Source organism: Talpa europaea, assembly GCF_964194135.1.
Source record: "Talpa europaea genome assembly, chromosome: 6".
In the NCBI taxonomy this organism is placed as follows: Eukaryota; Metazoa; Chordata; class Mammalia; order Eulipotyphla; family Talpidae; genus Talpa; species Talpa europaea.
Window position 1 is genome coordinate 80,012,368 of NC_140072.1, and position 72,089 is coordinate 80,084,456.

Consider the following 72,089-nt stretch of genomic DNA (forward strand, 5'->3'; position numbering starts at 1 on the left):
CTATATACCAGAGAATGCTGAAATTATTTATACTAGCCAATTTTAAGTTTACTTACTCAGCTTTGCCATGGAAAACACAACAAAGACTCATGCCCTTGTTTTCCCCTTATTTCTTCTGCCTCCTGTCTGACTAGGACGCTTACCTGTGACTCTGAGAGGCACAGTGTACCTTCTCTTGGGAATTGTAACTCTCTACCATGGCAGTCACCTGGTCTATGGGCTCACCACACCTGAGCGGTAACAAAACCTACACTTGAAAACTGCTGTTAGAACAAGTCTAGGGATTATTTTCTTTGCAAGGTTACAATGCTAACAGTAAACAAATAGGAAAGTTCCTGTCTTAAACTGATCAGTTCCCCTGTACCTTCCAGTAATTCTGCATCCAGGGCAATGGAGAATAAATCTACCCATTATTTTCAAGCAACGAAGCATCAGATATTTGAATCAAGATACGGTTATCTTTCCTGAAATACATTTGTAAGCATCACACCAATGACTCTATTTTTTGTCTTCTTCCTATGATTAGCATTTCACAAAGTTATTTGGTTTTCAATAGCCCAGTGGATTGAATATCTTCTTCTAACATTCCCAGTGTTCTCAAGGAGTCGTGGATTAAGCAGACCAGCAGCAGCCTGGTAGCCTTTATTGGTTTATCAGTGTCCTTTTGAAAATGCAGTGTCTACTAGGATTGGTCACCCTGGGTCTGGAGATTGGTTTATATTGGTGGCTGGCATGTCACCAACTAAAACTTCTGAATTTTTTAATATAAATTGCTGTGAAATACTGTATCCTGTAATTAAGTTACTGAGTTGTGCTTCTATTGTAGCTTTTTAGATTCTTATATATGGATGTAACATTCACCATTCTTTGGTATATAAGACTTCCTCCAAAGTGTTTCTTTAATCTTTTTTAAATGATTTTTTAATTACCTAAACAATTTTATTGTAAAAAGCATCAGAAATAGAAGAGACTGTTCTCTGTAACCTTATTCTCCCCGGTGGCGCAGCGGTTGAGCGCTGGGTTGCGAAGCTGCCCGCAGCCTCTGCAGTGCCGGTTCGATCCCCGGCTGCTCCCTGGCCACCGGAGGAGGGTCCCACATGGCGCACAGACTTCTCCTGCCGCCCGCTGCTCCCCTCAGCAGTGTACTTCGGTCCTTCTGCCTGCTCTGCTCCTCACTCTGGCTCTGGTGAATTCTCTCGCCCTCCCGCGCTTCTGACTGTACCCAGTGCTTGCATAAATAAATAAATAAATCTTTAAAAAAAAAAAAATAGTGTGTATTACTTTAGACTTGTTCCTAAACATAAGGATTTGTTATTTAATGACTATTATACATACAAGTGTTTAGCAACTCGCTTTCTTCATGTAACAACGCATCTTGGATATTTTAGAGTTGTGCTTACAAGTGAATTAACAAAGTTCCTTGGGGGTACTGTATTTATGAAACACAACACAGAGGTGATTCAATACTTGAATGACTACATTGAGGTAATTCCTTTGTAACTACAGATTACCATTTCAGCCAATAATGGGACAATTTTTCTAAATTTCTGTATAGGTCTTGGATGGCATGTGATTCATTTACATTGCTAATCACATCTAACATTATTCTGATTATATCCACTATTAATTTCAATAATTTGGTCTCAATTATTATGCTTTTGTTAGTGATTTAGAAAAGTCAATATAATTTCATTTTATACCAGTCTTAATTTAAACTTTGTAATCCATATTGAAAACATATTCACATAATCTTAGTTGATGAGCCAAGGCAGTTTAAATTCTCTTTCTGGTTTAATATGTAAATTGGCCATCACTGAAAAATTAAGCTATGAGTGTACACTGTATATATACTGGACTAATAGTCTACTGGTTTCATTAAAGGCTTTATTTTCACATTTCTTTCAGTTCAATGTAATTTTTATTAAGAGTTAATTTTTTAGAACAGTTTATATTTACAGAAAGAGACAATAGTACAGTTCCCATATATCCATCTCCCAGTTTCTTCTGTATTAGCATCTTATATTAATATGGTACAATTATTACAGTTAATAAATATTGATACTATTAACTAAAGTCTATAGTTTCTCCATATTTCCTTAGTTTTTACCTGATGTCTGTTTTCTTTTCCAGGATCCTATTCACGATCCACATTACATTTAATTGTCATATCCCCTTAGACTGACCTTTCTTGTTTGATGACCTTGACAGTTCAGAGGAATAATACTGTAATTTGTCTGATGTTTTCTTAAGATTAGACTAAGGTTATGAGGTTTGGGGAAGAACAGTTCAAAGTAATTTTCCCAAAAGGAATTAGATACATATTAAAAACACAACTAGATCTTACCAAACTAATGCCATGGACACAAGACAATTAGTAATGTCCTTATTCTGGATGAACAGATAAAAGAATGAGAAAAGGATGATTTAAAAACAAAAATTGGCCTTAAAAAAAAACCTAAGAGGTAGATAACATTATAAAGATAGTAAATAACAGTCATTCTAATTCAACCTTCCCAATTAAGCAGGTTCTTAAAAAAATTTATATTATGCATACAAGAGCTAGGGTGTAGGCCAAAGGTGCAGAGTTGGCAGGGGGTGGGTTACAGGGGATGAGAGGATTCACCAGAGACAAAGTGGGGAGCAGAACAGGCAGATATACTAAAATACACTGCTGAAGGGAGCAGTGGGTGAGACAGAAGAGGTCTACTGCGCCATGTGGGTTAGCCCCCTGGCCAGGGATCGAACTCGTGCTGCAGTGGCTGGCAACAGCGTAATAGTGCTGAGACCTAACTCCTTGCACCACAAGGGAGGTACCCTCAATTAAGCAGGTTCTTATGAATTAAAATTGTAGACATAAAGTTAGGCAAAAAAACTCACTCATTTGTTTTCAAAGCATACCATCATGTTTCATCTACCGAAAAAACAAGTTGCGCAGGATTTTCCTAACTATGGGTCAAAAATAGCCTGTCTTAAAGCCTCGGAGAATTTATAGAAGACAATCACAATTCTCTCCTGAGTTGTGGTTATCAAACTTTAGAGTGTATCAAAATCACCTGAAGGGCTTGTTCAGATAGATTTTTGGACAACGTCCCCAGCAGTTTCTGATTCATTCACTGAGTGGGGGATCCAGTCTGAGAAGGTCCATATCTGACAAGTTCCCAGGTGATGCTGAGGTTGCTGGTCTGATTACCACACTATGAAAACCACTGTTTTAGAGTCAAGAAGGAATCTATGTTTACTAAGTGCTTGTGAGAGTAAGTTGTTTTATATATTAACTACCTTGTTTAGCTATAGAATCTTGGCAAGCAAGTATGATTCTCCCCTTTTCTTTTTTTTAAAGATTTATTTATGCACACAAGAACTGGGGTACAGGCCAGAGATGGGGGGGGTGTGAGGATTCACCAGAGACAGACCAGGGAACAGAACAGACTGACTGAAACACACCGCTGAGGGGAGCAGCAGGCGAGCCAGGAGAGGTCTGCCGCACCATGTAGGCAGCTCCCCAGCCAGGGATCGAACTCCTGCGGATAGCCTCATAGGTTGCATCTTAACCCCTTGCACCACCAGGGAGGCCCTCCCCTTTTCTTTTAAATGGGCAATAACATGGGTTCAGAGAGACTTAGGAGATATGGGATTAGGTGGAAAAACTACAATTCACATCACCTTCAATTCTAACACCTATTTTAAAAAAATGTAACATAATGCTTCTTGTTGTTAAAGAAGTGAAACTGGTATGCTAATTTGAAAAGGGGTATCATACCACAATGTGTACAGTGATTATTTCAGGATAATAGGTTGTTAACTAAAGGACAGAGAATCTCACTGAAAACTAGGCAAAGGCTCTAGGTCATGGAGAAGATTCAATTATCTCTGAACTTCTAAAATATTAAGGGTAAAGTGAATTTACTATGTAATTAACAAAACAAAGAACATGTGCTTAATATAGTGTTGAATATGCCTTAATTACTATTATTTATTATTCCTTACAGAAAAACACAAATTTAAATAAAAATTCTTAAAGGAATAATCTCATTTACATTTACTATAAAACATTATACTTTTTAACTGCCAGTGTACGCTACATAACTAATCAACCATTACTTACTCAAGTTTTGAAGTAATACAGCATGATGGTCTTCAACAAAATGGTCTGACAATTTCTAAAACATGTATCTCCTTTCATAAAGCAAATCAAAAACAATGACATATAAATGAAATAAGCCATGTAGATTTTAAGTGGTACATTCACAGTAAATTAGTCACCAAAAAAGAAGTTTCCAATAATATAACTCTGTCACTTTGTTATACTAGATAAGAAGACACTGAGACACAAAATTATTTGGATTGCAGATTAAAAGTTAATGAGGTCTAAACTTCAGAATAGCCCATTCAACTCTGCATCTCTATCAAAACAAGTTTTTTATATAAGAAAGACTCTTTTAAATATCTTTATACAAATTTCCACTTAATACTGCTAATCAAACCTATAGTTATATTTATTTATAAGACTTAAATAAGACTTAAATAAACTGCCCAAAATGCTGATTTCATATCACAAAACATCAGTATTTTAAATCACACTTCTGGGTAGTATACTGAATACACTGGTTCCTTAAACATTAACAAGCATATTTTTAAGAATATATTTCCATCGATAGGTCAGGTAAAGCTTTATTAAATGGTAAACACTTTTAACAGTGCAGAAATACAAGTTTCAAAAAAAATACATTCAGAAGATCTGCTGTTCAAATAATATTTTTTCAAAACCAGGTGGAGGAGTATGATAAAATTCACTGAACTGGCAATCCAAAATTGCACTGTCATCAACTGGGGAAAGAAACAGAAAGAAAGCAAATCAGGAGCAAATACCTTAATGTGAATGAATACATACTTATAAAATAAACTATTTCCATTAATATCATAATATCAATAGGTAAGAAGAATAAATGTCAAGTCTACAAAACATAATCTTAGTGAGTAAAAACAGTCACAAAAATAAACAAAATCTGTCAAATACTGAAAGGAGCTAGATCAAAAAATTATTAATAATTATTTTTAGATGGTATGGCTATGGGTAATTTAAATTTTCCTCTCATTTGCTCCCCTGTATTGTTTCAATTTTATATAATTAGGATGTATTACTTTGTAAAAAAAACATTTTACTTTGAAAAAAATTAGATTATCTTCCAAAGTTTCAAAAATAATCAAGTCCCATACAACTAGCCTTCCCTAGTGGTAACATACTACATAATTATGGGACCATATAAAAGTCAGAAAAGTGACATTGACACAATAGTATAAACTGCAAACCTTATTCAACTTCCACAGGTTTTTAGCAGCATTTATCCATGAGAAATGAACACATATTCATGCAAAGACTTGTACATGAATGTTCATAGTAGCTTTATTTGTAATGGCCTAAAAATGGAAACAGTCTAAATATCCATTAACAAGTACAGGGGAAAAACAAACTGATATATTTACACAATGGCCTATATTACTTTGCAATAAAAATTAATTATTGATAAATGCTACCACATGGATGAATCATAAAATAATTGTTAAATGACTAGAAACCAGACCAAAAAAGGGCACAAATCTGAAGATATATAATATTGTAAAAATGCAAAACAATCTACACTGATAACAAGCAGATTAGTGGTTGTCTGACTGAGGCTGAAGTGGAAAGAGGGTGCAGTGTGAGCAGAAGGATTACAAAGGAGCAGGAGAAAACTTTTAGGTGTGATGAATATGTTCATTATCTTGACTGTGGTAATGACAAGAATTTATAGTATTTGATAAACTGCAAATATGTTTAATGTACAATACTAAATATTTTCTATTCCATAACAAATGCAGTGAAAAGTCAAGTACTGGGTTTGAAATTCATGAAGTCACAAAGTGATTTTAACAAAGATGGCTTCAGTGAAGTGGGGGTAAGGGCAGTCAGATTAAGTTACGGAACAAATGAATGATACAAAAAAGACAGTGGTGTAGGCTATTCTGTAAAAAAAAAAAGTCATATTGATAAGGGTAATAAACACAGATCTAGTAAGGAGTACAAGTTTAAGGGAGAGTTTTTTGGGATGACAATGACTCAGAATTTTATAAGCATTAAAGAGAGGTTGTGACAAGATATATAAATAAAATAACTCACAAAGTGAAGTCCTGGAGCTGGGGGGCAGGGGGGCGGTGAATTCTAGACTACAGACTGTTACCACTCACTGCCTATGAGACTGGATGGAAAGGCAGCAAGACTGGAATTGGTCAGAAAAGTTTAAGAAGGGCAAGGGAAGGAAGCTGGAGTTCACTGTTGATAACCTGTTTCTTTATAACGTAGAAGGTAGGATAAATAGAGAGGTCGAGAAGCCCAATGAAAATTTGAAATGTTAAGAGATGTAAAAGATTACCAAAAACAAAAAACAAAAAACCCAAAACCTGAGAGCTTAGAGTATGCTGGAAGTCACAGCTTTGTAATGACATGTTTCTTTAGTGTCATACATTTTTTTCTCTTCATAGGTTGAGTCTAAGTCAGAAAAAGTGAATGAGATTGATCTATGACTAGGAATGAAATGGAGAGTAAGGGAAACAAAAGTTACTGGGAATAAGTCTCATTTTTATCTTTGATAGTATCAGGGTATTAACATACTTGTTTTAATGAGACTGATTTGTAAATTTATGAGACATACTTTACTATTTGTAATTATAACTTTACAACACTAAAAATAATACTAACTCAAATAATTTAGAGTAACTTCATTTGCGATACTTTTTTGAATAACTCATTCTACTGATATTATTTTATTTCTCATGCTAAACTATTTCAAATATTAAGATACATTTCTGTCTAGTTAATTAAAGAATGCTTTCAGGCTTACCCAATATGGCAAGAACACAAACCTAAATTAAGTTTGAGCATACACTAATATGTGCAAATGACTGAAAAGTAATTTTTAGGATGAATGAAAACCTTAACTAAAAAGTAAAGTACAGACTTTGGTTTTTATTATACCATCATATTAATGCACATATTTACCAAATACCTGTATTTGTTATTGTATACTTTTCTGACACCCCAAATAACCACTAATACTGCTACTTTTCCAGCAAATTAGTACAAAAAAGCTAAAAATTCATTATTATGGTTAAAATCTAAGGACTTACATAATTAAGAATTAGAAGTCTGCTAAAACATTTAGCTCTGCTAAAACAATAGGCAGAGAAATCATAACTGCTGATTTAAAGTTAATAACAATGTTTATGAATAAAGTAATATAATATATGGCATTTCTTTACGATTACATTTCTTGGTCACCTAATTCTCCCTGATGACTAACAGAAAGAACACTGTAAATTCAGTAAAGTTTTTTGACAAAAAATGAAATTTTTTCTGACAAAAAAGGAAATTTTTTCAGTAAAAAATTTTTGACAAAAAAGGAAATAAGGTCATTTCATATTTAAGCATAACCATTGCATTTAGCATGCTTTTTAAAATATGGGGAATAAAACCTTCCTTAGTCCTGCAAAATCTTATTGAGTATATTACAACTTGTTCAGTCTTTTGAAAGACAGTTATAAAGTTAATAAAAATGCCAAGAAAAAGTGAACATATCTAATAATATTTAAAAATACTTCAGCTTACCATAAACAACCGGATACACTGTACCTCGTATACCTGATGCTGGACAATGCATGTTTTTTCCATTCAAATACACATTTAATTCTACATGGTCATATGTAATACCCTAGAAAGAAAATATTGAAAAGGGTAAAAATGTAAATGTTACATAAAAACATGAACAGTCAGAGAGCACTGAAAGCATGAAAGCATGAAAACACAAAAAACTAACCAAAAGATCATGATAGCTTTCAGTAAGGGTTTTCAATTTTGTAGAGTTCTATTTGAATTGCGCTAAAAGAAATTCGTGGCAATTGCACAGGGGGAAAAGTCAGACAAAATCCCAAGAGTCCACAACAGAGGTAAAACAAATGACAATAGTTAAATCCTAATATAATATTCCTAATCTGGATCTCATATTTTGAAAATTAAGATGATATAACTACTGTATACTGTGAATAGAGAAACTTTTAAATTCAAACAGAAAATACTGTTCTCTATAAAAGTTGATGTTGAGGGGGAAAACAATGAGGTTTTTTAAGATGTGAAGTAGAGTCCACATATAACTTATTTCCAAAAAAGAAAATACACATTTCTTTATCTCTTTATTTTGGTTTTAAATATGTCCAGTGTATTACCAAGGTAAAGTTTATGTTTACAACAGAATATAACAGGCAATTAATATCAAGTTGAAAAACAGAAAACAGGGCCTCCCCGGTGGCGCAGCGGTTGAGCGCTGGGTTGCGAAGCAGCCCGCAGCCCCTGCAGCGCTGGGTGGATCCCCGGCTGCTCCCCGGCCACAGGAGGAGGGTCCCACAAGGTGCGCAGACCTCTCCTGCCGCCCGCTGCGCCCCTCAGCAGTGTACTTCGGTCCTTCTGCCTGCTCTGCTCCCCGCTCTGGCTCTGGTGAATTCTCTCACCCTCCCTCGCTTCTGACTGTACCCAGTGCTTGTATACATAAATAAATAAATCTTTAAAAAAGAAAAAGGAAAACAGAAAACAACAGCTTAAAAGATGTTTTTAAAAGACAATGGGAGGGCCTCCGGGGTGGCACAGCGGTTGAGCGCTGGGTTGCCCGCAGCCTCTACAGCGCAGGTTTGATCCCTGGCTGCTCCCCAGCCACAGGAGGAGGGTCCCACATGGCAGCAGACCTCTCCTGCTGCCCGCTGCTCCCCTCAGCAGTGTACTCCAGTCCTTCTGCCTGCTCTGCTCCCCGCTCTGGCTCTGGTGAATTCTCTCACCCTCCCGCGCTTCTGACTGTACCCAGTGCTTGTATACATAAATAAATAAATCTTAAAAAAAAAAGACAATGGAAAAAATGCATTACTTTGTACGTTATTAATGGTACAAAAATCACATTAATAAGTTACTCTTATTAAAATGCTAGAAAACATGACAGTTTTTGTTATGTATCAACAACTATCTTAGACATTTCATATTAACTCACTTAATCCTCAAAACAAGATAGGTATTATTATCATCCCCATTTTACAGATGAGGAGGTAGTTAAAGCATAAGAGATTAAGTAATTTACCAAAGGATGCACAATTAAGTGGCAGAACTGAGATTTAAATGCATGCAATATGGTTTCAAAATGCTCTTAACTGCCAGGCCATATTACTTCTCTTAAAATTTATAAAATAGTTACTACCTTATGACAAAAAGAGAGAACAGTGGAGATCTTTCAACGGAGAAATCATCACAGATCAGGAAGTAACAACTACAAAGATTTTTGACTATGGATAAATTATATTAACCTAAAACATTTTTGGAGGTTGAAATTGATGTTCTAGATAATCTAGTTTTAACTTCTCCACTTTCCAGTTAAGAAAACAAAGGCTCAAAATAAATCTGTGTTAATTGCTTCAAAGATTCCCCTCAAATCTTAGCAAAGCCAGAATTAGATGAAACAATGATTTATTAATACCTAAGGAATGCTGAGAAAGATAAAGAGGTGATTTTTATTTTCCTTTCAGTTCATGTATCCTGCAGTTAGAGTAGGCTGCAATTCAGGCACCCTTCACCACCTGTTGGCAGCACACTCGATTGCAAGTATGTTTTAAACCCAAGCTCCAGCATAGCAGTAAAATCCCACCAGCAAAGAAAGTGAGCAAAGTTGTGAGAACCAACACCCTATCAGCAAGAGTTTAGTTCAAGTGTCTTGTAACAATTTTTTCTTTAAAAAAGTTTTTTTCCCCATCAAAGTTTTAATTTTCCATTTGTGTACACAAATACACAAGTTTGGGGATACAACGTCACACCTCAACATGCACGCACGCTTCCCTTGTCTTCCACCAAAACTCCTGTGCCCATACCCTATCACCTTACTCCCTTTATAGGCCCTCCTCTCCACCTCCCTGCTAGTAGCCACCATAGTTTTCAGAAACTGTTGTTTTTGTCTGTTTGTTTTCTTTAGTTATTTATATTCCCGAATGAGAAAAATCAGCCAGAAATTGCCTTTTACTTTCTGACTTATTTCACTTAGTATAATCACCTCAAGGTCCATCCATATTTTTTCAAAAGTCACTTTTTTTAACAGCTGAGTAGTATTCCACTGGGTATATATGTACATCACAACTTCCCTGACCAGTGTTTTGTTGATGGGCATTAAGGTGGACAATCTTTCCTTTCATATGATCTAGCAACTAGATTTGATTCTGCCATAATGGTAACAAAAATTCTAAGTGTTTTATTCATTTATCAATAATTGTTTGAAGGTTTAGTGAACAGATTCTGAAATAAAACAGTCTGTATTATAATCCTGGGATTACCCTGTACAAGAAGTTACTTTCTCCTAATCTGTAATATGGTGATAATATCACCACCTGTTTCATAGAGTCACTAAGAGGGTTAAACAAGTTAGTCCCTACCAGGCACTTTAACCAGTACATGGTCCATAGTGTTTGCTGCTGCTATTGGTAGTGTTATTACTATTATATTGAATGTTTACAATCTATAAAAGTAAACGGAAAATACAATTTCAGAATCCAATTTATACTTCTCAAATTATACGTAAAAGGAAAAACTAAGCATAACCTGTTTCACGTATACCTTCCTAACACTACAGTAGGTCCTACTGATACTGTATCATTATTATATGAATACAACGGTTGGCTGGATGTTTAAAGCTTATTTTTCTTGATTTCTCCTCAGGAATCGTATAGGGTTGAATTCTACACATGAGACTATTTTACCTCTTATAATTCATTCTACTTTTCCTAAGCTGCTTTGAGCAATTTGGTAAAATCTGTTTTCATGTGTTTCAACTAGGAAGATACTTATGGCTATGTAACTCTCTTGATTCTAAATATATTCATGTAAGTCCTCCTTTTATCAGAATGGTGATAAAAACTCAAAGTCTAATTCAATAATGCTGGCAGACTAAAAATGACATTCTTAAATCTGTCACTTTGTGATATTAGTCATTTCAATGAATGAATTAGGAAGGCAAGAATAACACATAGCAGAAGTTCAGTATACTAACAATGAAAGACACTTGTTACTGAGCATTCTTTCTTATGTTTGAATTTTATCTGCTAGTTCACACTAGGTAGACAGCATCAACTTAATTTCAAGATTCTTTTTCAAGAAATGACAAATCAATTAAGTGTGTTCTATATCATGGACATCTGGCAAAGAGCTGCAAATATAGAACCAACTATTCAGAACAAAGATCAAGGAAAAGTAGATTTTAAAAATGGCTTACAAATTTTGTTCTTTTGTGACTGCCTTTTTTTAGTCAATTTTGGGGGGAAATCACTTTAAACAATTTATCTATTAAAAAAATAACTGGTGTGGGCCTCCCCGGTGGTGCAGCGGTTGAGTGCTGGGCTGCGAAGCTGCCTGCAGCCTCTGCAGTGCCGGTTCGATCCCCGGCCTATGGCAAGGGTCCCACATGGCGCGACAGACTTCTCCTGCCGTGCCCACTGCTCCCCTCAGCAGTGTATTTCAGTCAGTCTGCCTGTTCTGTTTCCTACTCTGGCTCTGGTGAATTCTCTCACCCTCCCGTGCTTCTGACTGTACCCAGTGCTTGTATAAATAAATAAATATTAAAAAAAAAACAAAACTGGTATTCAAATTTTTTAAATTGTGGAAAAGAGAAAGATCATATACTAATTAAAACCTTAATTTCCACATCTTTCTTCATTCTCTCCAAAATATTGTACCTTTCTTTACTTCAGCCAGTATTTACCTTGTTTGTGTTACCTTATTATTAGAAATTCTCTTTCATTATTTAGATTCCTTTCAACTTGTACTAGAGCCAGGAAGCCATGGTTCTGTTTATAAGGGCAACTTTGCTAAAGGAATCTGTTCTCAGTCAATAGCTAATAGACTGAACTCAGTATATAAAGTTCCTGAATAGCACTGTGAGAGGAAGTACCTAGAAAGAACAGAAAGGGATCTTTGAATTACATTTTCAGGAGGGCTGCTTTGATAAAGACTTGAATATATCTAGTTGAAAATAAAAATAGAAGTCTTAATAATATGTAACTCTATTCCCTGTTTTCCAAAAAATCTTTTCTACATCAAACTTAAGATTAAGTTGAATGAAGAACAACATTCCTGGTAAGATGCTAAAATTCTTTAACAGAAGTTCATAACAAATTAATAAATATAAAAAATTTTCTCTAGAAGATCTCCAGTTGTAAAAGTAACCAATATTTTCTAACATAAGGATCAGTCACCTTTTAAAATTATGAGTCAAGATTTCTCTGAAGCGTGAAAAGTAAGACATGTTAATCAACTACCAATCTTAATTCTTCTGAATGGAATTAAGAGGTCACACTTATTTCTTGGTCAGCAGCAGCTCTATAAAGGAAAAGGCAGTGGGGCCTCCCCATGGGTTAAAATCTCAGCGCTATCAAGCTATCACCAGCCACTGCAGCTCAAATTCCACCCCTAGCCAGGGAGATAACCCACAAGGCGCAGCAGACCTTTCCTGCCTCGCTTGCTGCTCCCCTCAGCAGTGTATTTCAGTAGATCTGCCTGTTCTATTCCCCATTCTGTCTCTGGTTGAGTATTCTCCCCCTCTACACCTCTGGTTATACACCAGTTCTTGGGGGCTTCCCTGGTGGCGCAGTGGTTGAACACCGTGCTGTGAAGCTGTCCGCAGCCTCTGCAGCTCGGGTTCAATTCCCAGCAGGCCAGGGAGAAACTCGTGCAGTGTGGCAGACCTCTCCTGCCTCACCCACTGCTGCTTCCCTCAGCAGTGTCTTCAGTCTGTCTGCCTGGTCTGCTCCCTGCTCTGTCTCTGGTGAACTCTCTCACCCTCCCGTGCCTCTGACTGTATCCCAGTTCTTGTATAAATAAATAAATCTTAAAAAAAAAAAAAGTAAATAAATAAGTCGTGGGCCTCCCTGGTGGTGCAAGGGGTTAAACACAGCATTATGAAGCTATCCGCAGCCTCTGAAGCATGAGTTCGATCCCCGGCCAGCCAGGGAGCTACCCACATGGCGTAGCAGATCACTCCTGTCGCACCTGCTGCTCCCCTCAGCAGTGTATTTCAGTAGATCTGCCTGTTCTGTTCCCCAGTGTCTCTGGTGAATCCTCTCACTACAACCCCCTCCCCTCCCCCAAACACACACACACCCCCCTCTGGCCTGTACTCCAGTTCGTTCATGTATAAATAAGTAAATCTTTAAAATAAATAAATAAATGAATAAGTCTTAAAAAAAATAAAGGAAAAGGCAGTTAGGTAAGGCAGCAATATACACACCAAGTGCTGTCTTCGGAAAATATTTGTACCACCTCATTAGATTCAATCCCAGTGCTCTGGAGTTCAAACCACCAACTCCCAGTAAAATCCTATATACTAAAAGTAGTTTAATTTTAGTAACTTACAGTGGAAAACAACTGCACTAGGAAACTTACCACCACATCTCCCTCCTGTGGAAGGCTATTTGCTGGCAGTCTGTTTTTCTCCTCGTTGTTGTGGTACAGGGCTCCATCATTTCTCATCACAAGACTGTGCACATCTCGGCCAAGAGGAATCTGATTCAAGTTAACTTTCTGAGTTGCAACACCAATACCCCAGATTCCTAAAAATACAGTATTTTAAATGCCCTTAAAATTTGTAGAATATAAATGAGTTATTTTAAAAGACTATAAATTGTTTTTGAAAGTAGCATTTTATCACTATTTTTTGCTAATCTTAAAAAACAATCTTCTTTTAAAAATAGTTTACAAACTATACTATGATCTCTGTGGATATAGTACAGCCTAAGAGATAAGAGAGTAGACCCTAGGTTTAAATCTTGATTTAGCTATGTTACCTTGGGCGAGTTACTTAACCTCTCTCTGTTTCTTCTCTTTTGAACTATGGAATTGAATAGTACTCACCTCACAAGGTTATTAAAAGATACAGTAAGATAATCCAAGTAAAGCACTTAGAACAGTACAATTTTTTTTTAAAAAGATTTATTTATTTATTTGTTTGTTTGTTTATACAAGCACTGGGCACAGTCAGAAGCGAGGGAGGGTGAGAGAATTCACCAGAGCCAGAGCGGGGAGCAGAGCAGGCAGAAGGACCCAAGTACACTACTGAGGGGAGCAGCGGGCAGCAGGAGAGGTCTGCGCGCCATGTGGGACCCTCCTCCAGTGGCTGGGGAGCAGCCGGGGATCGAACCGGCGCTGAAGAGGCTGGGGGCAGCTTCACAACACAGCGCTCAACCGCTGTGCCACCAGGGAGGCCCCTACAATTTTTTTTTAAATGAGTAAAGCGCAGTATTAAACGTAAACATTTACAAAAGTAAAAGTGCTAGGTATCATCATCATCATCATTAGTCCCTAAAAAACATTTTTGAGAGTTACACATTAAATTTAAATAGCCTGGAGTTCTACCTCAAGTACTACCTTTGAGAAATGGGAAATTACTGTCTTTAGTTTTTGCACTTATAATGTGACAAATAATGTATGTCTTCATCAATATAATGGAGAGGAGAAAATTAATAATATAATGTGTAGTCATCTTCTTATCCTATACTTTTAAGTCAGTAAATCTAAAATCTTTTAGTCTAAACTGACTTTTAGAGCAAGCAGCTCTCCTTTTAACCATCTAAACAGAATACTTAGTGCTCTGATTTTGTCTTAAACTGTTTCCTTCTCAGTTATAATAAAAAGTTAGGAGAAATTTTATATATGGAAGGTTTGAAGACATTGTTGTCAATCAACTAATTTTTCTGGATTGGGTGAGATTATCAAATAATTACATGTCTGGGTTTCACTATCTTGGCCTCTGAAACAATATGACTATACTTTATCCTCTAAAGTGGACATTTTTTGCAGACTATTTTTATTTATTTTAAACATTTTTATTTTCTTTCACTGTTGTGTATTTTTGTACAATATCTGATTTCTCTCCTCAAGTATAGTCCCCCTAAATCTCCCACCACAGTGATAATTTAAATGAAAACATTTATAAAGTGCTTAGATAACTTCATGGCAGAACAATATATGGATCAAGAAATTTACAGTACAGGGCAAACCACAAGGTTTAGTTTCCTAATCAAACCCAAATCTGTGTCCAAAAATTGGGGCCACAAAAAAAAAAACGAAGCTAAGAAATTCAAGAGATAAAGTTCAATCACAGTATTGTTCCCCAATTTTTCAAATATTAACCTATTTAGGTTATGCTGGGATTTTGTTTCTTATGCTCCTCATTTGAAAGTCTTTTATTAAATTCTCTCTCTCTCTCTTTCTCTCCTCCTTTTTGTAATAAAGTGGGATATTTTAAGAGTGACAGAAGGTGATAATACTAATTTCATGGGACAATTGAGACAGGGTTAAAGAGTTCCTTACTCCTAGAGAACTGTGCATGCTTTGATACACTTTGGCACAACTGCCTCAAGCTTTTAGTGAGGAATCAATACTACAAACTCCAACCATGCATTTATTCTAGGGACATCATTAAGGATATATTCCTTTACAGAAAATCCACACAGAAATTTATATGGGATTTAAGGCTGAGGAAAATATGTGCTTCACTTAAGTTATACTTGAGAAGATTACAGTAACCTGAGACACTCTACAGCCAGTGAGCTAACTTAAAAAAGAATGGAATGGGGGATAGATCCTTATTTCCTCATAAACTTAAGAAAATAAGTATCTAAAACTAATTTGGAAACAAGTCCCAGAGTGGTTTTATTTCAAGCTAGTTGAATGAGAGTAGAATATATTTACTCACTCCTGTTTTCTTATTTTGTATCTATTTTACTAATGTAGTATTTTTTTTTGTTTTAATAGAGGCATGTTTTATTTATTTATTTGTTTGTTTGTTTGTTTTGTTTATACATGCACTGGGTACAGTCAGAAGCGCGGGAGGGTGAGAGAATTCACCAGAGCCAGAGCCGGGAGTAGAGCAGGCAGAAGGACCGAAGTACACTGCTGAGGGGAGCAGCAGGCGGCAGGAGAGGTCTGCGCGCCATGTGGGACCCTCCTCCGGTGGCAGGGGAGCAGCCGGGGATCGATCCGGCGTCGTAGAGGCCGCAGGCAGCTTCGCAACCCAGCGCTCAACCGCTGCACCACCGGGGAGGCCCTATTTTACTAGTGTAGTATTACATTATAAATTTTCCTTACAATGAAGCTAAAAAAAGCTATTTCCCCAAATAGAATATGGCCAGTCAACTAATTATTTACTGTAATATTCAGAAATGCTGTACAATTCTAGAAACTCCATAATTTTTTTAAAGATTTATTTATTTATGCATACAAGAACTGGGGTACAGGCCAGAGGTGTGGGGGAGTGAGCGGATTCACCAGAGACAGGGTGGGGAACAGAACAGGCAGATTGACTGAAATACACTGCTGAGGGGAGCAGCAGGTGAGTCAGGAGATGTCTGCTGCACCATATAGGTAGCTCCCTGGTCAGGGACTGAACTGCTCCAGTGGCTGCAAATAGCTTCATAGTTTGCGTCTTAACCCCCTGAGCCGCCAGGGAGGACCTCCATAAATGTTTTTAAAGAGAAGTATTCTAAATTTTCTGACTGCTTCAGAAGACACTGAATCGGGGCATCCTCATGAGTTAAAACTCAGAATCATAAAATCATAAGGTTAATTTTGTCCCAAGATAAAATACCAAAAGTCTAGACTTTATATGATTGACTAAATGAAATGGCGCATTTAGTACCCATTAATAATTATATTAATAATAATGCTAGTGCCTTACATACGTTATGCCATATGTTCTTTCTTTAAAACAACTTGCGTACATATATACCTCATGTGAAGGAGAAAGGATAGCTCCTGAAACTCTGCTTTATAGATGAGAAAACAACTTAACTATATTAACTAATTTAACCAGGCTCAAACAAGAGGGTAGGAGAAATAAGGAGAAGTAGGTTAAGTCAGAGTTTGGTACTTTTCTCTACCTGCATTAATCTTTTTCATATATTGAAAATTATTCTTAATTTTAGAATTAGAACTTTTGATAGCAAAGTACCATTATACTAACCTGTAGATTGGATTTTGAATTCAAAGTAGCTTTTGTTTTGATGTAAAGGTGCACTCGCTAAACAACCTCCTGTTCCACATATTCTTCTTCCATTTTTCACAATGACAACATCAGTACCTAAACACAAAATGCAGACACTATTATAAAAAGATTTTTGTTTTCTTTCCAAAAATCAAGGTGAATTTCTGCTCCACTTTTAACTTTTAGTTCACAAAAAAATAGGGCTGCTATATATTCTTTGAAATACAGAACATTTATACTAAATATTAATTCATAGCTAGAAATCTTATTTAATTTAGTAGTTTCAAGTATACCATAATAACTCTAAATTATACTAAATATTCAAACACTTTTAAGGTAGAAATACTACTTTAATATCTAGCCAATAAATCAATTTGATGATTTCATAAATCTCTTAAATAAAAGACACTAAAAGTTTGGCAAATTGGTACAATTTTCAATTTAATCCAAATAATTAAGACAATCTATTAAAAACTGGTTTAATATTAGCATAACAGTCCATGACATATCTCTCAGAAACATCTTTGAGGACTCATCCCCAGAAGCAAAGAAAATCAAGAAAAAGATAAACAGCTGGGACTATATCAAACTAAAAAGCTTCTGTACAGCAAAAGAGACAGTAACCAAAACAAAGAGAAACCAAACAGATTGGGAAAATATATTTGCATCCATATAAATATTAAAGGACTGATATCAAGGATTTACAAAGTGCTTACACAACAACAAAAACAAAGCAAATAACCCAGTCAAAAACTGGGCAGAAAAGCTAAAAAGACACTTCTCCAAAGAGGAAATGCAAATGGCCAACAGGCATATGAAAAAATATTCAAATCACTTATACTCAGGGAAATGCTAATGGAAACCACAATAAGATAGTACCTCACACCAGTGAGAATGGCACATATTAAAAAAATTGGCAACAACAAATGCTGGTGAGGATATGGAAAAACAGAACCTTCTTACACTGCTGGTAGGACCCTCAAATTTGTGGAGGAGGGCCTCCCAGGTGGCGCAGCGGTTGAGCGCTGGGTTGCAAAGCTGCCCGCGGCCTCTGCGGCGCCGGTTCGATCCCTGGCTGCTCCCCGGCCACCGGAGGAGGGTCCCACATGGCACGCAGACCTCTCCTGCCGCCCGCTGCGCCCCTCAGCAGTGTACTTCGGTCCTTCTGCCTGCTCTACTCCCGACTCTGGCTCGGTGAATTCTCTCACCCTCCCGCGCTTCTGAGTGTTCCCAGTGCTTGTATGTATGTATGTATGTATGTATGTATAAATAAATAAATAGATAGATAAATCTTTAAAAAAACAGAAACAACCAAAAACTGGTTTAAGAGATACAAAGTACTATGTTACTAAACTAGTTAAGTAAGATCTGAGAGAATATGGAATATGGAAAGGAACATATTATCTATCTTTTTTTTTTTAAAGATATTTATTTATTTATTTATTTATTTATTTATACAAGCACTGGGTACAGTCAGAGGTGCGGGAGGGTGAGAGAATGAGCCAGAGCCAGAGCCAGAACAGAGAGCAGAGCAGGCAGACCAATGAAGTACACTGCTAAGGGGAGCAGCGGGCGGCAGGAGAGGTCTGCGCGCCATGTGGGACCCTCGCCGGCAGCCAGGGATCGAACTGGTGCTACAGAGGCTGCGGGCAGCTTCACAACCCAATGCTCAACCACTGTGCCACCGGGGAGGCCACATATTATCTATCTTCTTGAAGTAAATGCTTTATTTCTTGACAGAAAAATACTAATCTTAGGGTCTTTAAAGCTGTTTATAAGATAGCTACTGTCAATCACATTGCAAATATGTAAACAAGTTTTCAACATCATTAAGTGTACTTTATATTCATGGAAAACCTGAGCTCACATAACATCTGATAGCTAAAAGTGAGAAAAACTCTGTCTCCTGATAATGTGGTTCCAAATAAAAGTCTTTCCCAAATCTCAGTTTAGGAAAGCATGTGTATATGAGGCCATGAAGAGACTTAACATAATTCTTATATGAAAAAAAAAAATTCCCATAATATTGAGGCATGTGACCCTCTCCTACCTCCACCCCAAGATCTGTGACAAGTATTACTGTAACAGGGTGGTCCCCAGGAAAGGGGGAGGTTCCAGGTTTCCTGCCCCACCCAAGGGAGGGTGGAGCTGAGCAGGAAAAGAAGAAGCTGCAGAGGATTTTGAGGAAGGAAGCAGGATGGAGCCAGAAGGAGACCTGGAGGAGAAGCATGGAGCCTAGAGACATGTGAAGAAACTGCGCTTGTCTTTTGGTCATGGACTGGGTGACACAGATGTGGGTGAGACCCGTGGGGAGGTGACAATGGCAGCTTTTACTTGATGTTGATTTTGCTCTTTTCCTTCCAGACTTGTCTGGTTGTTTCTGACCCTTTTCTGTGGGTCCCCACTGGAAGATGCTTTAGACTTGTGGCAGGCTTTGGGGCCTTGCTCTGGGCCAATCCCATTTGGATGGAGTTTTACCCACAAGGGGACGGGTAACTTTGGGTGCTTGATTTAGAAACTAGATTCTTTGCCTTTCCTGTATTGTTTCCTAGTTGTATTAAAGTTGCTTCCCATTAAAGTCTCATATGTTTTATGTTAATGTGGTGGATGGCAGAACCCTATGTAGAATAGGCAGGTTTGCGGGGTTTGGGCTGCCCCTCTCCCTGCCCTATAACATTACTACTTCCCTGGTAATAAGTGTGTAAGTCAAGATCTGACTATTGGAATTATATGATGCTTCTCTAGAGCAAGGTAAATAAAGCCAGAGCATAGTAACAGCAGGTGTTAACAGGGAGGCAGTTTTTTTAAATTAACTTACTAAAGAATTTATAATTAAACAAAATTTTTAGGGACAAATACGTAAGAGAATTGCAAACATTCAGATGCTAAGACAATCCTAAACTGATGGATTTTAGAGATACTCTTAAATAAGGTAAAAGTAAGGTCATATAAACTGATTACTAAAAATACATTAGCATCCATTTTTTTGTTCTAATCACAAATGCTGAACCCCCAATTCCTGGAAAGTATCTTTATAAATAATTTATATCTGATGACCCCATATATTCCCAGCAGGCTGGAGTTCATCCAGGGCCCAGCAACTCCTTGAGACCATGGAATACTTGACATCTAGCAGCTACTCAACCAATAACTGACAAAGGAATGAATGAAAGTACTCTGCTGATTCACTCTGTAGTGGAGATGTCTTGTATTTCCCAACAGACTACTATTGCATTAGAACAGTCCCAAGGAAGCTGACCCAATCTCTGGCTGCAGGGCTATAGCTCTCACCTAGGTTAAGTCAGTGTGTTCCACATTTCCTGGCCACTGTGATTGAATGAAAAATGCTTATTAGACCTACATCACTATGATCAGACAGTACTGGGGCTTTTTGCACATACAGATGAAACACTAATTTTTTTTTCCATAGAAGAACTGGGGTGAAGGCCAGAGGTTGGGGTGGTATGAGAGGATTCACCAGAGACAGAGTGGGGAGCAGAACAGGCAGATCTACTGAAATATGCTGCTGAGGGGAGCAGCAGGCTAGACAGGAGAGGTCTGTTGCGCCATGTGGGTTAGCTCCCTGGCCAGGGATCGAATTGAGGCCATAGTAGTGATAGTGCTGAAAACTCATTCTTCATGGTACTGAATGAAGAAGCCTGCAACCCAGGGAGCTGCTGCAAGTTATCATCAAAGTTAGCCTTCAGGAATGAGCAGCAGAAGGCAACCAAAATAGAGAAAAGCAGCCCAGTTCTTTCAACATAAAGCAGAAACGCAAGAAACTCATGGCCTCCAGATGAAGCAAACTACAAAGGTGTACAATTTAAAATAAGAACCACCTAGTTACCCTTAAAGCTAGGAACATGTTCCTTTGAGAAACACAAGGATATTATCAATAGGACTCCGAGAAAAGAATGTAATTGGAGCATATTACCCATATAAAAATGAGACAATATAAAAACTGTTTGAACTCATTCTTTAAAAGTAGTCTTTGTGTATGACTGTTCTATAAACAAGTTATTATGGTTACAGAGTAGAATATGAACTGCAACTGTAACTATATATTGCCAAGCTGACAGAAGCTGAAGATGCAACTAAGGAGTGGTGAGAAGGTATGAGAAAGGTTGGGTGTAAAAAACTGATGAAACAAACAGGAGAGGATTAAAAAGTTAGACGTTGGAGGAATTAAAAAAAGTCATAACTATTAAATATTGGGAAGAGGGGAAAAAATCCCTCTTGGCAGCATGAGGTGTTTCCTGAAGCCACTGCTGCCTTTGAATTTTTTTTCCAGTTACACATACCAATTAATTTTATTTGTTTAAACACTTCTGAATTGTAGGTTTTACTACTTGTAACTGAAAGTATTCTAAGTGAAACACATTTCAAAGAATGAAGCAAATAAACGGTACTTCTATTAACAAGTTTCTCTAACATTACCTCAGCTACCATCCTAAGGTGCTACCACCATACCACGCTAAGTTAATGCAAGTATCAGAAGACCCTCAATGCAATATAGTCTACTCTTGGTTCTACCCACAAAAGCATTCCGAGCATGGTATTATTCTCTTACTTCAATATTATTTCCAATCTCCAAGGCCTCTGCTAGGTACTCTTGAGATGTTATATGTAGAAAGATGTATACACTCAGAAAATATTCTGGAGTGCTTGTGAATCATTAAGGAATTATTTTAAGATTATGCTATTTCTCTTCCTTAAGTACAAAGATATCCTATATTAGGTCCATGTGATATACACTGTTTTATTGATCATTAGCACTGTGTAGAAAGTTAATTTTAATACAGCCAGAACATATACAAACATTAGATAAAAAATATGCTTTAAGAAACATTAGACATTTCTAAATGGGGGGCATCCCTTCAAAGGAGCTATCCTATACGACACTAATCACTAAGTAAATTCACAATCAATGCAGAAAATATGGTAAAATTGAAGATATTTACAAAAACTATGCCACAAAAAAATCCCAAAAGAAGAATTCCAAAATAGTTTTAGGTAATGCAGTGACAACCTTAAATGAGACAATATTTTTTGAATATAAGCTATAGACTATTTTCTTTTAAAAAAAAAACAAATACATTCTTTAGGTTATCTAAGATAAAACCTTTCACATATCCAAATAAATGCATAGTTGCTCAGTGTGCTTCTAATGTTTTCCATTTAAAATTAATTTATGCTTTAAATGTACTCCTAACTCATCAAGCCTTTCCTCTCTTTCATATTGTTCAATCTCTAAGATCAGGTTTCTTTTGTGATTAAAAGAATTTGAATTTGCTTGGAAAACAAACTGAGAAAAAAATTTCACTGCATGTGCATGACATTACTCTATTGAAAGCTGTTGGGCAGCTTTGGAAAAAGAACCTAGTGGAATGAGTACGACCAATACAAGTGACTAAGTCCTCATGGAGACGAGACCAGAGAAAAGGAATATGCTAAAAAGCAGAGTGCAGTACTTCAGGAATTTGGCAATGGAGTCAAAAAAGCTAAAACAGATTACAAGCTTCAGGGACTGTGTATAGTTTTCCATTACTGTGTCCCCAGCACCTATAACAATGCCCACCACCAATTATCAGGTGACAATGAATAAATGAAGGAGAAATACTTCCTCAGGGAAATTACAGGAATTGAACATCCAAGGTCTACAAACGATGGATAGGAAATAATTGAAAAATTTACACATACATATACTTATATACTAAGATTCTGGGTTATACTTGGGTGATCTAAGAATTAAGAGTAAATACCCATGTACAATAGTGCTGTATTACCGATCACATTCATGGTTTAGCACATGCCATAGCAATCTAGAAATATAATGGGCAAATTGTTTCTGGAGTTATGAAAGAATCTGGGCAGGAGAGGGTTTTGTTGTCAGTAGTCATAATTGCCTTTGTTATTTGAAAGTACGGTATGAAAGCAATTGAAAGCAACTACAAAGAATAATTTAAGTGAAAAAATTATAGCGGGAAAATTTTTCCTGGAACCAAGCATGGTTAAAGTTTAAGGAGAGAAATAACAAGGTGGTGAAAGAGGGAAGAATGTCAGGTGAGAAGTTACAACCCCATTTGAAATTCTAAGTAAAGCGTATAGATGCAAAAGAGCAAAGTGCTGTTTTATTTTATAGTAGCCTGACCTGTTGGGAAAGAGGCCAGTCAGATGAAATTACAGCACCTCAAACAGTGACTCAGGCGGAGTCCAGCAAAGGGAGGTTTTAGTTGAAATGGCATGTTCGGACCTGAGGTGAGACTTCAGGCTTTAGCAATCTGCCTTGTTCTGACTTTCGGAGGTGAGAGGAAAACTACCTCCAATAAAACAGGTTTCATGCTATAAACGACGCGGCTAAAGAAAACACTGTCAGAGCAGAGGAACGAACGAATATCGGACTTAAAGCTTTGAAAGCAAGTGCAGGCTGGGAGCGGCGCGGCAGCCGGGCCCTGCAGGCGGAGCCCCAGAGCAGCGCCCGCTCCCGCGCCGGGGAGCCGAGCCCCGGGAGGCGGCAACTGGGAGGAGGGTCCAGCGGCGCAGCGTAGGGCCCCACGCCCCCGTCGGGAGCACGCAGGGCCGCGCAGCTCTGAACACAGAACCGGGCCCGGGAGCAGCCGGCCGGCGTCGGGAAGAGACCCGCGAGACCGAACAGGGTCGGGGCCTGCGGCGCAGGCCGGAGCCGGGCGCGGAGCCGGCGGGGCAGCGCCGCGCGCGGGCGGCCCGACCCCCGCCACTCCCGACCCTCCGCGCCCGCCCGACCCCTGGCGGGCCGTTGGGTCCGGGCGAGGGAGGGCCTTACCCATGTGCTGCGTGTCCAGCTGCACGGCCGGCATCTCCTTCAGAGGGATGTGGCCGGTCCCGCCATCTCTGCAGCACCGCAGGCAGCAGAACACCGAGGCGGCCATCACTCAGGGACCACCAACTCCGCCGCCACCTCCCTAGACCGCAGCGACAACGCCCCCCACTCCTCCGCCCGCCTCCCGCCCCCGCCCGAGGGCTGGCGGTGTCTGTGGAGCGCGACGCCGGCACAGCGACGCGGCCGGCCGGGCGGGCGCAGCGCAGGCTGAGGGCGTATCTGGCGTAGGCCGAAGGCGCGGACGCTCGGCGGGGAGGGGCGGTGCCGGGGAGGGGGGCGGAGCCGGCGGGCGGGGCGGGAAAGGGGGCGTGGCGGGCGGGAGCGGCGGCTTGCGCCTGCGCACTGGGTCAAGTTGCCTAGGGCGGCTTGTCGTTTGCTTCGCGGTGTTGAGCCTTGCGGGAAGCTGTCTAGGCCTTCGGCACGTTCCGGAATCCTCGGATGCTTTTTCCCCCCTCCTTCTTTTAACGGCCATCCTCATCGTCCACGGGATGAACTGATAAGAAAATCTGGCCAGGGGAGTGAGAGCTGATAAGACATGCCCTGAAATTTTCACCCTGAGTCCAGTACTGCTGGAACTTTGTCTCCATGGCGAACCTCGGTCTCTCTAATAATGGCTGGTTTAAGAAGAATTACTTAAAATCGTAAATAGGGGCACGGGCTCCAGAAGTTATGCCTGTGGTGATTGCACCAGGGGTGCACACCCTGGGAGCTACAGCATTTTAGGTGCAGAGGTACACATTCTGGGGCCCTTGGTGCCGCGCTGTCACAGACAAGCAGGATGCCACCCCTGGACAGGACTTCTGGGGCTGGACGGGAGTGTGGTTCCTGACCCGTGTCTTCTCGTTCACGGCCCTAGACTAAGGGTTCCCGGGATTGTGACGGGAACCTTAAAGACGGCGGGATGGCTTCCACCCTGGAGCGGAACCCTGGGTTCATATGCCTGTTCCCTGTAGGAGACCCCCCCACCCATGCTGTCGCCTGTCATCTCCTTGCATACGTCTGTTCCTGGTTGAATTTATGTCTTCAGATACCTCTTCCCGTCTGAAGATGGGTTGGAGCTGTTAGGGGGAAAAGGATGTCCTAAAGCAAATTCCATACAGGCTTTGTGGACTCCACCCCCACCCCAGGCCAAAGCCAAAGACACTGGGAACTCCAAATCCCATCACCACCAAAGGGAAGGTGGCTGGGACCTGAGGGTGGGGTTAAGTAGCCAAGTGAGTATAAAGACAGACACGTGGGCTTTGGGGGGACCCCCATTTTGGCTCTCCACCAGCTAGCAGCGTCCGGCCAGCTCTGAGAGTGACTTTGGGTTTCCAGGTTGGTGGATTGGGTAGGACGCATTAAAGACTTTATTTTCCTATTTTCTCCCTGAGTTGTACATTTTCCTTATTTCCTTTTCCCTTGTAAATAAACCTTTTATTAACCTTTTGTGTGTGCCTGTAGTGGAGTATTAATAAGTCCCTTTTAAGCGCGCGGGTGAGGACCCACAGCCAGGAACCCGTTCAATATCGGGGCTGTCCTATAACAGAGCGACCTCTAGAATGCATTGACTCTAAGCTCTGTTTTCAAATAAGTTTCCATCGTGAATGCTTCTCCAGTTGGGTATGAACTATCCAGTTAATATGTAATGGGTTCCCATGCATAACTTTTTTTAAAAAGATTTTATTTATTTATGAATACAAGAGCTCGGGTGTAGGCCAAAGGTACAGGAAGGTGAGAGGATTCCCAGAGACTGAGTTGGGGGCAGAGCAGGCATACTGACTGAAATACACTGCTGAGGAAAGCAGGGGGCAAAACAGGAGAGGTCTGCTGTGTGATGTGGGTTATCTCCCTGGCTGGGGAGCCAACTCATGATGCGGTGGCTGCCCATAGCTTCATACTGCTGAGACTTAACCTCTTGAGCCACGGGAGCTCCCCATACATAATTTATTAACGACCTGAATACAAATGCCCTTTATGGGGTATTTTTCTCCATAGAAATGAGATTTTTGGGGGGTCGTGAGTGTCTTTGCTGTCTATATAAATTGTGTTTTTATTATAATACTTAGGAAACCCCCAAATTTTGTATTTTAAGATTCAGTTACCATAGAATTAATAACCAAAGTAATTATGAAACTTAGGGTAGGACCCCCCCCCCAACACCATCACCACCCCTCTATATAATACTTTCTTGGTAATCGTTTTACACAAGACATTTAAATTTACTGAAAACCTCGATCATTATTCTGAGAATTTAGTTGCAGGCTTTTTCCACTGGGAGGGAGAAGAGTTGAGTAGAATGTTGGAGAGAAAAAAATTTCTGCCTGTCAGTGAGGTAGGCACTGTTTCACATATTTATCTAATTGAATGCCCGAAAAGTTTCAGGGTGGATATTATCCCCATTTGATAAATGAAGTAATAGGTTTAGGGAGATGAAATAACTTGTGTAGCCTCAGATGACTAGAAAATAAACAAGGTAGGATTCAAAGCCCATCTGTATAACTCTTGGAAACCTTGCATTTGTTAAATCAGACCACACTGCCTCTCAAATTCTGAAGACCAAAGTCTTATTTTTTATTTTTTTTGTGGGACCCTCGCCGGCGGCGGGGGAATGAACTGGCGCTGCAGAGGCTGCAGACAGCATCGCAGCCCAGCGCTCAAACTGCGCCACCAGGGGAGGCGCAAGACCTAAGTCTTATAATTAATGAAACACTCTTCTTAAATGGGCTCTCGGTTCAAAATGCAGATTTACACTTCATTATTTTATGTCTCATTTCATTTTTAATGAAGAAGCATGCTATTAGATGTTGCCTTGCGGTGCTGCAACCTGGGGATTAGCAAATAACTCAAAGTCCAAGTAGTGAGAGAGAGAGGCCTAGGAGGGCTACATTTCTGAAGATACAGTGCCAGTTTCCAGGCCAGTCTCACATTTATTTAGTATCAGATTCAAGGAAGGTGGGCAAGTCTGTGGAGGAATTGTAACGGTGGTCCCCAGGAAAGGGGGAGGTTCCCTGCCCCACCCAAGGGAGGGTGGAGCTAAGCAGGAGGAGGAGAAGCTGCAGAAGAGACTAAGGAAGGAAGCAGGATGGAGCCAGGAGACCTGGAGGAGGCCCGTGGAGCCTAGAGACATGTGAAGAAACTGTGCTTGTCTTTTGGTCGTGGACTGGGTAACACAGATGTGGGTGAGACCCATGGGGAGGTGACCATGGCAGCTTTTATTTTGATGTTGATTTTGCTCTTTTCCTTCTGGCCTTGTCTGGTAGTTTCTGACCCTTTTCTGTGGGTCCCCACTGGAAGATGCTTTAGACTTGTGGCAGGCTTTGGGGCCTTGCTCTGGGCCAATCCCATATGGATGGACTTTTACCCACGAGGGGACGGGTAACTCTGGGTGCTTCATTTAAAAACTAGACTCTGACTTACCTGTATTGTTTCCTAGTTTCATTAAAGTTCCTTCCCATTAAAGTCTCATGTTTTGTGTTGATGCGGCGGATGGCAGAACCCATTTAGAATAGGCAGGTTTGCGGGGTTTGGGTTGCCCCTCTCCCTGTTCTATAACAGAATGTGTGGAGGAATGTACTTGGTGGGGATGTGGATTGGGGATGTGTAATAGTCTGGCACAAATTGGGGGAGTGTGATTAGGGGCTGTTGCTTGGGGACTCCATTGTTGCTGCTCATCAAAACATCCTATCTCTAGTCCTTGTTTAGACTTAACTTCCTGTCTAGCTGGTTATGCTAATCTGGCCATAATGTCTGCCTGCTGTTTTCAGCAGATATCCTCACACCAAGACTTTTGTCCTGATGAGAGCCTCCCTGCCTGACTCTACAATTAGCTTAACCAGCAGCAACTTTGGGTGCCATGCAGAATCTGAAGAACAAGGGTGGGGGGCTGGGGGATCCACAATTAGATGTCTGTGAATTGGCACACAATGAAAATGTGACTAACTTGAATGTTCTAAATGCTTATTATATATTTGATACATGTATTACTTTTAATGATTTTCTGAACAAACATTTTACCTTATAACAACTACTTCTATTCTTTAATACATGAGTTATGTCAGTTTATTGCCGATTTGGAGACATGCAAAAATAAAGAATCGCTGGAATCTTTGCTTCTCCCTGCCCTGTAACATTTGCTGGCTAGAAAAGTAATTTGTTGGGGCACTGCCCGGTGTACTTTGACCCCATTTTAGCAACTCAAGTTTGCTCAGCACTAGGAAGCAAGCAAAACCGGTTAGTTCATGAAATGGACTTCCTTGTCTTGGCAGATGAATGCCATCCTTGAGTTCCAGGCCTTACTATTTCTTTCTTGGGGGATCCATTACCCTTTCACTACTGTTCTCAAAGGAATTATCTTTTCTTTAAAAAAGATGTTTGACAGTTTTCACAGCTATCACTAAATAACAATCACAAATAAAGCCTATAGAAGATTTCCCAGTAGTTAGAAGGTTATTTATCTAAGAAGCAATAACAGAGAATTGTTATAGGGCAACCCCGATATAAAACGGGTTGCCTGGCTGTGGGGCCTCACCCGCGCGCTTAAAAGGGACTTACCACTTGAAAAAGAAGTCTGTCTGCTTCAGGAACTCCAGAACTGATAGGTCAGTAAAGCAAAGCATGTGTTTTCCAACTGAGTTTAACTTCATGCTCAAGATTTTCTTTAATGGTGTTTGCCAGCTAAATGTATCCTGGTTTTTTTGTTTTTTTTTTTTTTTTAAGATTTATTTATTTATTTATTTATTTTTATTTATTTATTTATTTATTTATACATACATACATACATACAAACAAGCACTGGGTACAGTCAGAAGCGCGGGAGGGTGAGAGAATTCACCAGAGCCAGAGCGGGGAGCAGAGCAGGCAGAAGGACCAAAGTACACTGCTGAGGGGAGCAGTGGGCGGCAGGAGAGGTCTGCGCACCATGTGGGACCCTCACCCGGCCGGGGATCGAACTGGCGCTGCAGAGGCTGCGGGCAGCCTCGCAGCCCAGCACTCAACCGCTGCGCCACCGGGGAGGCCCTAAATGTATCCTGTTAATGAACTTTACTCTGTGTACTAGGTCATCCAAAATAATTTCTTTCTTAAAAGCTTACTAGTTATCGGGGCAATTTTTTTTTTCCCTTGGAGCAATCCAAACCACATTTGTGATCTTTTCAAAGTCAGAAACATTACCAAAAGCCTCACATTTTTAAAAACAGAAGATGTTTCTGGGCTTTTCTCTATTCGTTATTATAGTTTTTAGTTAAGAGTAACTAATATTTATGTAGTGCTTACTATTTATTGTAAAGCACTGTTCTAAGTGCCTTTTATAAACGAATTCAATCCTTGTAACAACCCCATGGGAGATGACACTATCTTCCAATTTATGTTGAGGAAACTGAAACAAAGAAAAGAGAGATACCTAGTCATGCAGTCAATAGGGGTGAAGCTGCCTTCAAAGCCAGGCAGTCTAACTTTAGAGTCTGTGTTCTTTTTTTTTATAGAAAGATTTACTTGTTTTTATACAAGAGTTGGGGTGCAGGAGGGTGAGAGGATTCACCAGAGACAGAGCGGGGGGCAGAACAGGCAGACTGACTTAAGTACACTGCTGAGGGTGTTATAGGGCAGACCGATATAAAATAAAACGGTTGCCTGGCTGTAAGTCCTCACCGGCGCACTTAAAAGGGACTTATTAATACTCCACTACAGGCACACACAAAAGGTTAATAAAAGGTTTATTTACAAGGGTAAAGGAAATAAGGAAATGTACAACTCAGGGAGAAAATAGGGAAATAAAATCTTTAATGCATCCTACCCGATCGGACGACCTGGAAACACAAAGTCACTCTCAGAGCTGGCCGGATGCTGCTAGCTGGTGGAGAGCCAAAATGGGGGACCCCTCCAAAGCCCACGTGTCTGCCTTATATCAACCTGGCTGCTTAACCCCACCCTCAGGTCCCAGCCACCTTCCCTTTGGTGGTGATGGGATTTGGAGTTCCCAGTGGCTTTGGCTTTGGCCTAGGGTGGGGGTGGAGTCCACAAAGCCTGTATGGAATTAGCTTTAGGACATCCTTTTCCCCCTAACAAGGAGAACAGGGAGCGCAACAGGAGAGGTCTGCTGTGCCATGTGGAAATGTCCCTGGCCGGCCAGGAATCGAACCCGCGATTCAGAGGCTGGAGACAGCTTCACAGCTCTGCACTCAACCCGCTGCACCACCGGGGAGGCCCTAGAGTCTGTGTTCTTAACCACCTATGAAAACTGCCTCTTTTGGGTGTTTTTTTCCCTGGTGCATGAAAATTTATTACACACAACTGTTTTTTTACTTCCCTTTGTAGAAAGCCAAAAGAAAGACATTGGCTACTTTGACAATCTTAGAGTAGTCTTCAGGTATGTCATCCACAATGTGTGACCAGAACTTCATTATTTTCTATAATAAGATGTAAGCAACCATCATTGAGTACAAAGGCTGTGGATTTGGGGTTGTTTTTGTTGTCTTTTTTTGCCATTCCCCATTATCTGGACCCAGACACACTTTCTAATGGCAACATTTGGCAGTTTGACTTCAACTTCTCCTCTTCCCAGCACAATTCCCTTTGTATGGGAAGCATCTTCAAAAGGGTTGACCTTCAGGACTGTGCCCAAATGGACTCTCTGTACTGTTTATCATGCCACTTGTGATTTCATCAGTGGCACAGAGCTTCCCGGCAATAAGCAGACTGTAACACTTGCCTGTCTTGTCTGCACAACAGACCTGAGCCAAGAGTCCTTATGGTGCTACATTGTAGAATAAATTTCTGTTCTTTATTTCCTTCTCTCCCCTCATCTCAGAAGTGGACATTTAAATTTACCCAGCATTAACTTCACTGATGAAATCTGGATTTGGGCCTCCCTGGTGGCCTAGCCGTTAAGTCTCAGCACTATCACTGTGACAGCCTACCCAGTAGCCTGAGTTCAATCCCCAACCAGGGAGCTAACCCACATATGGCACAGCAGACCTCTCCTGTGTGGCCTGATGCTCCCCTTAGCAGTATATTTCAGTAGATCCACCTGTTTTGCTGCCCACTCTGTCTCTGGTGTATCTTCTCACCCCTCCCCCACCTCTGGCTGACACCCCAGTACCTCCATGCAAAAATAAAAATAAATACATCTTAAAAAAAATCTGGATTTGCTGAATTATAAAGTATATTACCTTTTACTTAGTAGTGTATTACCACACTATTTATTGGATACACAACATTCCATATATTATATGAATGTATGTTTATTTATTTAAAATTCTAACGGTGGACATCTAGAATGTACCCATTTTTTCACTGTTGTGAGAACTACTAAGATGAACACCCTTATAGATCTCCATTTATATGACTTTATTCATGATCATTTTAAAATAAATTCCTTAAAGTGTAATTCTAGGGCAAAAGATTTCAGAATTTTGGAATTCTAAGATTTTTAAAATCAATGTGTACTCCAGAAAGATTATTCCAACTTATATTTTCTCACATTCTTGATATCCAACAGACAACTCTTTTTGCCCCCACTCATTCATTTCCCATTCACTTTTTAAATTTCCCCAACATTTTATTTTGAAAATTTTCAAACCTACAGAAAAAGATAAAAGAATGGTACAATGAATACCTGTATGCTCTTCACCTCAATTTATCTTTGTAACATCCTGGATGTTTTTGCTCTCTTTTTGCAAATATCTATGTGTATATACTTTTCCTAATGCCTTCACCAATGTGTGCGGGCGGGGGGCGGGGGGTCAGATAGTAATAAAATGAAAGCTAAAGCTCTAAATAGTCAAGTTGCCACACTGGAAGTCAAAATAATATTGGGATACTTGAATTAATACTCAAGAATACTGAAGAATTAAAGTGACCCAAGAAGATATTTGCACATACCCATGGTGTAAAAAATACCTGTACATCATCTCTTGTAAGCATGTAAAGTTTCTGACTAAGTTTGAGATTTCATTTCATTTCAACTAACATTTGTTGAGTGCCTTCCATGTGCTAAACATCATGGGGCGAGTTAAGAAAGTTATCAGGGAAGATATGTATGTAATCAATTAACTATTATTATGGGGACCATATTTCCCAGTTTTATCTAAGACATCTCTTCTAGTTAGTGCCTTCTTTCACTTTTAAAACTGTTCAGATTTGGGAGTCTCCCTGGTGGTGCAAGGGGTTAAGTTGCAGCTATGAAGCTATCAGCAGCAACTGCAGCATGAATTCAATCCCTGGCCAGGAAGCTAACCTATATGGTGCAGCAGACCTCTCCTGTCTCACATGGTACTCCCATCAGCAGTGTATTTCAATCAGCCTGTTCTGTTCCCCACTTAGTTTCTGGTGAATCATCTCACTCCCTGCACCTCTGGTCTGTACCCCTGCTATTGTTATGCATAAATAAATAAATCTTTAAAAAATTTCAGATCCATTTAAAATGATCATGCCAATTTTCATATTTTGCTTTCAAAATATGCACAATTACTTATAGTATTTCTAATTATAAAGTCAGATGAAAAGGGATTCAGTGCAGTAGCACTGTTACTAAAAAAACAATACAAGCAACTGAAAACAGAGGAGATCATAGAATCACATTAATAAACTGAAGGCCAATATTAAAAATTTAGTTGAGATAATTAAGCAAGGATTTTATTGAATTTCATTAACAAGTGTGTTTTCAAAATATCTCAACACTGCCACCACATATATGTGTTTTCTTTGGAAGAAAAATTCGGCAGTTTCTTATAAGCAATATCAGCAGCAAGCACACTCCTACGTACTTATCTAAGGAAAATGAAAACTCAAGTATATTGCCCCCAAATAAGCCATCAAGGTATGAATGAATTAAACTGTGGTAGTCCATACAATGGATTACTATTAAGCAAAAACATGGAACAAATTATTGATTCATGTAACAACTTAGGATCTAAAGTGCATTTGCTAAGAAGATTATTATTGGGGCTGGGATGGTATGTGAAGATTTATTATTCTCTCTACTTTTATGTATTATTGAAATTTCCATAACAACATTTTTAAAAGGTGTTTTACTATAGTATTTTTTTTAAAGAAGATTTTTTTTAAGATTTATTTTTTTATTTGTACAAGCACTGGGTACAGTCAGAGGTGCGGGAGGGTGAGAGAATTCACCAGAGCCAGAGCAGGGAGCAGAGCAGGCAGAGGGACAGAGGCACACTGCTGAGGGGAGCAGCGGGCGGCAGGAGAGGTCTGCGCGCCATGTGGGACCCTCCTCCAGTGGCCGGGGAGCGGCTGGGGAGCAGCCGGGGATCGACCCGGCACTGCAGAGGCTGCGGGCAGCTTCACAACCCAGCGCTCAACCGCTGCGCCACCGGGGAGGCCCTTTTACTATAGTATTTTAATGACATCATAATGTCCAAGTATTACATATAAAATTCCATATTCTGATGTTTGAAGCTGCGTCCAAAATGTTATACAGCAAACTACTAGTTAAGTGAAGATCAATCTGGTAAGGTAAGTCATTTTATTATCTTAAGATACATAATAAAAACATTTCAAAAGGTTTTCAACACACAATTTTGAGTAGGAAAAGACTCACTGGTTTACTGGTGTTAAGAATTCAATTTGCCAGAGTGCTAGAAATAGTGTAGAAACAACTCAGTACAGTCTAGTGCCCAGCAGTAAGACTCAGGTTGTCTGACACCTAGGACAGGGGTCTGGGAAATGAGTGAGCATTTTTCCTTCTGTGTATTTGTCAATGAGGGGTATGTGAAAGAAGAAAGAAGTTTGCTACAAGATGTATGTTGTATTTGTCTTTGCTTTAATTTGGACAGTCTGAAGTTTGGGAATGGTAAGTAATCAACCATTCTCACAGATCTCATTACTTGAAATCATTTCTGAAATGATGCACATAGTTTCATTTACTCCCAATATAGGACCACTCCCAATATAGGAAGTTTTCCCAGCTATTTTAAGCTGTAAGCGGACCGCACTGAAGTTCCAGCGAGGTTATAATCTTTCCCTCGCTAAAAAAGAAACCCCACTATTAAAAAATTACAAGACATTCCTAAGGGTGATATAACAGGTTTAGGACTCAGGAATTTACCCTGAAGACTTTACACTTCACTGTATTTAAAGTTCACTTAGGAAATCGCTGCTGTATATTTAGCTATAATGATATACATGCTGAATTATTTAGGGTTATGTACTACTGTCTATAACACATCAAATATCTAAGATGAGTTAATTAAATAAAGAATAGACTTGTGACAGAGTGTATATAGTAAAATGTTAGAGGTAGAGTTCAGGTGGTAAGTATACAGTGTTGCCTATAAAATTCTTTCAACTTTTTTGTGTTTATAAACTTCCATAATAAAATGTTGGCAAAAACATCTTAAAATGTAATGCCACCCTAGATCAGCGGGAAATGCAAACGAGAATACCTCTATGACTGGACAATGTTCTGATTACCAGTGCTATAGCCTTTTACAGTTAATCTACTTCTTGAATGCTGATCTTTTGGGTGTTCTGTTGCTTAATCCTTCTATTTTGACTTTCTGGTTTACCTATTTATTCAAATACTTACTTCTCCTACTATGAACCAGGGCCTGTGGAGGTGTTGGGATAGTTTTGTCACTTTTGTTCCCACAGTGCTTTGATCCAAGGCTCATTCTCAGTAACCAGGACCTCTCTTTCATCCTTACTTCTATCAGGAATGCTGGTTACTACAATACATCTTTGGCTGAGGCCATGACTGACAAGATCATTTTATCCATTGAATACTATAGGATCTATGCCAAAAGTCTAGGAGCTTTTGAGGGTCTATGGAAAATGTCTTATATTTGAAGAAAAGGAATTCCACTCTGAGGTATCTGCCCCCAAATTTCCAATTTATAAAAAAGAAACTGAAAAATCCTATACAATCTCTAGGCTGGAAACACTGAACCCATACTCCACTTGAATCTCCCTTTTCACAGATCATAAATTCCGTAGGATTGCCATCATTTCTGGTCCTGGTGGCAAATCTAACCTTCATGTAGATACTGTAGAGAAGTAAGGTACTCCGTCAGATGGATGCTTGGCTTACATAACCTAATGCCATTATGACTTCATTCTTCAACTCTCTTGAGCTGATTCCTTGTTCACCAGGCAACCTTCTGAATCCTGTGGAGGTGGCAGTTGAGAATTCAGAATTTTAGTATTTCTGATTCTTGTGAAAGTGTTTTTTCAGGAAATCGAGTGAAATAGCTGATGATTAAGAGTTGCTACATTAGCATGCCTAAAGTTCAGGGGGAAAAACACTAATCATGCCATCATTATTGTCTGCATCATCTTCGTCATTGTCGTCATCATCATCATCATCATCATCATCATCATCATTGTTTGGTCCCTTGTGATTATAAATTTCTCAATGTAAATTAATTTGGTAACATAGTGACTAAAAAAGGGGGTTAAGGGATATTCTGGCCCATCTTTCCATCCATTGCCTTGATTTTGAACTGTTTTAGTTGATCCAGGCCTCACTAAGCCTTGTTTTATCCTTTTCTCAACTTTCAGGTTCTGTCCCACAACTGCTGTCCCATTGACTTTCTCTTGCCCTCTGACCTCATGCGATGCCCATCTAATCAACTGAAACCTTGACTTCTATTTCTTCACTTCTAGTTGTATTGTTTCAGAGTCTCATGGATAAGACCCTGGCAATCCAGGGCCACAGTGATGCCCGTGTGGCTTGTGCTCACTGCATACCTGCAGCTGGGATCTCAACAGCTTTTTGCACATAAAATACCATGATTATAAAGATTTCCACTTACTACATACTAACAGATAAATATATTGATTTTAAGTATTTTATTTTAACCAGAGCAAACAACAGAATAATACCTTATAAACCCATATTTAATGGAAAGAGTATATTAGGGAATATTTTATTTTTATTGGTTGGTAATTATGCTGGATGGTTCAGAAAATTACTAAAACATTCTTCATTTTATTATTCCCCTAGGAAATCCTTCTCTACTTTAAACAAAGCACATTGTATCTGTTGAGTGCACTTGGTAACTCTAACCTATTATACAAATACAGACTTATGTGGTTTGATTGTTTCAACTATAGGAGATTAGTTGCCTAGAAATAATAGTTTGTACCCCTTTGTATCCCCAGACCTTGACTTCTATTTCTTCACTTCTAGTTGTGTTGTTTCAGGTCTCCTGGATAAGACCCAGACAATCCAGGGCCACAATGATGCCCATGTGGCTTGTGCTCACTGCACACCTACAGCTGGGATCTAGACGGCTTTTTTGCATCCCTTTCTTTTGAGAACTGAAAGGAGTTTCATGGCAGCTTTAAATGACTGGAGAGTCTTTAAAAGAATTATGTTGAGATGACTGAACCGTCTTATGTCAAGTTTTCACATCACCATTTTCCTGACAGGGACTCCCCAGAGCTCATTGCTTTTTTCTCCTATTACTGTTCGGAAAAGCTATAGGTTTAAAAAAAATGTGAGTCTTCCCTGGTGGCACAGGGGTTAAAGTCTTAGAGCTATCAAGCTATCATCAGCCACTGCAGCCTGAGTTTGATACCCAGCCAGGGAACTAACCCACATGGCGCAACAGGCCTCTTCTGGGTCTCCTGATGCTCCCCTCAGCAGTGTATTTCAGTACATCTGCTTGTTCTGCCCGCCCCCTGGCCTTCTCTGGTGAATCCTCTGAACACCCACACCTCTGACCTGAACCCCATTTCTTGTAGGCATAAATAAATCTTTTTAAAAAATTTAAAAATGTGTATGTGTAACCTGTAATGGAAAGAAGCATGGGGGTGAGGCTAGAGGGGTGGGGCTGGGGGTAAAGGAATTCACCAGAGACAGTGTGAAGAACAGAAAAGGCAGATTTATTGAAATACCCAAATAAGAGATGCAGGGGGCGATTCAGGAGAGGTCTGCATATGAAGGAAGATTTGAGGCTCTCTTTTATACTCTGTTTTTGCGGGCTTTCTGACTTGGGGTGCCAGTTTGCACCTGTTATCTGGTGGGATATCTGGTCTTGGGAACTGGCCTTTGGCACAGAAAAGTGTCCTGACCTCTGTTTCTGCATTTCTGGAACTGGGCTGGTTGTTCTGGTCATGGTGGTCAGTCTTATTGTTAGGGGGAAATGATGTCCTGATGGGGTTGCTCTACAACATTATGGCCTCTTGTCCCTAAGTCCACCTAATTACTTTATCTACCCTTGCCTCCCAAACATGCCTGCTGGGCTTAGTTTTTAATCTTATTAAAGGTACCACACATAACCTATTTCAGTAACCAAGAGTTTTGGTATTTAATATTCAAATATTTTAATCTAACTTAATGAGTTCTGTAATTGGTACACATTCTACATGAACACATGTATACAACTTAATAGAATACAGTTGAACACTATTCAGGACCTCTGATATCAAAGGGACAGAGAAATCTTAAATTTCTTTTTTTAAGATTTATTTATTTATGCATACAAGAGCTGGGGTATAGGCCAGAGGTACGGGGGTGGGGTGAGAGTATTCCCCAGAGACAAAGTGGGGAGCAGAACAGACAGATCTACTGAAATACATTGCTGAGGAGAGCAGTGGGTGAGACAGGAGAGGTCTGCTGCACCATGTAGTTTAGCTCCCTGGCCAGGGATCGAACTTGAGCTACAATGGCTGCTGATAGCTTCATAGTACTGAGACTTAATCCCTTGCACCACCAGGGAAGCTGAGAAATCTTAAATTTCTTGTGGAACACAGTAGAGTTTAAGCCAATTAATAAATAACACAAAGATAAGGTATGGGAGATACAAAGAAGACTGCACTTGTCCTGGCCTTTCTGGGATCTAACAGATATTCTGGTTAAAAGCCAAACTGATAATTATAATTCATAAAGAATCATTATATAAAGGATTATTAATAGAACAATACATTAGAACCTTTTATAATTTTATGAAGGTTATGTTCACTCATAGATATTATTACATAAATAGTATTTATTATTATTATATAATAGTCATAGTTAATATACTACATATTAACCATTCTTTAGGATTAAGTATTTTTTAAAGATTTATTTATTTATTTAAGCTGGGGTACAGGCCAGAGATGCGGGGGGTGAGAGGATTCACCAGAGACAGAGTGGGGAACAGAACAGGCAGATCAATGGAAGTACAGTGCTGGGGGGAGCAGCAGGCGAGTCAGGAGAGGTCTGCTGTGCCATGTGGGTTGCTCCTTGGCTGGCCGGGGATCGAACTTGTGCTGCAGAGGCTCTGGATTGCTTCATAGTGCAGTGCTTAACCCCTTGCACCTCCCCAGGGAGGCCCAGAATTGAGTATTTTTTAAAGCTATAATAATGAAATACTGTCTAAATCTCTCAGCAAGATGTGTGAAATTCTAACATACCTGTGCAAATGCAACATATTTTATCATCAGTCACAGATGTTAATCTACTCCTCTCATCTCTCCATCCTCATTGTCCTTCACATCTACTACCTACAGGGAATTAAAACCAATAAGAGAAGTATTGATATAACATAACCTGGTGAACAATCTGGTTAGCATTTACTAGAACGTAACATTTTATTTTCCTCATTAGAATGACATTTGTACATTTGTTTTACACACTTTCACTCAATTTACTTCAAAAGGTTTAAAGTGCTTTGCTCAAAATTACAACACGTACATTCTTAACATTTCAGTTATGTACAAAAGTACAGATTTTGGGGGGCCTCCCTGGTGGCGCAAGGGGTTAAGACACAACCTATGAAGCTATATGCAGACACTGCATCATGAGCTCAATCCCCAGCCAGGGAGCAACCCACATGGCTTGGCAGACTTCTCCTGACTAGCCCTCTGCTTCCCTCAGCAGTGTATTTCAGTCAACCTGCCTGTTCTGCTCCCCACTCTGTCTCTGGGGAATACTCTCATTTCCACCCCCCCCACATACACACCTCTGGCCTGTACCCCAGTTCTTGCATGCATAAATAAATAAATCTTTTTATTTTTTTTATTTTTAATTTTTTTTTAAAGATTTATTTTTATTTATTTATGCAAGCACTGGGTACAGTCAGAAGCGCGGGAGGGTGAGAGAATTCACCAGAGCCAGAGCGGGGAGCAGAGCAGGCAGAAGGACCGAAGCACACTGCTGAGGGGAGCAGCGGGTGGCAGGAGAGGTCTGCGCGCCATGCGGGACCCTCCTCTGGTGGCCGGGGAGCAGCCGGGGATCGAACCGGCGCCGCGGAGGCCTCAGGCAGCTTCGCAACCCAGCGCTCAACCGCTGCGCCACCAGGGAGGCCCAAATCTTTTTATTAATATATAGATTTGCTTTTTCCTCCCAACTAAATGCAATAGGGAGATAGTGTTCTTTGTTTTCTTTGTTGTTTAGCAATAAGTCTTGTATTTGCTTTAGAATTAGGTGAAAATTTTCAGGGGCATGATATCTAAGAGTTTTCTGCTAAGTCATGGCTGAAAACTTTTAATTAAAACTGCAAACATTGGGACTGGCCTTGGGCAGGTCAGAACATGGTGGCTTGTCCTAAGTGCTCACAGGCCTCTCCTGCACCTCTCCCCCTTCTCTTAGTGGGAATGTGGTGGTGGGATGGGGTGGGGGCAGGCTGTAACTTTTCACCTTATGTACTACTGTATTGCCTTCATTCTTCACATATTTACCTTTTTTTTGTGAGTGAAAACATTTAAGTTTTTACTCTTTTCCACTTACTTTTTTCAAAGACATGCATTTCTTACCGCCTTCCCATTGTATTTAATTGCAAAAAAAACCAAAATCTATATTTTTATGCATACCTGAAATGTTAAAACTGTATCTGTTGTAGGCATATGAAAAAATGTTCAACATCACTTGTAATCAGGGAAATGCAAATCAAAACTACCATGAGATACCATCTTATACCAGTGAGAATGGCACATATTAAAAAAACTAGCAACAGGGCCTCCCTGGTGGCGCAGTGGTTGAGCGCTGGGTTGCAAAGCTGCCCGCGGCCTCTGCAGCGCCAGTTCGATCCCCGGCTGCTCCCCAGCCACTGGAGGAGGGTCCCACATGGCGCGCAGACCTCTCCTGCCGCCCGCTGCTCCCCTCAGCAGTGTACTCCGGTCCTTCTGCCTGCTCTGCTCCCCGCTCTGGCTCTGGTGAATTCTCTCACTCTCCCGCGCTTCTGACTGTACCCAGTGCTTGTATAAATCAATCAATCAATCTTGTATAAATAAATAAATCTTTAAAAAAAAAAAAACTAACAACAACAAATGTTGGCGAGGGTATGGAGAAAAAGGAACTCTCCTGCACTGTTGGTGGGAATGCAAACTGGTCCAACCACTGTGGAGAGCTGTGTGGAGATTTCTGGACCTACTAAACATAGAGCTTCCATATGATCCAGCAATTCCACTCCTAGGTATTTACCCAAAGGACACAGAAACATCAATTCCAAAGAGCACCTGCACCCTTATGTTTATAGCAGCACTGTTTACAATAGCTAAGCTTTGGAAACAGCCCAAATGCCCAAAAATAGATGACTGGATCAAGAAGATGTGGTACATATACACCATGGAATATTACTCAGCATTCAAAAAAGATAAACACATGCAATTTGCAGCAACATGGATGGCGCTGGAAGGGATCATGCTCAGCGAAATAAGCCAGAAAGAAAAAGAAAAATACCGGATGGTCTCACTCATAGCAGGAATCTAGAAAACTTAAATAAGGGACCAGGAAAATGAATAACTATAATAAAGTGAAAATCAGAATCAACAAAAAACTATGAAACAGAGACACTTTTGGGGGGGTGGGGGGCGGGAGGGGAGGGATTGGGATCAGAATGGGGGGTTGCAATTGTATGGGGAATATAAAAATAAAATTTATTATTTAAAAAAAAAAACTATCTGTTGTAATTTTGAACAAAGCACTTAAAATCTTGTGAGGTAAATTGAGTGAATGTGTATGTAAAACAAATGTAGATGTTGGGGTTGGGGAGTGCAGCCCCTGCCTGAAGGCTGTCTATACTCAGTTCTTATTCCTGTTTGTTTCCCCAATCTTCTCCTTACTTCTTTCTCACCTGTAGCTCACACTCTGTGAGTTCCCAGTTTTGTCTTTCTTTTTCGTTCACACAGATTTTTCTGAATTGCAATCTTTTTTTTTTTTTTTAATTTTCTAGAGGCATGTCTTATTTATTTATTATTTGTTTGTTTGTTTGTTTTATACATGCACTGGGTAAAGTCAGAAGCGCGGGAAGGTGAGAGAATTCACCAGAGCCAGAGCGGGGAGCAGAGCAGGCAGAGGGACGGAAGTACACTGCTGAGGGGAGCAGCGGGCGGCAGGAGAGGCCTGCTCGCCATGTGGGACCCTCCTCCGGTGGCCGGGAGGCAGCCGGGGATCGAACCGGCTGCAGAGGCCGCAGGCAGCTTCGCAACCCAGCGCTCAACCGCTGCGCCACCGGGGAGGCCCTGAATTGCAATCTTATAGGAACTGTTTTAGAGATTCATCAAAGATCCTTGTTTATAACTATATTCACTTTTTGTTGCCTGATGGCTGGCTCTATTTTTAATTGATTGATTAAACTTTTTTTTTACATAGTTGTTCATTTTGATTTCTCCCTTCAGGTGTAGCCTCCATAAATCCCCCACAACCACATCCTCTGTGAACCATCACCATGGTTCCTTGTGCACTTCCAAGTCTCCCGTTTTGACTGCTTGCCCACTCCCTCCCCTACTGTATGCCTAAGATCTATAGTTTGCCTGCAGTTTTGTCTTTTTTTCAGCCTTTGTTTGGTTTCTCTATATTCCTCCCATAAGTGAAACCATCCGATATACTTCTCTTTCCTTCTGACTTATTTCACCAAACGTAAGCCCTTTTGGCTCCATTCATGTTGCTGCGAATGGCATGAGTTTATCTTTTTTGATTACTGAACAGTATTCCATTGTGTATATATACCACATCTTCTTGATCCAGTCATCTGTTTTTTGGCATTTGGGTTGTTTCTGATGGCTGGCCCTTTAGACCAAGAAATTTGTCTAAGTGTTCACTGCATTGAGTGCCATATTTCTTCATTTCCTTTATTTTCTCACCTCACATATTTGGATAAGAAATTAAGAAAAACATGTTCTTTCTCTTCCACCAAGGCACACTGACTTGCTTGGTGTGTCAGGAATCTGATTAGACTTGAGAAGAGGAGCAGAAATTTTTTGTATTTTAGAGATTGAGAAGGTCACTTGATTTAAGTTGAAGAACATGATCTTATAATAGATAAGATTCTATATCAAATATAAAGATTCTATATCAAATATAAAACCCAGAGAAATCTGGTTGGGAAGATAAGCTAGAATCATGTTACTGAAAATATCAGAGATCTTGTTTGTAATATTTTAAGTGGGGTTACTACTTGTTAATTCATAATTAAAATGCATAGATATTCTGGCTCTTGCCCTTAACCTCTCTCATTCCTGTTAAATACCTTTTCCTTCAGCCCCTCCCACACCCACCCTGGAGAGCTGGCTGTCAGCATGACTCCCTGGTAGCCGCAGCCATCTCCAGGGGAGAGCTGCTTAGCCTTGCTATTCCTGTGCAGATCTTCTGATTCCATGCACAGAATAGAAGCTAGAGTGAGTCATGTCCTCCTTTTCTAACAAAAGGGCATTGTGCTATGTTGTTTGATTTGAGATCTTGTGTGCAACTTGTGGTTGCAAACTTACAGGGCAGCTCCAGTGACACGCCTCTTTAATTGCATTATAATGATCTGAGTTGGGTGTAGCACGGTAGACTGAGAGCCTTGAAGGCTCCTGACTTCTATTTAATCCTAACTGTTGATTGATTCCCATCCTTAAGCACACTTGTGCCTAGACCAAGATAGGCGCTAAACAAAAGTGCTTGGTAGAACTGTTACCGGAGGGGAAAAAAGGCAAAAGTTTGTGCTGGTCATCACAGGGGACACCGACCAGGACATTTAATGAGGTGGGAGTCACCTCACAAGGCCGGCAGAGGGCGCTCTCGAATCAGTAGCCGGGACGTGTGTCCTTGGCCCCCGCTTAATGACTTGAGCGTTACCTTCTTGGTGAGCCTAAAGGCCTGAGACGCCATGTATTTAAACACCCAACTCGTATTAGGATATCACCAGTTGTATAGAATAAACCTGTATTGTGTTTAGTCCCAAAGACCCAAGAACAACCAAGAATTAGCTTAGAGAATACTAAGCGAATAATATCTTGCAAAATCAAACCTAAGTAGGAAAAGTTACCTGGAAATTTAATAATTTTAATAATCAGTCTTCCATGAAAATTTAATAATTGCAAAGTTGTAAGGCTCCTTATCCTCCACTAACTAGATTCTCTCCTCCAACTTGTCATTTCTCAGATGAGGGTGATGAGATTTATAAACCAGAACACTGGCCACCTCCAGTGGAGATAGCTAGAGATAAATTATATTTCTATCAAAATTGGATTTTAGACCTGTGTTTAAAACATGGAAAAGTGGCCATTTGGAAAAATTGTACCTAGAATCCTCTTATCTCTCTTTCATCCCCCTTTTCTAATATATATCTTATATGTACATATAAAATATGAAATATGTGCATATCATGTAAAATCTATAGTATATTTATTACATATATATTAAAGACATTTTGAAGACATATATTAAAGCATGCCATATGGTTCAGCATGTGGCTGTGACCCACCCACACTGTCTGGGTTTGAATTCTGGAGTTCTGCTTCTTAGCTGTGTGACTTGGAGCAGGTTACTTAACCTCTCTATGGCTTTCTTTCCTCATTTATAAATGAGGTTAATAATAATGCATGGTTCAGACTGTTTTAAGGATAAGTGAGAATATTTGTAAACCTTTTGGACAGTGCTTGGTACATAAAATTCAATTTTAATAATGCATATGAGTAATTATCTAAGGATACTTTCTGAAAGGTTGGAAATTGACCTTTAATATGTCTTTAGGGGGGATTATCAAGTGTGTAATAAATGATAACGGTATAAGAAAGAATGTGTGGTTAACAGAGTGATCACCAGATTGAAAGCTAAAATGCCTTGAATTATTATTCAGGTGAGGTTCTGGTTTCTGTGATCCAGAAAAGTTATCTGACACTTTTTTTTTTCCATTTCTGGAAGTTCAAAAAACACCACCCTCTTCTCTCTGTCCCTCTCCCCACAACACACATAGACCCCAGACCTTCAAAAATCAAGTGTTTGGGACATTTTAAGTACACCTGCCCCTTCTGCCCTCTAGTTTGAGAAGAACCATAACCCTCTCTCCAAGGCTGGTTCTTAACCTGCACCTCTACCCCTGCTTTGCTGGGTGTCTTCAAAAGGCAACTATTACTGTGTTTTGCTTCTCTCTTGAGGCTGTGGGAAGTGGCTAGTAGGAAAGAGGAATAAGGATAGTATGTCCATGAAGCTATGGACTTAGAGTAAGCCATGAGAACAGGCAGTCCCTGACTGTGTGAAAGACCACTCAGATCCCAGCTGAGGACCGGGGTCAGGGCAATCCTACTCAGCTCTCAGAGGCTGTCAGTGGACCTGCCAAGCATCTGTAAGAGGTGCAGAAGGGGCACTAACTACTTGGGTTGGTAATAGAGGTCCTATATGGGGAGAAGGAGAGCAGAAAAGCCACCTTTGAGGAAATGTCTCAGGAGCCTCACCTGAGCAGAGGAGCAGTGGCGGTCTCAAGAAGGGAAGGGGACCCATAAAAGAGGTCCTGGCTATGAGAGAGCAGGGCAGAGAGGGTGTTTCAAGACATCCAGTGTTCTTTGGAAAGTGATGGCTATGAAAAAGGCTGAGGTTCACAGGTCCTTAAACAAGGTTTGTTATAAGAATTCTCCGTAGCCACCAGGAAGGGAGTGAGCCCTTTTCTGGCTTCTCAAACTCACAGATAACTGGGAATCATCTGGGAATCTTGCTAAAACTCAGATTCTGATTCAAAAGGATCAAAATACGGCCTCTAATTTTGCATTTCTAACAAGATCCCTCGTGAGGCTGCTGGCCCCAATATTCCATGTTGGGAAGCAAGGATCTCTTCTAGAGGTGGGAATAGAGAAAGTGGACAACACAGGCAGTGTAACAGACTTAAACATGGTGTAAATTCTCTGGGAGGAGGTTCTTTTGGCTTCAGTTCAAATTCAAAGTTGTCTTTATAGGTTGCTAGATAGTAAAAGGAATTGAGTTGAATTATGGGACAAGGAGAGAAAAAGGTCTCAGATTTAGGGACTCTTCACCAACCTCCAAAGCTTCCTAGTCTGGTCTTGTAGTTGGGGGACCCAGTAGTCAAGGAGATCTGACTAGACAGAAGATACTAGCAGGAAAGTTTTTCAAAGGCTGATGCAGCCCTTAAATTCCCCACATGCTACCTGTAGGTCTGCTTTTGGGAGGTTTGAAACAACATACCCACACAGGCACTCACCAAACCAGGTAACCCATTGAGAGAAGGTAGGAATTGTATTAGAGGCAGAATGTTATCTGTACTAAGTTTAAAACAGTTTTCCAGGGGGAAGTGAGGTCAGGTCAATGCAGCCAAAAAGGGTTGGGTGTTGGCTTTTCAGAAGGCCGAGTTATGCAGACAAATAACGTTGCCAGGTGTCCTGCACTGAACCAAAACAATGTGGTATTTTAGCTCCTGGTGTATTAAAGTGCAACAAATATCTGTTTACTTTTTAAAAATATCATTATTTCAGATATCATTTTTCTTACATTTTGACTGATTTTTAGTCATCAGAGGTTTGTAATTTCAGCTTGTAGTTACTACTTCTAAGTATTGAGTGCACAAATACTATTTAAAGGAGCCTTTTAAGTCTTGAAATGTGTGTAGGTAAGCTGCTCCAACACTAATGTTAAATATTCTATTAATAAACTAAAAATCTGTCACTTAAGAAGGGAGAGCACTGTACAAAAACAAAATTCTCCTCAATCTCTGTGGGATGAATACTTTTGTAATTCTGTTTACAGACTAAACAGGGAAATACAGTCATCTTTGGGGCAATAATAAGAGCTAACGTTTGCTGAGGGTTTTACTATGTGCCTGACACTGTGAGTACTTGACCTCTTCTACCTCTTTTCTCACCACAGTCCCAAGGGGAGCTGCTCTAATTAGCCCCCTTTCACAGAAGAGGAAACAGGCTCTGGTTAAGTATTGAGGCTACTAACCTGGTTGTTATTCCCAATTCCTCTTTTTCCCCCGCAGACCCTTCATCCAATTTATTAACAAATTCTGTCAGCTACAACTCTAAAATAGATTTTTAAAAAAAACTTTTTATCACATTTAAAGATTTATTTATTTATGCATACAAGAACTGGGGTACAGGCCAGAGGCGTAGGAGGTGAGAGGATTCACCAGAGACAGAGTGGGGAACAGAGCAGGCAGATCTACTGAAAGACACTGCTGAGGGGAGCAGCGGGTGAGTCAGGAGAGGTCTGCTGCCCATGTGGGCAGCTCCCCAGCTGGGGATCGAACTTGTGCTGCAGTGGCTGTGGATAGCTTCATAGGTTGTGTCTCAACCCCATGAGCCACCAGGGAGGACCCCAAAATAGATTTTTAAAAGCTGACCCTTTTCTGATGCTAACTCAAGTCCTTATTATCCTTCCTGCTTGGATGTTGCATTAACCTCCACAGTTCCCCTGATGCAAATCTTACCACCGGGGCCCAGCCGCCCTTCCACATAATGGCAATGTGGTCTTTTTGAGCTGTAAGTCAGATCTTCACATTCATAATAAAATCTAAAGCCTGTCAGGTTTTGGAAGGTTCTACATGGTCTGCCTCCTGGTTGACATGGGAAAACTTCATCAACAAATATTTATTAAGGGTCTACTATGTGTCGGGCACTATTTCAGATGCTGGGCACATTGATTCTGTATAGAACTTAGATTCTAGTAAGGTAAATAATAACCAAAGAAATAAATAGTATCCTATCAAGTGGTGATAAATGCTGTGGAGAAAATGAAGCAGAAAAGGAGAATGGGGAGTGCTAAGTGGCAGCGAGGGCCATGTCAGGGAAGTGATTTGAGCATGGCAGTGACAGTATAAAAAGCCAGGAGTGGCTGCAGGGAGACTAGTTCCCAATCGAAGACAGGATCAATAGTGGTGGTGGGGGACAGAATGGTGGCAGAGGAGAAAGAAGTGCACAAATGTTGCCCATAGGTTCTGTGAAAGGAGGACAGAGAAATAACCATTAAATTTAACAAGGCAAAAGATTTAGCACCCGAGGCAGTTTCAGTGGAATGGTGGCACAAAGCTGGCTGGAGTGGATTCAGAGGAAATGGGGAGAGGAAGGAGGAGAAGTGAAGATAATGAGTCAAAGTGATTGTGTTGGGCCTCCCTGCTGGCGCAAGGGGTTAAGCACCACACTATGAAGCAATCCACGGAGAGAAACCCACATGGTGAAGCAGACCTCTCCTGTCTTGCGCGCTGCTCCCCTCAGCAGTGTATTTCAGTCAACCTGCCTGTTCTGGTCCCCGCTCTGTCTCTCGAGAATCCTCCTAACTCCCTGTATCTCTGTCCTGTACCCCAGCTCTTGTATGCATAAATAAATAAGTCTTTTTTTTTAAGATGTATTTATTTATTTATACAAGCACTGGTACAGTCAAAAGTGCGAGAGGGTGAGAGAATTCACCAGAGCCAGAGCGGGGAGCAGAACAGGTAGAAGGACCGAAGTACACTGCTGAGGGGAGCAGCGGGTGGCAGGAGAGGTCTGCACGCCATGTGGGACCCTCACTGGTGGCCGGGGATTCGAACCTGCGCTGCAGAGGCTGCAGGCAGCTTCGCAACTCAGCGCTCAACCGCTGTGCCACCGGGGAGGCCCTAAATAAATAAATCTTTAAATTAAAATACAACAACAACAACAAAATGATTGTGTTAGCAAAATGTGAGAAAAATAGGGTCTGTTGCCACCTTCTGTTAGAACAGAAGAAATTATGGCAATATTTATGCTGATGGAGGAGGAAGGATACAAGCTAGAGAAGGCAGGTGGGAGTGGTGTTTGTGTACCTGTAGGATGCCTTCAGCCCTAGTGACAGGAGGAATAAGTGCACAAGTGGAAGTGGGTGGGTGATATGGTGGTGGGAAGCTGCATATGTCCTCCATCACTTGTTTCTGTTTTCTCAGTGAAAATTCATCAATGAAGAATGAGCATTGGGAGGAAGTATTGGAAGTTTGAGTGAAGAAAAATGACGCTAAAAGGAGTTGAATTTTTACTTTTTAAAAAGATTTTTATTTATTTATACAAGAACTAGGGTACAGAGAGAGCGGGGAGCACAACAGGCAGATGGACCAAAGACACTGCTGAGCGGAGCAGCGGGCAAGGCAGGAGAGGCCCGCCACGCCATGTGGGTTTCTCCCTGGCTGGCTGGGGATTGAACTCACACTGCAGAGGCTGTGGACAGCTTCACAGTATAGCGCTCTACCCGCTGCGCCACCAGGGAGGCCCAGAAGTTGAACTTTTATGAAGAGGGGTGACCATAGTAAAGGCTATTGGATTTAAGCTGGTTAAGTAGAGATATGAGAGTAGAAGGAAGGAAAGAAGCAACAAAAAGTTTGTAAAAACTGTAATCTATAGGATCCAGTGGACTTGGAGTATTTGGGAAATTGGGGTACTACAGGGATAGGAAGATAGGGGATGGTGGAAAGAGGGATTCTTCATGTGCCACCACTCTCTCTACCCTCTGTTTTATCTCACTAGACTTCTTGCTGTTCCTCCAACACTCCAAGTTTATTTCTGCCTCTGGACCTTCGCACTTGCTTTTTTTTTTTTTCCCACATTTTTGCATACAGCTTGCTTTCTAACTATACTTAGTTCTCTGCTTTAATGTCATATCTCTGGGGAGGTTTTCTCTGATCACCCAGATAAAAGCAAATTCTTAACAATGACCCTGTTCCATTTTTCTTCATGGCATGTATTGCCACATGAAATTATGCTAAATTCACTCATATGTCTATATTCTCTGTCTACCAACTAAAATGTAAGTGCAGCAATATTGTTTTGTACACCTTTCTATCCTTGACTGGTAGTGGGCATTCTATAACTACTTGCTGAACAAATAGTGAATAAATGAACTTTCTCGAAGTCTCTCAGCTAATACATGATATAGTCAAGATTAACTGCCAGTAATATGACTCAAGAACTCATGCTCTTAACTACTCAGTAGAATGAAAGAAGGGGAAGAGAGGCTTGCTGCAGCTCCCTTGCAGTTTTCAATTTTTTTAAAAAAGATTTATTTATTTATTTATACAAGAACCAGCATACAGACCAGATGTGCGGGAGGGTGAGAGGATTCACCAGAGACCGAGCAGGGAACAGAACAGGCAGACTGACGAAATACACTGCTGAGGGGAGCAGTGGGCGAGACAGGGGAGGTCTGCCACACCATGTGGGACCCTCACCGGCCAGCCAGGATCGAACCCACACTGCAGAGGCTGTGGAAAGCTTCACAGCACTGCGCTCAACTGCCTGCGCCACCAGGGGAGGCCCTGCAGCTTTCAATTTTTGAGACTTCAGTAGCTTCCCTTTTTATTGGAAAAGGCAAAAGGTAGAAAAATAATTTCCTGCATAGAAAAATACCTAGAAGGACAAAAAGCAAACCAGTAACAGTGTGGAGACTAAAGGCCACTTAAGCCGTGTGTGTGTGTGTGTGTGTGTGTGTGTGTGTGTGTGTGTTCAGAGAGACTGAATTAAGGAATTGCTTTGGGTATTAAAATTTTTTTTCTAAAAAAATCAAAACTGCAGACAATCTGGTGATGAAAGTAAATGTTACAATTTTAAGTCACCTGTTCTGAAGGGCAACAGGCATAGAAGATTAAGCTAAACAAATACAGAGCAAAGATTTTTTTTTTTTTTTTTATAGAGGCATGTTTTTATTTATTTATTTATTTATTTGCTTGCTTGTTTTGTTTATACATGCAATGGATACAGTCAGAAGCGCGGGAGAGTGAGAATTCACCAGAGCCAGAGCGGGGAGCAGAACAGGCAGAAGGACTGAAGTATACTGCTGAGGGGAGCAGCGGGCGGCAGGAGAGGTCTGCGCACCATGTGGGACCCTCCTCCGGTGGCCGGGGAGCAGCCGGGGATCGAACCGGCGCCGCCGAGGCCGCGGGCAGCTTCGCAACCCAGCGCTCAACCGCTGCGCCACCGGGGAGGCCCCCAGAGCAAAGATTTTGAATCATCCTTTCTGAGTAACACACAAATCTTTAGTTTCATCATGGATGATTAGGAGTTGTTATGCTTGTATGCAAGACTTATTCTTCGGTCTTATTTTCCATCGGCAAATTGGATTAATTTGAGTCAAAATGATTTTTTGTAGATTTGGTTGCTGCTTTTGCAAGTTTTTTTTTTTTAATTAGATTACAGAAATAGGTGAATTACACACACAACCACAGAAATATATTTCTATTTTCAAATATAAGATGAAAAATATGAATATTGAGAGTATTCCTTAACACTGAAACTGATCAACTTTCTCGGTAAAGTTCTGTTTGACAGTCAGAAATGTGTGATTAATTTATATTTTTTGGTGCTTCTATGCTGGGTACATATATATAAGTAAGTGTTATGTCTTCATGCGTATTGATCCCTTTATTGTTATATAATGTCCTTTGGTTCTATTTTATCGGCTTGTTCAATTTTTAGTGAATTTTTCTTTTTTTAAAATTTATATAGAAGAGCTCCTTTCAACATTTCATGGAAGAAGGTTCCTTCATGATGAATTCCTTCATCTTTTTTTTTGCCTATGAAAACCTCTATTTCTTTCTCGCATGTGAAAGAGAGTTTAAAGGATAGAGTATTCTTGGCTAACAGTTTTTATCTCTGAATATTTCAAATGTCATTCCTTTCTCTCCTGGCCTATTAAGGGTTTCAGCAGAGAAATCTGATGACAGCCTGATGGCGGTAATTTTACATGTTATCTGCTTCTTTTCTATAATAATTTTGTTAATATTATTTCTTGGACTTTTGATAGTCTATAGATATCCAAATTTCTATAGAAATAGATTCTAAAGAATATCTGTAATTCTTGGACTTTTGATAGTTTCACTAATATGTTGATGTAGGTCTCTGCATTTATTTAGATAACCAAATATTCTGTTTTAAGGTTTTGTGTATTCAGTTTCTTCCTTAAGTTTGGGAAGTCCTTAACTATCATTTTTTGGATAAGCTCTGTTCCCTTTCTGCTTTCTTCACCTTCTGGGATACCCATTATCCTTATATTGCTTTTCCTAAGGAGTTAGATAGCTCTTGTAGCATCTCTGAATGGAATCATACACTGTTGGCTTTTTGTTTGACTCCTTTCAGTTTCCTTAATGTATTCAAGTTTGATTCATGTTGCAATATCAGTCAGAATGTCATTCCTTTTCATAGCTGAATAGTAATAGTCCACTGTATAGACTAACATATTGCATATTCTATGATGGACATTTTAAATGTCTCCATTTTGGGGGCTATTCTAAATAATGCTGCTATGAATATTTGTTTACAAATAATAGTGAAGATACATATTTTCATTTCTCTTGGGTATATATTTAGGAGCAGACTTGCTGGATCACATAGTAACTTTGTATAATATTTAGAGGAACTACCAAACTTTTCCCCCAAAGCAAATTTTACAAATTATTACAAAAATAATACATGTACGACCATGATAGAAATTTTGAAAAATCCAATGAAGAATCAGGGGAAAATAAAAGTCATTTTCAATTTTTACCACCTCGGAGTAACAACTATTAATGTTGTGATCAATCTTTTTAATATGTGCATATACATGCAAATGGACAAATAACCCATATCATGCTAGATACACTATTTTGCAATTTGCCTTTCTTTTCTTTCTTTTTTTTATTAAGATTTATTTATTTATACAAGCACTGGTTACAGTCAGAAGTGCGGGAGGGTGAGAGAATTCACCAGAGCCAGAGCAGAGAGCAGAACAGGCATAAGGACTGAAGTACACTGCTGAGGGGAGCAGCGGGCGGCAGGAGAGGTCTGCGCGCCATGTGGGACCCTTGTCTGGCGGCCAGGGATCGAACTGGCGCTGCAGAGGCTGCGGGGAGCTTCGCAACCCAGCGCTCAACCGCCCCCCCACCGGGGAGGGCCGCAATTTGCCTTTCTTAATAAAAGATTGTGAATTTTTCAAGTTTAATAGTCTTTGAAAACATGATCTTAAAAAGGCTATGTATGTTACTTTGTATGAATGTACCAGGATTCATTTAACTTTATTGTTTTGATGGATAATTAGGATATTTCTAAGTTCCCCAGACAGTACTGGAATAAAGGTACTTGGTATGTAAATTGTGGTGCTTACCATTTATTGTAAAAACTCTAAAGAAATGGGAATAGGCCTCCCTGGTTGTGCAGTGGGTTGAGCGCAGCGTTGTGAAGCTCTCCGCAGCCTCTGCAGCGCGGTTTCGATTCCCTGCAGGCCAGGGAGATTCCCACATCGGTCCATCTGCCTGTTCTGCTCGCTACTCTGTCTCTGCTGAATCCGCTCACCCTCCAGAGCCTCTGGCTTGTACCCTAGCTATTGCATAAATGAAAAGTAAATCTTAAAAAAAAAAAAGTTAAAAAAAAAAAGAAATGGGAATAGAAGGAACCCACTTCAATATACTAAAGGTCATATATCATCAACCAATGGCCAATATAATACTCAATGCTGAAAAACTGAAAGCTTTCCTCTTTATTTTATTATATATATTTCTTACATCAGTTTTCATTTTTGCACAATATATGCATTTTCATCTTGGTTATAGTCCCCATACAATCCCACCACCCTTGTTTTGATACTACTCCCTTTTTTCCCCCTTGTAGTGTGTCCCTGGTTTGTAGTTGCTTGTTGATTTTGATTTTTACTTTATTATAATTTGTCTTTTTCCTGGTCCTTTATTTAGGTTTTCTAAATTCCTACTATGCGTGAGACTATCTGGTATTTTTCTTTTTCTTTCTGGCTTATTTCACTGAGCATGATCCCTTCCAGCTCCATCCATGTTGCTGCAAATTGCATGAGCTTCTCTTTTTTGATTGCTGAGTAATATTCCATTGTGTATATGTACTGCATCTTCTTGATCCAGTCATCTATTTTTGGGCATTTGGGTTGTTTCCATAGCTTACCTATTGTAAATAGTGCTGCTATAAACATAGGGGTGCAGGTGCCCTTTGGAATTAATGTTTCTGTGTCCTTTGAGTAAATACCTAGGAGGGAATTGGTGGATCACATGGACACTTCATCTTTAGCAGATTGAGGAACCACCACATAGCTCTCCATAGTGGTTAGACCAGTTTGCACTCCCACCAGCAGTGCTGGAGAGTTCCTTTTTCTCCACATCCTCACCAACATTTGTTGTTGCTAGTTTTTTTAATATGTGCCATTCTCACTGGTGTAAGATGGTATCTCATTGTAGTTTTGATTTGCATTTCCCTTATTACAAGTGATGTTGAACATTTTTTCATATGCATGGGCCATTTGCATTTTCTCTTTAGAGAAGTTTCTTTTTAGCTCTTCTGCCTATTTTTGACTGGGTTATTTACTTCGTTTTTGTTGAGTCTCATCAGCTCTTTGTAGATTTTTGTGATCAGTCCTTTATCATTAGTGTTGTGTGCAAAAATTTTCTCCCAATCAGTGGGGTATCTCTTAGTTTTGGTTACTGTCTCTTTTGGAAAGCTTTCCTCTTAAGATAGGGGAAAAGACAAGGATGCTTTGTTATCACTTCTGTTTAACTTAGCACTAGAGGTTTTGGTCAGAGCTATCAGGCAAAAACAGGAAATAAAGGGAATTCAAGTCAAAAAAAGAAGAAGTGAAACTATTACTATTCACAGACAATATGATATTATAAATAGAAAATCGTAAAAACTCCATCAAAATTATTCAAAACAATAAATTAATATAGCAACTTGACAGATTACAAAATCACCATACAAAAATCCATTGCTTTTGTAATGCAAACAAACAGGCAAAGAAATCAAGAAAAAAACCTCCACTTATAGTTACTTCAAAGAGAATTAAGTATCGGGCCTCCCAGGTGGCGCAGCGGTTGAGAGCTGGGTAGTGAAGCTGCCTGCAGCCTCTGCAGCACTGGTTGGATCCCCTCAGCAGTGTACTTTGGTCCTTCTGCCTGCTCTGCTCTGGCTCTGGTGGGTTCTCTCACCCTCCCACGCTTCTGACTGTACCCAATGCTTGTATAAATAATTAAATAAATAAATCTTAAAAAAAAAAAAAGAGAATTAAGTACCTTTGAATCAACCTGAAAAAGGAGGCAAAAGATCAGCACAAGAACTACAAGATGCTATTAAAGGACCTAGTAACATAAGAATATGGAAGGATATTCCATGCTCATGAAGGAGGAGACTATAATAAAAATGACTATCCTGCTTAAAATAATATGCAAATTCAGCACAATTCCCATTAAATATCAGCACTATTTTTCAAAGAAACTGAACAAAAATATTGAAATTTATATGGATCCATAAAAAGCATCAAATTGCAACAGTGATTTGGAGGGAAATGGAGGTATCATGTTACCTAATTTCAAACTTTACTACAAAGCAACATACTAAAAACAATATAGTACTGGCACAAAAATAAATGCATGGATCAATGGAATAGAATAGAAAGTTAAGAAATAAATCCACATATATACCAGAACCTATCTATGATAAAGCAGCTATGACCACAAAATGGGGGAAAAGAGTTTCTTTAATAAATGGTGCTGGCGGGCCTCCCCGGTGGCGCAGCGGTTGAGCGCTGGGTTGCAAAGCTGCCCGAGGCCTCTGCGGTGCCGGTTCAATCCCCGGCTGCTCCCAGGCCACCGGAGGAGGGTCCCACATGGCACGCAGACCTCTCCTGCCGCCCGCTGCTCCCCTCAGCAGTGTACTTCGGTCCTTCTGCCTGCTCTGCTCCCCGCTCTGGCTCTGGTGAATTCTCTCACCCTCCCGCGCTTCTGACTGTACCCAGTGCATGTATAAACAAAACAAACAAACAAGCAAATAAATAAATAAATAAAACATGCCTCTATAGAAAAAAAAAATTAAAAAAAAAATAAATGGTGCTGGCAAAATTGGAAAACCACATAAAAGGATGAAGTAGGAATACTTAACCCTATATACAAAAATAAACTCTAAATGAATTAAAGATTTAGATATAAGATTTCAGCAACAACACGTATAAAAGAAATCACTGGCAGTACATTACATTATATCAATGTTAAGATAATTTAGTTGACTTGCCTCCTATGGAAAGGTAATTAAAAACAAAATAAACCATTGGGATTACTTCAACTTAAAAAGCTACTATTCAGCAAAATAAAATAAAAGACAATTAAAAAGACAACCTATTGAATGGGAGAAAATACATATACACAGGATTAATAGCCAAGATACATTTTAAAAAATCATGCAATTAAACAATAAAAAAGAAATTAATAAATGGGTAACATATATGAACAAATAATTCACCAAAGAGGATATCCTGAAGGTCAAAAGACAGAGGAAAACATGTACATAACTGCTTCCAAAAGAGTCATGCATGTTAAAACCACAAAGAGGTATAATCTCACACCTGCAAGAATGGCACAGTATTATAAAAACCCCAACAACAAATGCTGGAAAAGATTTAGAGAAAAAGGGACCTTATTACAAAGTTGGTGGAAATGTAAACTGGGGCAACCATTATGGAAAGCAATCCGTATTTACCTAAAAAACTAAAAATGGAAATACCATATGTCCCAGCAATCTCACTCTTGGGCATAGATCTAAAGAATATGAGCCATCAACACAAAAGCCCATATGAATGTTCATAGCTGCTAGAAAGCAGCCAAAATGTCCATGGACGGATGATTGAATCAACATGATGTGGTATATGTATACACATGGGTATTATATAGCCATAAGAAAGGATGAGATGCAGCCAATTTCAACAAAATAGAGGGATTTTGAGAGAATTATGCACAGCACAGTAAGTCAGAATGATAAAAACAAATAGGGGACATTCACATAGCAGACAATTAGGTAACGTGAAACATATGGGAAATTATAATGTAATGATTTTTAAAGCTCTAGTGAGATATACTCTGAAGCATAGCTAAGCAACATAGAGCCTTCGTCACACTATAGTTAAGATCATTATAGTAAGGTAAATTATATATATGACTGATATATGAGTATTTTTAGAGCAGTATTTGTCACATTTCATTTACAATTTGGGAAATTTAATAAACATCTTATAATAAATGGTTGAATAGGACCCAACCACATATGTGCACTGTTATATACATTATTGTATTTCAAACATCTATAATTTTCAATGACTCAAAAATATTAAAGGAATTTTAATAATAAATCTCTTTAATAATAAATCTTAGTTTCTGTTATCAAATCAATCTTCCTAAAATTCTGCCTTCGCCTTATTAGTGCCATGTATATAATTATTCAGTGGCTTCCCATTTTCTACAGAATGAAGTTCAACTCTTAACCTGACATTTAAAATGTTCTATAGTTTGATGTCAAACCTTATATCCAAGCCAGGACACATTCTTCACTGACTCGGTATCAGCGCTTATTATTACCTTAAGTCTGTGTTCCTTACTGTCAATGTTCTTTCTTCTCATCTTCAAATCCTATGATCTTTGAAGGGTCCATTTTACTGCCAGGTCCCCTGTGAAATCTGGTATTTCTGATGCCATCCCTTGCGCTTGTCTTCACCACTCATGTTGGCTCTTAAACAACCACTGTTATGCAGTTACCAGAACTAGTTCATGTTTTTAAGACATGTTTCTTTAACCAAATGGGAAATTCCTTAATTGGTGCTTTTGGTACCTAGCAATAATTCTGAGTATATAATAAGAAGCAAATGCTAGTATCACCTTAATTACCTCAGTCTTAACAGTTTTTCTTTCTACACACAGAAACAGCACAACTAAACGCGAAGTTTGCCAATGCTTAAGTGTCTCTCATTCTCTTTCAAAGCTGATCTTGCTATTTGCTCCATTTATCTTCACTGTACAACTGAAATATGTGGAATCTGGAATTTTCTTCTAACCTAAGGACTAATTCCTTTAATTTCATCAAGTCTTAGGTAAGTTTTTTTTTTTTTTAAGATTTGTTTATTTATGTGAACAAGAAGTGGGGTACAGGCCAGAGGTGCCGGGGGTGAGAGGATCCACCAGAGACAGAGTGGGGAACAAAACAGGAAGACTGACTGAAATACACTGCTGAGGGTAGCAGTGTGCGAGACAGGAGAGGTCTGCTGTGCCATGTGGGTTTCTCCCTGGCCTGCTGGAGATTGAACTCGCGCTGCAGAGGCTTTGGATAGCTTCACAGTGCTGTGCTTAACCCCTTGTGCCACCAGGGAGGCCTTTAGGTAAGTTTTTGACTTTTGTGATACTTGTTATTTTTACGGATAAATTATTTTCTTAATGGAATACTTTGAGATTGTAGAGCTTTAACAAAAGCCTCCCTTTCATTGTTTGTTTTTCTTTCCTTTATTCTCCTTTCCCTATGAACAAGGGAGGAAGTATAGAAGTGGAAGAATATATGCTTATTAGACCACTCTGGACTGATGCTAACTAGCTTCCCTCTATTGTGTGGGCAGTTTAGCTCTGATTACATCTATCACTCACTCTTAAGCCTCAAGTCTACAAATCCAAGGCAACTGTAATCCAAAACCAGCCTGGTTTTCTTTTTTTGTGTAACAGTAGCAAGCATTTATTAAGCACCTCCTGGGTGTCAAATACAATGTTGGTTGCTTTATATATTAAACGAATTATTATAATCAAATGAATCACCTTAGAGAAGAGAAAACTGAGGCTTAGAGATACTAAGGAACTTGAACAACTAAAAAGTGGCCAAGCTAGGGTTTGGATGCAGACCTGACTGCAAAGGCCATCCTTTTTTGCTATATCTTGAAATATGAGTGATTTTTATTGCCACGGATTCTCACTGGAGAATGTTGAAACTTGAGTTCATTACCTTGGCAGCTATAAGCAAGGGAAGAACAGAATAATAAAATGTTCCACTCTGAGAAAGCTCACCAGCACCCCTTTCCTGCACAGAATTGCTCCAGTTTCAGATATGAGATGATTCCACGGTGACAATATACATTTCATTTCATTGTACACCAAATTTGGCACTGTCCCTTTTGTTATCACTTATGTGTGAACAGGTGAAAAGAAAGCTGGCAGTTTACATTTTCAGGTTCAGGACAAAAACAATAGCACTAAATAACACAACCATAGGAATATATATATTTCATATATGTGTATTGTATATATTAGAAATTCTACCTGTAAAAATGTATCACAAAAGATAGAAACTTAAATAAGACTATGGTGTATCTATGGTTTTATTGCTGAGCAGACTTATGAATTCCAAACTTCAGTCATTAGTTTACCTATTTGAGGAAAAGTCAACAGAAGGAAATTCCAGTGTAACAAGAATTTTGACAATCCTTATATTATCTCTAGCAGAATCTAATTATATTATGCTCTTCCAGGAAGCATGAAGCTGCGTATGTAGGTTTAAATTCAGCATTTAATTGCTTTTTCTAGTCACTATTTTTTCTGTGCCACACACATAGTAATTCCCTGATTGCTGTTCTAATATAACCATAGGAGAGAGAGGTTATTTTTCCTTCCCCAGTTTCCTACCCTTAGAGAGTTTAATATACATTTTCTTAATAGTCAATTTTTTAAATTCCTATGCATATTTTCCCAGTGTTTTACCTATCAGATCTAACTATATAAATATGTATGACAATTATATAAATGACAATTTGTTATCTGAGTTAATAACAACTTTCACTTTTATATCATTTTAATATGAGTATTTTAGATGTTTCTATAAATTAGATTTTTTTTTAAAAAACAACCTAATAGGAGACATGGTGTAGTTTTCATCAGTACAGAGTTAGGGTGTTCTAGAGAGAACCTGTACCTGGAATCTAACTTTAGAGTCTCAGTTCTGCCTTTCAGTTTTTACATTGGAGAATCACTTTATCTTAGGATTGGGATCATAATTTCCATGCCACAGTGCTCTTAATAGGATTAAATGACATAAGTATGGGAACTGTCCTACAAAGGTTTTAAGGTTTCAGGGAGATGCACACAGAGCGACTTGACTTCTTAGACAGAAAAGAGGAGCACCTTTTTATGGAGTGTGAGCTAAACATTACTCACCCCGCTAAAGCACCACATATGATAGATCTTAAGTACCTTTCCCCTAAATTCTACTCCCCCCCTCCGCAAGCAGAGACTTCCTGAAATATCATGCACAATGTAACTAGATTCTGTTAGAGATAAAACAGGGGTTGTCAAAATTCTTGTCACAATGGAATTTCCTTCTATTGACTATTTCTCAAATAAGTAAACTAACAGCTGACATTTGGAATTCATGTCATTAGAGTAATAAGACTAGACTGCAGTCTTATTTACGTCTCTGTCTCTTGTGATCTATTTTTACAAGTAGAATTCTCCAACTGCAGGGTATAGTCTGTGACTTTGTACTTGCCTCACTTCCCCCGAGATGCTAAGTTTTAAAGAGGTCATTATCATTATGTCTTTATATCCCTGGAAACTCATCAGTAAGTGCTTAATGTATCTGATATTAAAGGTCCTGCACAGGAAGCTGGAAGTCAGAATAGTTTCTGAACAGCGGTGGATTCTTCAAAGCCGATTTTGAGTTCTTTTTTTCTTGGAAAGGAAAGAGCACTGCTGTTTTTCTTACAAGAAAATCCTAGATAGACATGAGTTGCCAGTGTTCAGTGTCAGTGTTCAGTCTAAAGTATGCAAAGAAACAGGTGTAAGGTTGTGGGGATCGCTATTATTAATGGTCGTACTCTGGCTAGAGCCCTGTCTTTGGTCCCAACACGAGCACCCATCCCACCCTGGGTCGTGCGGTGCAGTGACAGACGGTGGTCTCCATCCCCTAAATCGCTGTGGCCGAGGTATACATGGTGCCAATAGGCGCTGAAAAAAAATATATACAAGTCTCCAGTTATGAGGAAAGAAACTAAAGGTTATGGCTTGATGTACTACTAAACTGAGCCAGTGCTTTCATAGAGATTGAATATTGTTGTTGCTGCTGTTTTCTAATATTTATGGCAAACCTTCCCAGAAATCTAAATTCAAGTAAAAATTTGGTAGCCTGTCATTTGGTTGATAGAAGGAAATTTTGTGGAACCTCAGTAGAGATCCTGAGACACTCCACAAAATTTTTCCCTTTCCTCCTGGGAAAGGTATTAGATGAATTTGTCCTGTTAGGTTTACCTAGTAAAGTAAAACTGGAAGTATTGTTACCTGGAAAATGGTAAAACGTTGGCATGTACAGAAATGTTAGCATTGGTTTTCTTTTTTTTTTTTTTAAAGATTTATTTATTTATTTATACAAACACTGGGTACAGTCAGAAACACTGGAGGGTGAGAGAATTCACCGGAGCCGAGAGCAGAACAGGCAGACTGACGAAGTACACTGCTGAGAGAAGCAGTGGGTGGCAGGAGAGGTCTCTGTGCCATGTGGGACCCTCGCCCAGTGGCTGGGGATCGAACGGGTGCTGCAGAGGCTGCCGGCAGCTTTGTAACCCAGTGCTCAACCGCTGCACCACCAGGGAGGCCCAGCATTGGTTTTCTAAAACGTGTATAAAACCTCTCAGTATCTGATATGTATGTAAATTATCAATAGTGATTGTCACCTTGCAATATTGTATACTTCAATGGTTTGATACCCATAGAAATTGTTTCTGGAGAAAATAGGGGGAAAAGGCCTCAACAGATTCCTATTGATGGAACTTTTGATGGTAAAATTTCTTACAAAGGACTGAACAGACCTGGAGATACTCCTGATTTTTACTAAGTTTTGTTTGACACAATACTGGTAACTTTTTGCATTTTGTTTTGATTCAAAGTAAGTTTTCTTGTTTTGACTGACCAGGACCTGAAGCAATGTTGCATTTTCTTTTCCAGCAGAGCTAACTTGTATTTGCATTTTCTCTCCCTTTGATACTAACACAGGATAAAAATAGTGGTAGTAATTTTTTTTTTTTTTACTACTCATGTCAGAGTCTATTTTTGCATAAATTTCATAGGGATTTTGTCTGCTTAAACGGAAAAATTGGACATGAGTGTCATTGGGTGGCTGTGAGTGGAATCTTCCAGGAAGTTGAAGCAGAGCTGAACCAAGAAGAGAACCCGCTGCTTTGTTTGTAGGGTTCCAGAGACCTCCAAAGGTGAGGAAGATGCCTCCATGGGCAGGACTGGACAACCGGGAAAAAGAAAAGCCCTGGTACTCTCCATAAGAGGAAGACCAGGTGGAGTCTGAAGAGATCAACTTTGTTCTTGACGCCTACGTGGACCAGATGGCAAGAGTTCCCTCTGATCCTATATGGAGTGTCCAACAAAGCCAGCTAAAAGTGCTGTTTGGTTATTTTGCCCTACGATTTTATGCAAAACTAGGTAAAATGGTTTAAAAGTAGATTTAGTTAGCAAATTTTTGCTATGTTGAATAACAAATTGGGATCAAGGTGGAAAGAACTTGCTTTTAGATAAGTTGAACCAATTTTAAGATATTTTTTCTTCCCGTGATTTTGATATATTTGCTGTCTTGTTTTGGCTAATGCCTCCAGATTTTTTTTTTTTTTTTCTTTTGGCTTTGACTGATGAACTATTTTCTGGGAATGGAGGAACTTTGTTTTCCACAATGGACAATACCTGGAGACTGGTTTTCTTTCAAACTGGACTCCTGAAAAATTTTCATCTGAGGCTACACCCCAGCACCCATACATCTGATCTTCATCACCACAGAAATGGTGGCACTAGGTCAAAGGGGGGAAATTGTTAGAAGGAAAGGATGTTCTGAGCAAACTCCATACAGGTTTTGCACACTCCACCCCCAGCCCAGATCAGAGCCATCAAGACACTGGGAACTACAAATCCCATGATCACCAAAGGGAGGGTTGCTGGGACCTGAGGGTGGAGTTAAGCATCCAGGTTTGGGTATAAAATCAGCCATGTGGGCTGGGGTCGCTCTCTGGACTCACGCTCTTGGCTTTTTGCCAGCTTTCAATGGGTCACCGGGAATTCCAGGTCAGCAGATCTGGTAGGACGCATTCACGAATTTATATCCCTCTCTCTGTCTCCCTGAGTTATTCATGTCTTCATTTTCCTCTTTTGAAAATAAACCTTTTATTAACCTTTTTTGTGTGCTTGCAGTTGAGTATTCATAAGTCCCTTTTAAGCGCGCGGGTGAGGACCCACCGTCAGGCACCCGTTTCATACCGGGGTTGCTCTGTAACAGTCTCCATCCCCCAAATCGCTGTGGCCGGGTCTCTGATGCTGAGAGATGCAGATGATGTGGTGTGAAGGGTTGGGCTTTTTTTTTTGTTCCTAAAAATGCAACGAACAAAAAAAAAAGTACAACAATCCAAACCCAACCGTCTCGTAGCGTGTCGGCTTTCTTCCCGGTGGCTCCACAGGGGGCGGCGCAGCTTCCCGCGCTGCGCTCGGTCTACGCCCGGCGCTCTGGGCGGCCAGCCGGCCCCTCCCCCCGGCGCGTCGGGGCAGGCGCTTTCCCGGGCGCGCGCCCGCTGGGCGGGGATCGGCGCCGGCTGCCTCCGCCCCTCCCCTCCTCCCGCAGCGCCGGCGGGGCGGCTGCCGCCACCGGTAGGAAGCCCGCCGCCCTTCCCTCACCCTCCGCCGGGAAGGCGAGACCCGGGAGGTGGAACAAAGGCGAGGCCCGGTCGGGTAGGCGGGCCGTGGAGGCAGGAGGCGGTTGGCGGGGCGGGGCCCACGGGCGCCTCGAGGCCATTTTGCGGCCTGCCCCTCGTGGTAACGCGCGGCCCCTGCCGCTGGACAACTGGCCGCCGCGCGGCTCCGGGCGGGCTCCTCCCGCGGCCCTGAAGGTCGGAGATAAGTGCCGGCCGCCGGCCGCTCTCTGGGGAGGAGGTGGGCTCCGCTCGGCCACTGCGAGGGGCGCTGGCGCTGCGGGCCGGGCCCTGCGTGCGTGGGGGCTGGCGGAGAGCGGGCCTGAGCGGCGGTCCCGGCAGCGCAGCGAAGCCGCGGGGAACTGGTAGGGCTTGTGGGCAGGAGCGGCGGCGGCGGCGGGCCTCGCCCGACGGTCTGCTCCGGAAAACCTGCCCCGTTACCGAGCATACCGGGCTCCACTGAAAGAAAAGGCGGCCGGAACCAGAGGTCAGCGCGCTGCCACCCCCTGCACCTAACCGGGGAGGCTGCCTGGCGCCGAGGGAGGGCGCCGTCACCGGGAACCTTGTAAGAAGATGTCCATTCTCTCGCGTGCTCTTGACTCACTAGAACCTGGCCGCTTGGCTTTACTTGTGGGGCATGTTCGAAAAAAATGAGGATCAGGGCTGTGGAGCCTACGTAAAGAAATGCATGATTCCTTATTCTTTGTTCTTTGCAGTGGCCTCTTTTGTCAGTCACAGCGTGTAAAAAACCAGATTGATCTGCCCTGGGAAATAGAACCCTGCCGAATACACCTGTTTGCTGCGAATAGAGGTAAACTATAATCGTGTTCCTTACATTTTTTTTTTTAAAAAAAGCACCCAATTATTTTAGACCCAGAAGCTCAAAATTTAGCTCTGTTGAATATATATGTTCTTCCCCACTTCTAATATAGTGCTCCTTGTTCTCATTTTTCTCAACACTCAAAATATGGAATCCATAATTGTAAATTTTCATGTGGCAGTTATTTTAAATGTATTATAATCCGAATATTTTTATCATAAAGGAAGAGAGTTTTCAGCGTTTCTGTTTTACAGTTTTTCCTCCTCCTTTGCCAGACTGCTAGGGCTTGAACAATGGCTTGAGTTTTCTGACTCCAGAGACTTTCTATTAAAAGCAGAATTTCATTTTTACATAGCAGTCTTGGTTACAGGCTCAGAGGGAGTGGGACTGTGGATGAACTGGTTGTATTTCTCTATTGCACAATGAAGAGATAACCTTTCTTGAGACTTTTTCCCTAAAAATACCATCTTTTTTGCACCAGCTGACTTAACTAATCTTACCTGATAAATCTGACTTCACATAGGTTATTCTTTTCATTCTGTACATTTATGATAGATTGGTTACTTGGCCCTACTTCTGCCACAGTTTTTTTTCAAATATGCACATTTTCATGACAGCTTTGTGTCTGTTATCCTATGCAATACTTGCTTTGCCTTCCTGCTCAAGAGAGGCAGCTGTCTTTTAGGACCTTTCATGGTTAGTCCACTCATGCTGTAAAAATGCATATAGCTGTCACAGTATTTTTACACATATGTAAATAAACCACCTTACATTTATAGTTTAGCAGTTTACAAAATTGTCACATATTAATCTGTCCAAGAACATTATGAGGGTATGTATTGTAAAAATCCTCCGTTTGAATCTAGTTATTCAGAAGCAGGTTCAGAGCTCTTTCCCCTTTACTGGTGAGCCTGTTACAATATAATTTGTGAAAGTCACAGAATTTTATAAGAGAATTAGCCCATGATTAAACTCCATTTGATTAATGAGAATGCTAAATTCTTGGACCCACTTTGGAGATATTGTTAAGGTCTAAGAATTGGGGAACTTAGATTTTGTGCCTGGCTTGCTGTGTATGACTGAGAAATCTCCATTTTGGAGGGACCTCAGTTCATTCAGCTGGGATGTTTAGCTAGCTAACCTCTAAATTGTTTTTAACCTAGTACTTCTATTTTATTCGTACCCCATGTACAGTATACACAGACACATAGAAATATTAGTTGCCTTAAATGATTTTCATATTTTAAACTTGGGTTGTTGGTATGGTTAAAAAAAATATATGCCTTGTTCATTTTTTACTAAGCTCTATAAAGGAATGTTTTTGTTTTTTATTAAAACATTTATTTATGCATACAAGAGTTGGGGTGCAGGCCAGAGTTGCGTGGGTGAAAGGATTCATCAGAGACAGAATGGGGAGCAGAACAGGTAGATTCACTGAGGGGAGCAGAAGGTGAGACAGGAGAGGTCTGCTGTGCCATGTGGGTCACCTCCCTAGCTAGGGATCCAACTTGTGCTGCAGTGGCTGCAGATAGCTTCATAGTGCTGCGTTTTAACCCCTGGTGCCACTGGGGAGGCCCCTATAAAGGAATGGTTCTACGTAAGGTCAGAAACTGTATGAGGTGGAGCATTCACATGCATCATGTGATTAGAGTTCATGTACTTTTTCTGGAGGAAAATGTGACAGTCCTTTCAAAGCCTTAAAAATATTCCCATTCTGGGCCTCCCCTGGTGGTGCAGGTGGTTGAGCGCAGCGCTGTGAAGCTCTCCGCAGCCTCTGCAGCACCAGTTCAATCCTGGCCAGTGAGGGTCCCACATGGCAAGCAGATCTCTCCTGTCTCGCCCCTGCTCCCCTCAGCAGCGTATTTTGTCAGTCTGCCTGCTCTATTCCCTGCTCTGTCTTTGGTGGATCCTCTCACCCTCCCGTGCATCTGGCCTGTACCCCGGTTCTTGTATAAATAAATAAATAAAATTTAAAAAAATTCCCATTTTTTTTTTTTAAGATTTATTTATGTATATAAGAACTGGGGTACAGGCCAGAGGTGTAGGGGGTGAGAGGATTCACCAGAGACAGTGGGGAGCAGAACAAGCAGATTGAAACACACTGCTGAGGGGAGCAGTGGGCAAGAGAGGAGAGGTCTGCTGTGCCATGTGGGTTAGCTCCCTGGCTGGGGATCAAACTTGTGCTGCAGTGGCTGCGGATAGCTTCATAGTGCTGTGACTTAACCCCCTGTGCCACCAGGGAGGCCCCAAAATATATTCCCATTCTTCACTAATAAACTTACAGGAATTGTCTAAGGAAATAATCAGAGCTGTGGGCCAAGACTTTCCTACAAGGTAGGACTTAACCAGTTATCTATTAAATGCTTATCTTCGCTTGGCACAGTATTAGGTACTATGTAAATAATCTCAGTCTAGATAATCTGTTGATAGCTAGCTACCCACTGAATGCTAGACTGAATGCTTGACAGCTAGATCAGAGATCCCCGATTTACATATTGAGAAATTATGTGAACTACAAATGGTGTTGAAACCCATTCTCTCCTGCCCAGAGGAAGTTAATTTGAGAAAAATATATCTCAATTTGAGAGAAATGTACACATGGATTAAATTATTCTTCTAGTTGGTTATTGAAAAAAAAATAACAAACCAATAGAAAAGAGCATATCTAGATGGACTACCCAGTTTTAGAAGAATATATAAGGATAGGAGAAATGGATGTTACAAAATAAGTGGGAAAAAAAGTAGATACAAAATTGAGTTACACTACCAGTTTTAAAAATATGCGTACACAAACATGAGATTGGAAGATATATACCAAAAAAAAAATATCAAAATAGAGGTTATTCCTTGATGATGTGAATGATTTTTTTTACTTGCGCTTTCTGTCATCACAAATTTTATAATCTAAGAAAAAGATAAAAGCTAATTCTAGCAGAATAATTTAGTCTGTGTGCATATTTACCTCAAATTCAGACAGTCATTTTACTCAAATTGTTTTAATCTGGATGGAAATGAAGGATTCAGCAACATTTGGAGTACAGATTTCTTAATACTGAGTATGTAGCTGGGAAAGGGATAATTCTCCAACTTCATTATAATGTCAACTTTCTGTGTCCTTTTTTATAAGGTATTAGTGATATCTTTTGAAGTAAAAATATTTTTGTAAATGTGCTGTTTCTAAGTTTAGGGCAGAAATTCACTTTGGCTTTTATTTCATATCTTTAAATATCATTGTCATTTGATTACCTATTTTTGTTATTCATCAAAGACACTGTCATTGTCACTACCTTACCCTGAGACTCTAGATACAGAATGGTAGTAGAATTTAGTGTTACACTTTTACCCCATAAGTTAACCAAATACAGGTGTCTTTTGACATACAGTTACATTACAGTTAAACTTCCTGTAAAGCAAATACCCATAAAATGGGAATTACAGATGTATTATATCTATAATTACATCTATTATAGATGTAAATACATCTCTCAGGGAAAGCTGAATTGAAAATTTTGCTGATAAATTATTGTTTCTCCTGTGGCATAAATACTACAAGTATATCCTACAAGTATATCCATAAATAATCTGGCTCCCTGGTTAAAATTCCAAGAGGAGCGCTTCCTCCTCCTACCTCCTGACCCCCATACTTAGTGTGAGTGAGGTGTTCCAACATAGTGTATAAAATTGCTGAACATTTAGTATAATTAGCTTTCTACTGATATAGTCTGCTGAGCATATTTACTTAGAATAAGGTATAGCTAAGCATGAAGTATAGTAACACATATATAGAATATTTCAAACAAAACTAAATAATTTTTGTATAGTATTAAATGTCTTTCAAAGCAGTCATACAGTGAGAGAAACTAATATGTTTAAGTGGTCTGTGAAAGGTTACTCACGAGAGCAAGACAAGTATGTCTTGATCCAGAGATTTCCAATAAATTTTTATTTTTATAAAATGTAAAACAATACCATATTAGATTGTTCTTTGTGAAGTCTATCATACTTGATGTTTCTGAAGTTTTACTTTTTTTCCAGTTCAATAGCTTTTTTATAGTTGGTGCCCTTTTTTAGTTTTTTTCCCCCCAGCATTATCCTTGTATACCTGTAGTTAGTTGTTAACTAGACACTACTAAGTTTCAAAGAAACATTAATAGATATCCTGAGATAGAACATAGTACACTATTTGAAAGCAAGATTAGTCTGTAAAGAGGAAGTGATTAAAAAAATACAGGTGAACCCTTTTATTCTAAGCACTGTTACAAGATCAGATTGATGGCTCTAAGACCTTCACTTGCTTAATTTAGTTTTGCCTATGAAGTGAATTTCAAAATATGCTGTCTACTTACTAGGTATTTAGACACTGCTTTGAAATTCCTAAATTCAGTGATGCCCCAAATCAAGGAGAAATTTGGTTTAAATCCCAAGGTACAAAGTAAAGTATATTGGCTTTTCTTTTGTTCTCTAATGGGATTTGGAGGGGGAAGTCATGGGTAATATTTTGAACAACTTTTTATTGCTGGGAGCTAATGAAATTCCATGGCTTATCACAAGTTTTTTAGTAAACAGCTTGTATTCAAATTAACTTGTTTAAGAGTGAATAGAAGCACCTTTTGCATAATTATAATTTTGAGTTGATCATTTAGAAATAAAGGACTTCTGTTAGCTTTTATTCTCTCTTAGGCCATTGGCTTTCCACTTTTAATACTCTGGTTGTCATGTTACTTTTTTTTTTCCATTTATAGAGACTTGTTGCTATAAAGGTAGGATTGAAAAAGTAGTTTTCATAGTCTTAAGTGCAGATAGCTTTAAAATTTGCTTAAAAATAAATCTGTGGTAGTGTTATACAACTGTGCATTTGTCAGTAAATTTTATTGTATGTGAATTTAAAAGTATATAAAAAAATATAAATATGGCAACCAGAGTTGCCATATTATTATGAGTCAGATGTTTTACAATTGCTTGGAAACCAGAGAGGTGGCGGACAACTGGGGATATTTTTGACTTTTTTTTTGTTGGTACAAGCCTGAGGACATTTTTAATTGGTTATGCTTCAAAATTTAGGCTTTTTGGTATTCAGAAACACATTAGGAAAAAAATGAGTCTTGGAAAACTTGTTTGCCTATATGCACTTAAATTTTACATGTGAAGTTGAAATTTTAACTAGTGAATGATAATTTTATTCACATAACGTTTCTCAACTTCTATATTGGGCAAAAATTTGCCTCCAGAAAGAGGGATGATGTACTTTAGTTTCTTTAAAGGAATATGCTGTATTGATTTCTTCAGAATTTTATGTGTTAGATGCACTTTAAGTAAAGGATCTATAAATTGGTTTCCTGTGAGGTGTACCCTTCATTTAGTGAGACTGAAAACCTTATTTTTAGGCACCAAACTCTTGGCTTCTTGGATTAGGTTTATATGGTTCTCATGCTTCTCTGAAAGCTATCTGTGGAAGTGATGAGATAGTTTTGTCATAAAGTTAGGTAAAACTAAAGGAAGAGGATAAACAAAGTGAATGATAGTAAGAATCTTTAAATTATAACCCAGAATTTGTAAGCATATATGATACATATTTTATCACTAAACATTAGGACAGGATCTGGGCCTCCCTGGTGGCGCAGAGGTTCAAGTATCATCACTATAAAGCTGTCGCCAGCCACTGTTGCGTGAGTTCAATCCCTGGACAGGGAGCTAACCCACATGGTGCAGCAGACCTGTCCCCTCTCCTGCTGCTCCCCTCAGCAGTATATTTCAGTCAGTCTGCCTATTCTGTTCCCCATTCTGTCTCTGGTGAATCCTCTTACCCCCTGCACTTCTGGCCTACACCCTGGTTCTTGTATGCATGAATAAATAAAAATAAATCTTAAAAAAGGAGGGGGGACAGGATCTACTGTAATTTTGGTGCATTTTTTAAAAATAGGACTTTACAAATAGCATTTTTTCCCCACTGGTTTAAGAACCATAAATTGATTGTGGCTTTGGAATGACTATTTCTAAATTTTTGTGTGTGTGATGTTTTTCTTTTTACTTTTGGTCATAGTCGATTGTCTTAAAATTCTTGGCCTCTGTTGCAGAATTCTCAGTTTTTTTCAAAGGTTCTCGAGGCCTTGGGTGCCCTTATTTTTTCTCCTTATCCCAACCACTTGGTATCTTTTGTTTCCCTCTATTAATGTGCTTGCACGGGATTCTTTTGGAAATCATAATCTTGCAAGGATGAGTACATCAGATTTGCTTTCGTTAAGTGCTGCCCCCGCTACTTTATTTCTACTGCCTACTAGAAAAGTAGGCTTTGCACAGCATTCTTAGTTGAAAGATGACAAAGAGCAGTGGAGATAATAAAGTGGAACAGGAGGACCATTAAACATTTTTTTGTATCTGTTCTTAAGATATTTTACAGCTGCTTTATAATTTCTCTTAGAGACATGCTAACCTACTATATAATCATTCTCTTTAGAATACTTTTCAAAGGTTGTATTTGTCTTAACAAAGATTATTCAGAAAAATCAGATCACATATTTTTGCCAGAGAACACTAAATTTGACAGAATCTTTGCCTTAATTTTACATTGTTTATTATATCTTTTTTTTTTTTTTTATAGAGGCATGTTTTATTTATTTGTTTGTTTGTTTTGTTTATACATGTACTGGGTACAGTCAGAAGCGCGGGAGGGTGAGAGAATTCACCAGAGCCAGAGCGGGGAGCAGAGCAGGCAGAAGGACCGAAGTACACTGCTGAGGGGAGCAGCGGGCGGCAGGAGAGGTCTGCACGCCATGTGGGACCCTCCTCTGGTGGCCGGGGAGCAGCCGGGGATCAAACCGGCGCCGCAGAGGCCGCGGGCAGCTTCGCAACCCAGCGCTCAGCGCTCAACCGCTGCGCCATCGGGGAGGCCCTGTTTATTATATCTTTATTACATATGTATGTCTCACAATATGAAACTAGTTAGCCCTGCAAGTTCAGCTTTTGTTTTAAATATTTTATATTATAAATCCAATTCAGCTCTTGAAATTACTATTATTTGTTTTGATTATAAGATGGCCTATGGATTATTAGATCCTATTTTATTTATTACTTTGGTACTAATGTTATATATAATTTCATGTCTATCCCTCAGTAAACTGAACATGAGGACATAGGTAGATCCTATTTTTGGTTTTAAAAATCCAGGAATGGGAGTTTCAAAATGTGCATTTTAAAATAGTAAACTTGAATTGAGGTGAGAGATCTCAAATATTTGTGTCTCAAGGTGCCTTTTGATCTCAAAAATTGAAGATCCCAAGAATTTTTAGTTATGTGTGTACTGTATACATATTTACTATATTAGAAATTAAAACAAAAGATTTAAGGTGTTAATTTAAAATGATAAACTGACATGTTAATATAATTTGTGAAAATAACTTGCAGAACAATTGTGAGAAGAGTTATTACATAGACTGTTAAATGACTAATAGGGGACAACATTTTATCTGTCTCTGCATTACACCTATTGTAGTAAGTTATTTTGGTTGAAATATACAAAGAATATCAAATCTCACTTTGCACAGATAAATGTTGAAGGGAGGAATGCTTTTATAGCCTTTATTGATAATTGTGAATCACCTTTGATATTTTACTAAAACTCAGCAAGTGGTGGTTTCTTAAAAATTAGTTGCAGGGCCTCCCTGGTGACACAAGGGGTTAAGACACAACCTATGAAGCGGTCTGTAGCACTGCAGCATGAGTTCAATCCCCAGCCAGGGAGCTACCCACATGGTGCAGCAGACCTCTCCTGACTTAGCTGCTGCTCCCCTCAGCAGTGTATTTCAGTAGCTCCACGTGTTCTGCTCCCCACTCTGTCTCTGGTGAATCCTCTTACCTCCCACACCTGGTCTGTACCACAATTCTTGTATGCATAAATCTTCAAAAAAAAATTAGTTGTAGTAAAGAATCTGAAGTCATATTTTTTAACATATTTGTCTTTTGATCTTTTATACTTAAGAATGATTTATAATATATGATGATGATTTGAACCAGTTGAGTCACTGTGTATGTAGTCCTCCAAATATTGATATATTTCACTATATATCTCTCCCCTAAAACAAAAACCCAACATTTGTTAATATCACCATTTATATCACTAGAAAAATAATGAGAAACTGCCAAGTTTAGAAGCGGGAAATAAGATTCCCAAAACTTTTATTTTCATTCAAAAACTCATCTTGTATTATTGGCAAGAAATACTGTTGTTTGTTTTCCTTAAAGTGACAGGCTCATTTGTTAACTTTCAAGAAAATATCTGCCAGGACTCAAGTCTGAATAGCCATAGTTTGTCATTTATTCGCCAAATAAAAATGGTATTCCATGAAAAAAGCACGCAGGCCTAACCATGTAAGTAATAAGTAAGTGCTTTTCCTCCAGACAAATGTCTGCTGGTATGCAGAAATACTTTTTGTTTACTTCTATTTTGTCATTAAAAAAAAATTAAAAACACACACAAGGATCAAGGGGTAATAAGTAATTTTTACTAGTTCATCAAGAACATTCTTAAATGACTCTGGCCATCACCCATTGCAGGTTGATGAACTCAATGACTAGTACTATAGTTTGGTGTTATCAGTTGGCTTGATTCCTGGTAAGGTTCCAGCAGTGTTTGCTCACCATTGCTTTTATAGTGCAGTTATCATCATGGTGCCAAAATCACATAACATCTTGGTGGTATTATTGAGCTCATGGATGCCCTGAAAGAGTCTT

The 72,089-nt window shown here is 39.7% G+C and overlaps 2 protein-coding genes across 3 annotated transcripts in view; one reads left to right on the forward strand and one right to left on the reverse strand.

Moving 5' to 3' along the window:
• Positions 1-4,729: 4,729 nt before the first annotated feature.
• Positions 4,730-24,154, reverse strand: SPRYD7 (SPRY domain containing 7; the record flags this gene model as incomplete). 2 transcript variants are annotated; one of them, XM_084235793.1, is made up of 5 exons in its annotated part: positions 23,890-24,154; positions 17,067-17,183; positions 13,490-13,656; positions 7,643-7,745; positions 4,730-4,827 (listed from the first exon to the last, which is right to left on the reverse strand). In XM_084235793.1, the coding sequence occupies exons 1-5, from the start codon at positions 23,993-23,995 to the stop codon at positions 4,730-4,732; spliced, it is 591 nt and encodes a 196-aa protein (XP_084091919.1). In that variant the 5' UTR covers positions 23,996-24,154. The 2 variants fall into 2 exon arrangements, with proteins under 2 accessions (XP_084091919.1, XP_084091920.1); XM_084235794.1 differs by lacking the exon at positions 17,067-17,183.
• A 39,169-nt stretch (positions 24,155-63,323) lies between these two features.
• TRIM13 (tripartite motif containing 13) overlaps positions 63,324-72,089 on the forward strand; it is a gene marked incomplete at its 3' end in the record, with an annotated part of 10,965 nt that continues 2,199 nt past the window's right edge. Inside the window, exon 1 of the mRNA XM_084235581.1 lies at positions 63,324-63,353. The remainder of the gene's footprint in view (positions 63,354-72,089) is intronic.